The 71,523-nt window shown below is 36.3% G+C and overlaps 4 protein-coding genes across 4 annotated transcripts in view; 3 read left to right on the top strand and 1 right to left on the bottom strand.

Annotated features, from left to right (window-relative positions):
• tmtc2b (transmembrane O-mannosyltransferase targeting cadherins 2b) overlaps nucleotides 1–11,914 on the top strand; it is a 75,878-nt gene extending 63,964 nt beyond the window's left edge. The window contains exons 9-12 of the mRNA XM_017419019.3: nucleotides 1,707–1,788; nucleotides 3,405–3,519; nucleotides 6,263–6,326; nucleotides 9,748–11,914. Coding sequence (XP_017274508.1) covers nucleotides 1,707–1,788; nucleotides 3,405–3,519; nucleotides 6,263–6,326; nucleotides 9,748–9,927 — 441 coding nt within the window. The 3' untranslated portion in view covers nucleotides 9,928–11,914. The remainder of the gene's footprint in view (nucleotides 1–1,706; nucleotides 1,789–3,404; nucleotides 3,520–6,262; nucleotides 6,327–9,747) is intronic.
• A 41,625-nt stretch (nucleotides 11,915–53,539) lies between these two features.
• On the top strand, nucleotides 53,540–55,155 carry LOC108237433 (protein FAM180A-like). Its single transcript, XM_017418845.3, has 3 exons — nucleotides 53,540–53,741; nucleotides 54,643–54,740; nucleotides 54,829–55,155. The coding sequence occupies exons 1-3, from the start codon at nucleotides 53,666–53,668 to the stop codon at nucleotides 55,153–55,155; spliced, it is 501 nt and encodes a 166-aa protein (XP_017274334.1). The 5' UTR covers nucleotides 53,540–53,665.
• zgc:110789 (Xan_ur_permease domain-containing protein) lies at nucleotides 55,018–63,736 on the bottom strand. The gene is made up of 12 exons (XM_017418841.3): nucleotides 63,494–63,736; nucleotides 62,968–63,102; nucleotides 62,461–62,618; nucleotides 60,293–60,452; nucleotides 59,040–59,221; nucleotides 58,582–58,702; nucleotides 58,343–58,499; nucleotides 57,917–58,170; nucleotides 57,580–57,744; nucleotides 57,392–57,500; nucleotides 57,191–57,286; nucleotides 55,018–56,676 (listed from the first exon to the last, which is right to left on the bottom strand). Exons 1-12 carry the CDS (start codon nucleotides 63,539–63,541, stop codon nucleotides 56,438–56,440), a joined length of 1,824 nt encoding a protein of 607 aa, XP_017274330.1. The 5' UTR covers nucleotides 63,542–63,736; the 3' UTR covers nucleotides 55,018–56,437.
• Nucleotides 63,737–67,077: 3,341 nt separating this feature from the next.
• On the top strand, nucleotides 67,078–69,397 carry LOC108237432 (retinal homeobox protein Rax-like). The gene is made up of 5 exons (XM_017418843.3): nucleotides 67,078–67,439; nucleotides 67,515–67,568; nucleotides 67,689–67,837; nucleotides 68,809–68,922; nucleotides 69,004–69,397. The coding sequence occupies exons 1-5, from the start codon at nucleotides 67,205–67,207 to the stop codon at nucleotides 69,163–69,165; spliced, it is 714 nt and encodes a 237-aa protein (XP_017274332.1). The 5' UTR covers nucleotides 67,078–67,204; the 3' UTR covers nucleotides 69,166–69,397.
• The last annotated feature ends 2,126 nt before the right edge of the window (nucleotides 69,398–71,523 follow it).

Here is a 71,523-nt window from a genome sequence, read left to right as displayed (position 1 = left end):
AGAAACATAGTCCCTCCAGCGTGTCCTGGGTCTCCCTCTGGGCCTCCTCCCGGCCAGACGTGACCGGAACACATCAGCAGCGAGGCATCCAGGAGGCATCCTCACCAGATGCCCGAGCCACCTCAACTGGCTCCAACTGGAGGAGCAGCGGCTCTACTCTGAGTCCCTCCCGGATGACCGAGCTTCTCACCCTATCTCTAAGGGAGAGCCCAGACACCCTGCGGAGGAAACTCATTTCAGCCGCTTGTATTCGCGATCTCGTTCTTTCGGTCAGTACTACTTCTCTAATAAAATCACTTTTAAAATCAGCAATAGCAAATAATTTTCTACTGACTTTTTTTTTAAGGTCCCAGTTTTATTACAGTGCATTTTATTAATATACTCAGACATATCTCAATTTCAGTTTTTTATCAAGTCATGTCTGCAGCTCATTTTAAGCTGTGAAAACTCAGTTCTGATAAACAGATGTAAGCGTCTGTTAGTATTTAAGTATCTGGCCATCAAATGTCTACATTCCTACATCTGTGAAGTATAAAGATATGCAAAAGTGATACTATTCAGGCAGGAACTGTGATCACTATTTGGATACCATTAGCTAAATGTTCTGTTTATTAAACATACTGTATATTTAGCACAGCCTTGATTTTCTGCTCCATCAAGAGAAACTGCCCTCAGATATTTACATTAGAAAATTTTGTTAGTTGAAGCTCTGTGCACAGAAAAAGTTGTCACTTCACTAAGTATACAGTCATTAATATTACAGTCTTGAATGGCTGTGAGTTTATTTTCTTATCTGACTGGTTTGATGTAGTTTTACAAACTTGAAAAGTCTTTGCTCTTACCCTGTTTCTTTCATCAAGTGCTTTGACATTATCTCAAGCCTTTCAACTTCTCAGTTTGATTGCTTATTTTATTCATGAAAATGTTTCAACACATAGTAATGTTTGGATTAATAATTGATGAATGCCCGTTGTTAATTGTTGATCAGATGGTATGTTTTGCCCAGCTGAGAGCACAAATGTGTCAGTCACTGCTGCCACTTCTGTTGGCCAACTGCTGTGGTCTGTTTGAACTGTGATTGGTTACATGTCACAGCCTACATGGCGCGAGGGGAGCTCTGGAGGTCTGCATGGCTTCAATTATTTTTTTTTCCCCCTTATCTTCCTGCGCTCACCCTCCCAGTATTGATTCTTTCATCTCTCTAAAGGCTGAAACAACATTGTACACAGAGATAAAACTTTGGTAAATATGTGTAATCCATATCTATATATGAGTCTAAAAATCCATACTCTTGCTTGACTCTCCTCTCCTCCTTTCTGCAACACTTTCCTGTTTCGCTTGCTGCCTTGTTTTAAAGCAGCCAGGCCATGCACATGGGCAATTGGCGGTTATTCTCTAGAAGTGTTATTTGCACAGATAAAAGTGTGTAATGAATGAGCCTTTGACCTGTCTGGTCTTCTCTGCCAAGCATGACACTGAGCACTCTGTCGGACGGCACACGAGCTTGAAAGAATAACACTTGTGGTCCACATTTTTCATGTCTGTTTTTTAAGATTTATTGTTCAAACTGGTCCATGGTTGGAGAGGGACATTAGGTTTACACAGAGGTATTTTAGCTGTTGAGCTGAGTGTGGTGTTTTTATAATGAACAGTTTTGAGAAGTGGTTGAAGAAATAATGATAATGTTTTTAATCCTTCTCTCTCAGGGGCAGAAAACAGAAGCCGAGAGGTACTTCCTAAAGGCCATCCAACTCGATCCCACAAAAGGCAACTGTTACATGCATTATGGTAAGATTTGTATTTTCCCTTTCAGTTTGACATATATCTTGACTTTTTTTCTTACATCTCAATTACTTGAATTGCCTGTGTATGATAGGGTTGTGAAAACGTTTGTGCACAAAGACAGGAATTTACAAGTTTTAGTAGGTTGTTTGGACAGCAGTGTTTGCTGACCTGTTTTCCTGCTTCTTCCTTTAAACATCCCTAATCTCAGTTTGTACAAGAATTCCAAAAAAACGGACGATTTCCATACATTGTTCATTTTCGTTTGATGAAAATGCAGAACGTGATGATTTCAGTGTCTTTCTTGACTTCCAGTATTACTGTGTGATCTGCACATGCAATGCACAGTGCTGCAGTATTGTATGCATAATATGTAACTTAACTTTTACTGTTCACTTAAAGACCATTGTTCTAGAAAATGCAAGAATAAGCATGTAAGAAAAATATTAATCAATTAGGACAGAACATTTTTGGAAATTCCTTGGTTGTTTTCTTGGCACGCATCTATCTATTTTCCATGCCTTTTTTGGATCAGGCTCAACAGGGTAACACATTTGCAGTTAATGAAAATTTCATATATGTTGTGCACTGTTAAAGTTGTTAGGGTTTGTGGTTGCTTGATTTGTGCCTGTTAGATGCTAAATATTAAAAACTCTGCAGAAATTGGCTAGCAGAGTATCTACAGTTCTTGAAAAGTTTTTACTAGATTCTGGATTTTGGCTGCATTCATCCAGCAGACCCCACAAGTGTTTCAGCTCATACTGTATAAAGTGCCAGGTTTAAGTAAAATAAATTAAAGAATGTAAGTGAATGCGTAATTCAAAACTTATAAAGTCATCAACTCATGTTCGGCTGCTTGTCAAAGTAAATTATTTGGAAAATCCTTTTGCTTCCATTGGTTAGGAGTTGTGGTCTTCGCAAAACTAAACAGGCCTTTAAAAAGTCCTAATTTCCTGGTAATTGTGTGTGTGTGTATGTATATATAGGTTTTTGATGTGTTAGACTTTTCAGCGACATTTTTTTTCTTCCGTTTATTAAACCCAAAACAGAATTCAGAGGTGTTTGTAACTCATATCAGTTTTACAGTCATGCATGGTTTAAGAACTTCTCTCTCACCTCAGGTCAACACCTAATAACCACAATATTTTTCAGTTATTAAAGAAAATATGCTCAAGTTTTCTGGGTGGTTTCGCATCCTGATATATTAGTGATGGTAACCAAAGCCAGCAGGGTAATAATTCCTCTCAATTCTGGCCCTTACCAAGGCGTGAACTCCTTGGTTCATGGCCTTGTCAGGCTTCCACAATCCTATCTGATTAGAAGGCTGACTGCACATCAGGCACACCTGTAATATAACACAAACCTTCTGCAAGAAATATTTTCCTCTAGCAGAAATACATCTATCAAGGTCAGCTAATCCGAACAAATGGCTTTGGGAAATAACCGTGGAGGGATGGTTTGTAGCAGTCATATCAAGTGTTTCAACATATTGTTACAGGGGCAGGCTAGACTGTCCCTGTACTTTTGCCAGAGTCAACATTATTGCATGGTGTATCCCTCTGTGTCTTGTGGGGACCCGTTAGTGTTTTAATAGTGTTGCCTTTTTTCTCCTGCCCTGTTAGGTCAGTTTTTACTGGAGGAGTCACGGCTGCTGGAAGCAGCAGAGATGGCAAAGAAAGCTGCGCGCCTCGACAGCGGGGAGTTTGATGTGGTCTTCAGTGCAGCCCACATGCTCAGGTAAGTGTTTGATTAGAATTTTTTTTTCTTTTGTTGTTTTTTGATTTCTACTGTTCATTGTATACACACAAATACAGTATTTTATTCCACATAGATAAGATAAATGGGCTATTTTTCTTGGCTAGATGGAACGGATGCTGAGTATGAGAGAGTGACGTCTACTGTCTGCACGGTTTATTCGTGGGCTTACACTGTTCCTCAGCCTGAGTGATTTACTTGGCTGTATTTTCTAATCCTTCTCTCTCCTAACGGTGGAAGATGCAGAACTAGAAATGATGCTTTAACTTAGACCTCATTTCGGCTATATATGCATAAGCTGTCTCCTTAAACTTCAGAATTCTGTGCCTCTCTGTCTCAGTAGGTTCTCGTTAAGACTTGAAAGTGTGCTTTGAAATCAGTGCAAAGTTTAGCTGATGAACTTGAGCAGAAAAGCCCTCAAGCTGTTGTGTTTGTGAGGCCATGTGTGGAAATGTGTAAACACTGTAAGGAAATGTGCCAGCTTACTGAATGCTGCTCTACTGATTGAAGACTGTTTTAGCCAGCAGAGAGATCTTTGTTTAATCTCATTATGCCTCCACATTTTGATGATGCAGTATCTATACCGCTAACACTTTCCAGTGGAGAGAACCTCTTTCAGGGTTCAGACTCCTGGCAGCTAAAGAGACTTTTAAGCAGTGTTTTGGTTGAACTCATCCCAGACTGCTTGGCATGGGGTCCTACTCCTCTGCAGCTCATGCTCTTTATGTGTTTGTCTTGGACCCAGACATGGAAAGGCCCTTGGATGATGTGGACACAAGTGAATCTACACAGAAAAAGAGAAGGGATTGCAAAGAGAAATCAGAAGCTTGCAAATGTGGTGCATGCCATTTTTATTACTCTCTTGAGCTTTTGGTTTTTGACCATTTGTCTTTCAAACTAATAATTTTCTTTTGCGTCCTTTAAACTATTTTTCTTTAATTGCAGTACATGTATATGATGTGAATGTTGAAATCCAGAGAAAAGTCCTTTGGATATATGCTCATACTTTCTTTTTCATCTTGTCAACCTGTCCACTGAGGTCTACCTCGTTCTTCTGCAGCTAAACAAATGCAACCAGAAAATTTAATTTCAGTTCTTCACTGACTGAGCACACAGATTTAAATTGATCTCACATTCAGAAAGTTGCAAGAGCATAGAAACGTTGGACCAGAACTTACCAATATTCACACATTTACAATGTTTAAGTAAGGTATTCACTGGGCTGCAACTGTTGGAAACTAGTTGGTAACTCAAAATTGCAGGAAAGAAAATATGCAGATTTTCTGTTGCTGTCTCACTGAATTCTGAGTGCTTGCAACCAAATGACCAATGAGCTGTGTGGCAGCCAATTTTTGAAAATAACAACCTATTTTTGTGTACACAGCTTGCAAAACTGTATTTTTTGGCAGTGCACATTATTTCATTGCCCACTTCATACCCACCTTGGCAGCTGTGGACACATTTATGATTTAATCTACTGGAGTGTATTTTTGAAATGAAGATGGGCAGATTTGGACCAGTTTTTCTATAAATATTATTTACTGGATCACCAGCATAATTTTTAGACCTCAATATTTGCCTCAAATGTTTTCTCTCAAAAGAAAGCTCTAAACACAGCTCTAGCGCTTCTGAGACAGGTCGGAGTCACCCTTGGCACAATTCAGGTGGGTTTGTGACAGTTTGAGACATCTGCAATGTCTCTGTGACTGTTTTGAGAGAAAATTTGTTCTGAAAAATATGCAAATTGTTTTTGAACATGTTTAAAACTCAACTGACAGGACTGCGCACTTCACTTGAGAAAATTGAAAACCACCATGAACATCACAAGATATTCTAGAGACTTCCTCAAGAACACTGTTTGCCAGCTGGTCACAACCCAGTGAGATAACTCTTTAATAAAAGGACTAGAAGTACTGAGACAGTTAACCTTAAATTTGGTATAAAAGTACAAGTCTGTTCTTCATGTTATTAATTTTATTTTTTTATACCATGTAATTATTATAAAATAAATCAAATCTCCTTGGCCATCAAACATTTTGATATCTCAAGAAAGTGCTTTAAATCAAATATCCACTGTGTGTTGAGGTCACTTTGATCTGAAACTACATCCAGTGATCTTGCAATAGACATCCGACATCCTAAATGAAACTGTGGTCCCAGCAGCTTTGTAGTCTTTGATCTAGGAAATTTATGTGGCTCCTTACCCTGCTGTCAATGACTCTGTCCTTGACTTTAAATTATTTACAATTCAGCATTCGTTGCCATTCAGTGAAAGCTTGTAGTCATGGGTTATAAAGATCATGTTTTGATCCATAAAGTATTAGTGCAAGTGTTTGGTGATGAAGAAGCTGCAATTTGCAGCTGTGCCCCTCCCCTGTATGCCTTCAGTGATGAACAAAAATACACAGTGATTATTCCTCATCCACACTGGCTTTTTAATTTCTTCCAAGCATCCTGTGAACCAAATGTCCTGACCTCAAGGTTCAATTAGAGCAGAAAGTGTTTGTTGTGCATCACTCAGCACAGATGTTATCAAGTAAAAGATGCTATTGAACGAGAAACCTACAGACCACTGGATCAGCTTTTCTCATCCCTCTTGTTGTTTCCTCATGTTATTTTCTCACTAACCCCTGGGAACCAGTAAACACACTAGGTTCAAGGCCTCATTCGAAGCCAGGAGCAATAAAAATGAGTAATGATTGCCTCTCTCCGTTTTCCCTTTCAGACAAGCCAACCTTAATGAGGCAGCTGAGAAGTATTACGGACAAGCAGCAAGTCTGAGACCAAACGTGAGTAAAACTTTGACTTACTATTCTTCCTCATTACTATTTACTTTGATGGACAGAGTGCAATCACAGACTGGGTGGCTTTCCAATATCATTACTGGCTACTCGGCCTCCTCACAATAGGATTCCTTGTCACTGGAGCTCAGAATAATGAGGGCTAAGTTTTTACTGAGCTCACAAGTTTGCTTGTGCAACATCCATCAACAACTTCAAAGGAGAGGCCAGGGTTAGCAGATTGAAAGGAATAATGATAATAACACTCAGTCAGGGGACTATGACATCTTGAAAATGAATGGGATTCAGTCTGTAAGAGCTCTGACAGATTGGGAACGAGGTATTTAGGTGAGAGTCGAAGAGGGTGGAAGTACATAAACGTGTGGGCATCCTGTTAGTTCTTGTGTCTTATTATGTCTATTATAAAATAGCAGATATTGATTAATGATCAAATAAATCCTGACATTGTTATACAGAAACCATAGTTTGGCTTTTTATGCCAAAACCCTGGAACATTATTTACAGACAATGACAAACAAGACCAACAAAAGGTTGTGGATAAGTGGGGTTAGGACTTTGTGTTTCCACTGAAGCCCTGAAGCTAATCTCTTAATCCATTGTTCAAAATGTCAGTATGAAATTAAACCTTTTTGCCAAAGTATCATGCATTATTAACAACTATTTACACCCAAATGTAAGATTATAAGAATCTTTCCTCTTGTTGCAAGTGCTAAAATCAATATAATATAAATGAATTGTAGCTCAATTATGTTGCTTATAGTTTAGTGTAATATAACATTGTATTGTTTTAAATTATTCTAATACTAAAAAAGTAAAGGCTCAGCAAAAACACTACTAAAGCTGTGCTTTACAAAAAAGGAAAGCTGCTAGTTAAACATCTAGTTTGAGACTAGCTATTAAACAACTGTTTAGTAAAATGTTTGGATATTAAAAAGCTTTCAAAGACTGAGGGGAAAGATATTTAAAAACCTTAAGAATAAAGTTTTATCAATGTAAAATCACAAAAGTGCATTTCCTGCAATGTATTATGTCATTAAAATATTAGGAGAATAAAGAGAGGTTTTCATGTGCAGCAAACTAAAGGGTTGTCCTGGATACCTTTTGATCATCAGGCCTTCAGGCAGCACTGCATTAAAAACAGACGGGATTCTGCAGAGAAAATCACTACATGGGCTCGGGAACATTTCTGAAAACCACTTTGAGTGAGCACAGTCCATCTCTTCATGTACAAATGCAAATTAAAACATTTCTATGCAAAGTAAAAAAAAAAAAAAACAGCTTTTATAAATACCATGCATAAAGCTGCTGCCTTATCGTGACCCAATCTCATTTAGCATGAACTGAAGTGAAGCTGAACGCTGTCAGGTGGTCTGAAAAATAAACATTTGTAGTTCATTTTTGGAAATAATGGATACTACATTCACCAGGTTAAAAAGAAGAGACAACCTTCATTTTATCTCCACTCACTTAAGTGTCTTTCATGATGATATGGAGGAGCTACAATTATCTGAAGGAAAGGTTAATAATAGTAAGATGTTTACAAATGCATTTCCTTCTGTTCTTATTTATATTTTAATTAGTGAAACCAACCTGTTAGGAGATGTTTTTAGATATGGCATGTTTCATTTTTGAGCAATTGTTAGGACATCATTTAAATATTTTTCTACGTAAAATACATGCATAAGGTGTTTTCAGTTTTCAGAACCACATCCATGTAATTTTCACAAACCGTTATCCTATAAGTGGCTTCAGAGACACTGATGTCCTCATCCAAACATTGAGATTTCTTTAGTTCCTTATTGGCCACATTTTTTTATATCTTTTGCCTTTTGTATCTGTTAACACTGGGATAGTTTCAAGCATTTTACTTAGTATTATCTTCTGTTCTGTCTGATGTGACTCTGTGCACTCCCTATCTTTGTTAGTTGATGCCTTACCGCAGTTTGACTCCTAACTCTGCAACAAACTGCTGTTTTTTATTAAGCACATATGTCAGCTGTGCCTGACAGACAGAGGACATTTTCTTCCATTTAAGGGATTTCTTCTCTTAGACCTTCAATTTGCTAGTTCTATACAAGCCAAATCCTGGTTGATTTTTGGTTGGAATTAGTTGCTCTCTGCATCATAAAATATTTATCCTTTCAAAGTTTTCAAATTCAGAAGGACTATTCTTTGCATAAATCATCACTTAAATTACCACAGTCAAGTTACGCAGTGTTTCTTCTTATATAACACTCATTGTTAATACAGTTTAAAATGCTTTAAGACAAGTTATTCCTTTCTTGCCTCATAGACAAGTCATTCCTTTATGTGTATTTTGTCACAGTGAGGAGGCAAAAAGGCATCCATCATTCATTTTCCATACAAACTATAATATACCCAACCCTACATAGTTGTCTAGTATCACAAAACATTAATAAATTTGCATTTGATTACAGCAAAATAAATCAGGTTATAGCAAAAAAGATTAAAATAAAATGTTGGCAAAAAGCCTGATAGGCTAGGTTTACAGAAACAGTTTTGTGTTTAAAAAAGTACCTCCAATTTACAAAACTTCTAAAATCTCTAGTTATAGAGCAGCAGCCTCTCTGCAGGATAATGCAGTTTGTTTTCCACATTTTAAACCAAAATGGTGATCAGATGTTGCCCCTCCCTTGGCCTGCATACTTCATGGTCTTGACATGATTGCACCCCGGGCACTCCTCCTGTACTTATGTCCCCATGACTCACTCGTCTCACTGATTACAATTTTTACCCATTGGCACCAGCAGGAATAAACATCTCAACCCGCTTCAAAGTGGCGGTTGCTCTCTCTGACATCTATGGCCACAGACCAGACACAGGGACGTGCAAAGCAGCTTGGTTACTCAACTCCAAACAAAGTTTGGGTGATCCAACAAAGATGAACCAGTACCATCTTAGGGTCTAATGATGACCCAATGTTCCATTACGGTTAAAAAAAAGTTAATTTTAGAACTTTTTTCAGTCATCAGCTGTGATGTTGTCTTAGCAGATGGTATGACTTTTAAAAAATAATACCACATCTTTTTGTTGTTTAATGTTTCATTCCCTGCTGGTGCTCAGTGATATAAAAGACTTTACAGGGAATTAAATTCAATTTTAAGTAATACAGTAGCAAATAGACTGGTTTATTCATCAACCCCCTGATGTGATGAAACTTGAATATTTAATTAAATTATGTTTCCAGTCTAAACAAATCATCTCTGGTCAGTAATTAACTATCATCAAGCTGTGTCCCAGAAAACTGAATCTTTGTTTTTATCCCAGTGCGACTACTTCTCTATAACAAGGAAGGAGTTACTGCTACTGTTCTTGAGCAAAACTTTTCATGCATCTATGTGTATCAAACTGATCGTGTCCTAAAATGATCCCGTTTTGCTTGTTTCAGTACCCTGCAGCTCTGATGAACCTTGGTGCTATCCTTCACCTCAATGGGAAACTGCAAGAAGCTGAAGCCAATTACCTCCGGGCACTTCAGCTGAAACCGGACGATACCATCACCCAGTCAAATCTGCGTAAGCTGTGGAACATCATGGAGAAACAGGGTCTGAGGACTATGAGCCCCTGAGTTCTCCCTGCCCGCCTACTCGCCATCTGCATGCCAGACGCAGGGAAAAAACAGCCAACGTGCTCCGCATTCCTTTTATTCATCCAAGAGAGATAGAAGAGACTGAGGGAGGATATTTGCAGAGACACCACGACTGCACCGCACAGGCTCTCCTAATCACTGCTGAGCTCTGCAAACACCTCCGGCCAGCAGCTTTCCACAATATTACTTACAGTTAGTCAGGCACTGTGTGGGATTTTGACTCCTAAAAACTTTCTTCAGATTTAATGCTCTCACAGTAATCTTTTTTTTTCCTTTTAGAGCACTTGAACTTGAAGTAAGGCCACAGATACATCCTTCCAGCAGTGTGAGATAACATTAAAAAGAGTGCAAAGAATCTTCAGTGTAGCATTAAGGGGTTCTTTTTGTCAAATTTCATCCTGATGAAATGTTTTGGTTTTTTTTTAATTAAAAAAAGATTATATAAAAAAAGAATGCCACATTAGAACTTAAATTAATCATTGTTACATCGTTTCCTATTCTCACTGGGTCCTTTTTGATTTGAGAATACACTTTACAGCAAAGTAGCACCATTATTGAAACCCATTTGTGACAGATAATCTGTGAAAACTTGAAAAAGGGAAATTTATTTATGCAGCACAATGATGGCTATAGATGCAGCATGTTATAGCAAACAAGAAAAAACAAGAAAATTGTGAGTGTGATTATACATTAAGAGTGTGAAACCTTTATTAATGAGGTCACATTTTTATTATTCAGCATTGCTTGAAAGATCACCATGGCAACTGTTAATCTACAGAAACAAGATGCTATTAATGCAGTTATTAAGCTATCTTTCTAACAAAAGACTCTGAAACTTCAGGTTTCAGCGACACATCTTTCTCACTTTCCTACAGATTTCAGATTAAAGTTTGCAGACATGACTCAGATGAGTTGTTTTAGCCAAAATACAAAAAGCTATGTTGATGCCCACCTTTTAATTGTAGAACAACACAGTTTGCAGTGCTTTTGAAGGAAATGTTGAAATGCCTTTTTGTTGAAATCTTTTTTTTGTTTGTTTGTTTGTATTAATGAATCCTAATATATGCCACATGTATAGTATAAAAAAAAATCATTCAGCAAAAAATAAATGAAAGCTCAGTTACTGAGCAAGTTTCAATACAGTACAAGAGTTTTCAGTATTTTCACTTTTTTAGGTCTGATTTGTACATCATTTGTGTAGTTCCCATTTAATTGTTTTATCATCAACATTAAAGAGTGAAACAGCACCTTCATGAAAGTAAAAGTTTGTAAAGTATTTGTGATTATTTGTTGGTCACACTTCACCTCATTTTTTTTGGTTCATCACATTGTAAATTATTCCTCTGTGTTACTTAGAAAGAGAACCAGCTGGCACTGTGTTTTTACATGTAAAGTGAAGGAAGTTAGTTAAAAAGAAGTTCTGTATATGTTTGTTGTCATTATGGAGAAAAACCTTAAAAACACACTTATTTTCCCAGCATACTATACCTGTTTACAGAGCTTCATGTTCAGATGAAGATTTTCATATACAGTATGTTACTTGTGTCATAAAGCTGTCAACACTGTGCTGTTTTCACCATGATGGTGAAAGGGAAATGTTCACATCCTCACAGTTTGCTTTGATTTCTTGCCTGTAATTTACACACCCACCATCAAACCTTGCTTTTCTTATGTGTGTGTACATATATATATATATATATATATATATATATATATATATATATAAAGTGTTCATGGAGACGTGTCCAAGTTTTATTGTTTGAAAGGAAGTTTAAAAAAAGTGGTTCACTCTGTGTCTCTGCTCAGGGATCTTAAACAGTGGGCTATTGCAGAAACTTGATCACAGAGTGTCTACTAAATTAAAATTTATTTTTGAAAGTTGTTGTATTTGTATAAATTGTCAAGATTTGTAGCCCTCTTTTCTCCTTTTTTGTAAAATAAAATGAACAATTTGCCAGAACAGACATTTTCGTCGAGTGTTGCTTCATTTTACAGTAAACTGAAGGATTCCTGCTCTTTTTGGTGGATCTACACTTCTTTTTATTGCAGACCTCAGATACATTCTTAACACTTCCTAATATTTAAAAACACAAAGTTTGTTTTAATAAATGGCAAAGAGTGATTAAAAATTATTCTGAAGCAAGAGTCACGCTTTTAAGTGATTTTTTTCTTGTGTTCATGTGGGATTTTAGACTTAATGGGGTGGTCCTGCATGCTGTGCAGCAGGTTTTACTGGGCATTTTAAGTCCTCCCCTGCAAATTTGCTAAAATGTGTCATAAAAACAAGTCAAATGAATCTCCCTTCCTTTTGATCCTTGAACAACAAAGCAGACATGTAAACATTTCCATATGGAAAGGGTAGCACAGTGTGTGCATATGGCTGGTGGGTTTTGATTCCAACCACCCCCACAATTCAGCCCCCGCTGACAAGCAAAAGGCCAGTCCCTGTGAACAAAACAAGCCTGCCTTGTGATGTTTCTCACGTGTCAGTGTGGAAGGTCTGCTCCCATGATCTGAGCTCACCATGGTGCCCAGCTTTCCTTATTGCGCTGGAATGCACACACTTCGTCTGCGCTGTCTTGTCCTCTTTGACTCTTCTTCTCAAAACACAGGTGCACCTTACTAAAATGAGAAACAGTTTTGTGGGATTGTGGAGTCACATTACATGATGTTTTATTTTTTTGCAATAAAAAACTATACATTAGGATTTTGGGGTGGGTGGGGGGTTAGGTTACATACAGATGACGATAAGAAAATAAATGGTTAGTGGAAATTTTGAATTAAAATCCTAGCATGCCAGAACTTCAAACAATACATCCAATGGTTTAGCAAATATTTTGCTAACATTCAAATAAGATTGATTCCAATAGTTAATGCTAAAGTTTTAAACAAAGATCTTGTGCAATGAGTAGCACTTTGGGGATGTGGGGTGTTATGAATGACTCTCAGCCATTAACACAGTTTTAGAACAATTTTTGTCAAATTTACTCAATTATGGTTATTTTGTGTTTTCTAAGCTCAGCTGGCTGTGATGGCCGGTGGTTCATGAGGTATTCTAGTGTCAAACACACACATGCACACACAGAGATGGGCAAAAACATTATTCATCACTTTTCCGCAGCGGGCAATCGTGATTTTTGGCTTTATTTGTGTTTAATACAAAATGACAGGGTAGGATCTATTGTGGGCTTTTCGTAAACACTTGAGGTTACATTTAAATCATTTAGGAACCTTGTAGGGATCATTTTTATTAAGTTCTGATTCATAAAACCCTAGACTCTTGGTCTTTTGTTTGATTGTTTGTTTGCTTTCAAACCTTCCAACATTGTAAAGTTTAATACAAACAGACATTTTTGCCATTTCTTTATAGCAATGAATCACTTTTTTAGGTAACTTAGTAAATTATGACTCGTGCAACTTATCTGTTTTTTAACCTTATTTCTTTAATTTATTTATGATGAGTCCTACATCCCAGGAAAAAAATAATATTTTTTCCTCTGTTCTTATGAGTTCAGCATGTTTTATTGCTTTTTGACCTTTTCATCTCTCTTAAACACTTCAAACTGAGCAAAAATTTCTGTCTTACTATGCTGTGATCCAGAAAATCTGCCTGCTGTTATCAAGCAAATATTTTGTGGTATGTGCTTATGAACTATCACTGCTTTCATCTCCCGTGCCTTAGCACTGGCGCCCACAGCTCCAGACCTGCTCCTGTAAAATGGTTTGCTGTGCGTGATGCTGGAAAGTCCTCCCTGCTGGAGCCAATACGCAATGTTATTATTTGATAGAAAAGGCATTAAGATAAAGCTCCTGTACGGAACACCAATTCTGCCTCTTATTATTGAAGTTGTTTGATGTCAAGAAAGGAAGTTGTATTTTTTTGTCATCGTGTTAAAGTGCAGTTTGTTCTACTGCAGCCTAGTCAGACTGGAGATGCTGTTTCTAAATTCTAGTTTGTGAAAAAGCAATAAAGTAATTTGCAAAAATGAGGATTTCAAATCTTGCTTGTTTTAATTCCATTTACTGTTGGTGATATAATGGATTTGTCTCACACCGGCACAAAAACAGTGCGTGGGTCTTTGTGTTTGAATTCTTTTTTCCCAGTAAAATCAGCTACTTTAAGCAACGTTTAGGAATAACACCAGCACTTGCAATAAAACCACTAAAATTACTCATGACTTCCTAAATAGAGTAATTCAGTGTTTTTCTTCCTATTCTACAGGCATTGTGTATGCAGGTCTTCCGGTGTGGGATGTAGACTGTCAGTCCTGATTGTTTGTGAACTCCTCCAGTTGAACCACATCAGTGACACATCAATCTGACCAAAAAGGGATAAAGGTTTACTTTAATGTTCTGTATAAATCAACAGATGTCCAGATATTGTACTCTATTTCTTTTTATCTGTTTCCCAGATAATTTACTGGGAGAGACAGATGTAGTACAATTGTGTTCTCAAATAACAAGACTGAATCTCAGTGTCTGTTCATTTTGATGTTTCATTTAGTCCACTGTTAGTCATTTTTTTCTATTACCTGTTTTTACCTCACAAGGTACCTTCATTTCATCTCTCGAACACATCATTTAAACCTTGTATTCAGCATTCAACTATGAATATTTTACATTTTTTTATATAAAAATCTTGCATTGAATAAAAAATGCAATTTCAACACACTGACATAACATAACAGCAGCATAAGCAGCTCAGATAATAACGTATTTACATTGACAATTCTTATTTGAAGTAGCTCTATTGTTTTTGTAGAAGTTTGCTTATTTTGTTTTTAAGACATGCAGTCCTTTTCTTTGATTCCACCACAGATGTATCCTGTTTATTTTCAGTAATAGTGTGTCTTGAATCTTAAATAGTTTTCTCACATGCTGCAAAGTTTTTTGATCACACTTTTTTTCCTGCAGTCAGTTTTTCATAGATCTCCATCTCTAGATCCAAACAAGGAGGACAGGTCGAGGACCACTCTGTTATTGGTACACATTCTCACTCCAGATAATTCAGATGAGAAATAGTTTTACATTAATCTGATTTACTGTAGTTTGAGAATCCATAGTACAGAAATTATTCATCTTAGTCTGTTTTGAAATTAATCCGTGTGTTGAATTCATAAAACATTAATAAAGATGGACGAAGTGTGCCTTTGTTCTCCCTTTGTTCAAAATTGAAGCCAAAATGTTTGTTTTTTTGGTGCTATCGTGTTTTATTTTTGGAGCCAGTGTCTGCACTCTGTGGGGCTGTACCTTTGATACAAATGTCTCACCCACCTCCCCCTCCCAGCTCACTAATGTCAGTCACAGGGTAACATGACACACTTCTTTAAGTAATTAAAACTAAACAATTAATTATATTTCAACCTACAACAGCTACGTCAATCAACATAAATCAAGGCCAGAAAAATGATCTGAATTATATTTTAATTTTTAGTCAGGAAAACGTACTATTTGTTTACATGAAGGGCAGACTTAAAAATTGTACTGCAGCCAGCCTAAGGGGGGCGCTTGTCCTTTGAGGCTTCAGCTTTTGGCTTTCAGTCTGTCTCTAGTTTTAATCCATCTTGATGGTTGAATCTTCTGCAACACTGCAGGAAATGAACACATGAGGCGGTTGTTTATTGTTTATTCCATCAATCTTTGTTCAGTACTCCGGAACGCTTTGTTTGTCATTTTAGCTTTTCAGACCACCAAACTGGCATGTTTGATTTGTGTTTGGAGAACATCTAGTGAAGTTGCTGATGTCTAAATAAAGAGCTTAGATGTAGACGTATAATGCCAGGCCTTACAGAATTCACAAAAACTTACTGTAGGTTTACTGCAAGACTCATATTCTCCTGTTTTGACTTTATCACCACATAAACCAGCTACCGTAATCAACACACATTCTTGCCTGTGTGTGATCATTCATGTGTGCTTACACAGGTGTCTTTTGTCAGCATAAAAAAAATGTTGTTAGAGACACAACCCAGATTCCTGTGTCTTGAAAATGGCCACCCCTGAGGATTTACAGAGCACTATTAACAGCCAGACCTCAGAGGTTTGTGAACAAACTACACATTTTAGGAAAGGGCACTTTTTTCTGTCTCTGCACTGACAGAATGCACTTTGTCTTCCTCCTTTCAGGGATATGTAGAAGCAGTAAACCTCCAAGCTGAAACAGAGCACTGTGTGTGTGTAAAATGCATGTAGCATACACATGGAAGTGCATTATGTGTGTGTGGGAGCCAGAGGAAGCAGGTGTTGCCTGTGCGTATCGAGACACTGCGATTGATTAGTTTCAGAGAGAAGATGTGGAGATCAAGGGTGTCACGTCAAAACAATGGATTCTTCTCAAGACAGATGGATTTCCATTCAGACCATAACATGTTCTGTCTGCATGCTCAGAGGGAACAGACTCCTTAGGAAAATATTTGAAGTTAGCATGTGTGAGAGCCAATATTTGCTTTCAGTTTATTCAGGCTATATTTGCTGTTTCCAGACCACGGATAACTACTTGTGAACTACTCAGATGACCCACCGAGAGGTGATTTGTTGTAATTTAACACATGCTGACAGCCGTTGAGGATTTCCTAAACTATTTGAGCAACTGTAACTATCAAGAGCAGATCGCATGTTCTTTACAACTTTGCTTCAATAGATTTTAGCACATTGTGAGTATGGCTATAAGCGAACAGCAACAAATTGCTAGCTAAAAGCAAAATGGAGCAAAATACTAGGTAAAAGTTGCAAAATACTAGCTAGAGGTAGCAAAAAGCTAACTAGTGGCAAAAAGTAGCAAAAGGCTTGCTAAAAATAGCAAAACAATAGTTAGAAATTAAAATGAGTAAAATGTTAGTTAAAAGCGAAAAGTAGCATAAGCAGGCAAAAATAATGCAAGTCTGCAAACAGAATCTTGTTAAAGGAACTGAGGAGATCTTAATGTATTTCTGTGAGGAAATAAAGTATAAAAGTATAAATAAAGATTTTGGACAGTATAAAAGTTACCAAAACCAAGTCATAGCACCAATCTCCTGAATGAGCTAAACATTTGGTGTGAATGCTGTCTCAAAGTTCACACAATCAAATAGAGAAATAAATTTTAATGAGTGATGGTTTGTTTTTACCACTTTTACATTTTAAGATCAGTGAGGTGTTAGGAGTTTGTGCTGATGTTTTCTGCAAAGAGTACTGTAAAATGTGCTTTTTAAAAATCAGTTCAACAACCACTTAACCTCCCTCGTTTCAAACCAAAGGCTCAGCTGAAAACACAATATGGTATATTACTGTTTACACAGAAAAGGTTCAGCAGCACAACAAGGTAGCGATAAGTCTGTTTGTGGTTTTAGCTGACAGCTGGCTCACCACAGCCATCACGTTATATTGCAGTGATTTTGGTGACAGCTCTTCTTACTCCCATCTGAGTTCAGATGATTTCCTGAGTCCTCACAGGAGCCGCTGCTGCAGCTGCCAGAAGCTTCCTCACTTCAGCCTCCACCTGAATCGGCTTTGCTCTGTTTGTATGCCGCATGGATTTTGTTTACATCTGTTCCACACTCTCTCAGGGATTACTTCCATTTTTTTTGTTTTCTCATTTTTTTGGTGTTTTCATGTTCTCCTCCTGAGTTGCTGCAGAAAGAAATTTTCCATGAATGTATTTGCAATAAATCAAACAGTATTTTGATCTTGATTTGCCAAGTGATGTATTTCTGACAGAACGGTTCATCTTTGTTGAAACAGAAAAACAGAACAAATGCAAAGCCTAAAAGAACAGTTTCACATTTACAAAGAAAAAAAAGAAAAACATTTGTACACAATTAATAATGAAATTTAAATGCTGTTTTTGTTTAAATTGTCAGTTTTAAGGAGAGATATGTCTGCTGTAAACCCGCCGTGTAAACAACTTGTAACACTTTGCAAAGTATCCAGACTTGTTTTCAAATCCCTCACATCTTACCTCTTAGCCCAAGTCTAAAATATTGTTTTGAGCAGGAAATTGTTGATCTTTGAAGCTAAACTGCAAATCAAACAGAAAATGTAAACCATGAAGTGTTTATATTTACAGTAATGGCTGTTTACCATGCACTTGTAATTCACTGTTTATCTCCAAGAGGTTCTGTGAAACAGCTTGAGTTTGACATGTTTACAGGATTTTTGCTCTCTTGTTGTCAGTTTTATGTAAACAGCACTGTGCAGAATGTTTTGTCACTTTAGATGTCAGATTTATCGCATAGATGTCTGACTGGTTCCGCATGCATTCTGCAAACCATACAGCGTGAGTGATGAGCAACTGTGCTCAATAACAAGAAGAACAGAAGAAAGACTCAAGAGATCTGTGATCCGAAACATCAGATCTTGCTGCCATGTGCCTTAAATTTTAGCTTTATATCTGTAAAGTTGGTTGAGTTACAGCCATTTTTATGATAGTTGATATAAATTAGCTGTGGGGGTAATTTTGAATTAGGATATCTCCAAAAAAGTATCAACTGATTACTTTACTGATAAACTTACTATCTGTGAGTTTTATTAAGATATGTCCACTCTTCCATGAGATATTTAGCTAATGCTACAGACAAACAAACACATAAAGACACAGGCAGTAACATTATGACAAGTTAAGGATACAATTTGACAGAAGCGTGAATTGACCAGCAGCCACTGTAAAGTCATTATCTGTGCCAGACAAAAGGCAAAATTTCTGTCTTTTCTTTCTTTAGCCACAGATCTGTTGGAGGAAACTTCCAGGCTCCCAGTCCTAATATTAATGGTTTTAAATGTGACTATTTATTTGAACTGGACACACAGCAAAATAATCTTGCTGCTTATTGAATTCAGCTGTTGCACTCATTCTGTCTTCACTCTCTTAAAATATTTAACAAGTTCTTAAAGAAAAACCACATAATGTGTGCTCTTGGAATTAGATGTTGCTTTTCACATTGAGTTGCATTCATGAAGTGCTTTGTGCTCTCTCAAAACTTTATGTCTTGATGGTTTCATTAATTTTTTAGGGTTTTGTTGGGGTTTTTTGTACAAGTGCCTTTAGTCAGCTCTTTCATGGCTGAGTTTGCCCAGCTTGTTATTTATCGGTAACACAGTGAGAATGGCTGATTGCGTTCCTCAGGGACCCATTAGAGCAGGCAACCTGTCCTCCTCAACCACTGCAACTATCCATCATGCAAATCTAGAACACGGACACCACACTCAAGCCTGCCGTGATCTGCTTTACTATGCCCAGATGTCAAAAACTAGTAAAAAGGTCTGCTGTTAACAGCACTGGACATTTCCTTTCAAAAACTTCCATCGCAACTGAAATGAGACACTGGTGGGCGAGTAAAGAGAGAGTAACAGGTCTCATAACAGTGGGGTTCAGTTAGCTGAGTCTGACACTCCCTGGTTCCACCCCATACCTTTTCTCAGGAGCTTCTTGTTGGACAGAATGGAAGCTACTGTGTTATTTCACTCTCAACTAGTAAAGAAGAAATCTTGGCTTCAGAGTGCTAAACACCAGGGTTTCAGCTTCATGACAGGTCTGATATAAATTCCAGTGGAAACTTCTAAAAGCTGTGGTTTTGGAGAGCTACCAATTGGTCTGAGGGAGCTTCAGGAAAATCATAGGGGCTGAAATTTTTGATAGAAACACTGTTTCCTCTTTTTGAAATCACCTTGACATGTAGACTTTATGCAAGGATCCTATTTACTATTTTGAGCTCAGAAAATTGGAGATCATCAAAACTTTACATTTTGATGCTCTCCACTAAAAGTCAACTTCAATTCCCAATGATTGGGCTCATAAATTTGGTTAGAGTGCACAAACCATTTACACATTAATAAAAGAGTAGACTGATGTTTCATCTGTGCAGTGCAGGAGTGTTTATTTTATACTAATACTTGATAATAAGCAATAAAACGGGATTTACATTGTGTGTAATTACCATGAATTCAGTCTCACACATGTAGAGTCTTACTGACTCACTCCATAGGCTGTGATAAAAAAAAATATTATTTTTCTCCCAAGCAACAAAATCCTTTGAATAAATAAATGATTTTGCCAAGAAATCCTCAAAGCCTCATAACACATCTTCCTGTAAAAGCAGCTTTGAGTTTTTGTAGGTAATCTTTTGCAGCAATTCTGGAAAGTTAAACTCAAAGGCCATGTCGTGAGAGAAGAGATCCCATAAACATCCCATAAACATCATCCACTGTCCCAACTGATTTACAACAACCAAATGCCGAACATAATGGTTATTTACTGCAAGAGTTTTAGATTCATGGGGCGTTGCCTTCTAAAGACAAATGGCTGTGGTGCAATACAAGTGCACAAACAGTTACTACCACATTGTTAACAGAATATACCGTAACATATCATAATGTTGGCCTAAACACTTTTTTATTTTCCTCCATTGTCGTATTTTTTCTGTCACCAGCCCAAAAGTTCAGAGCAGTATTGTTTTTTTCTTTTCAACAAATCAGTCATCACATGAGTGAATTTAGTACTTTGTGTCACTTTAGTGGATTTTGACCACAGTTGGGAAATGTTTAAATATTTGGCAAAATGATATTTGTTTATAGCTGCGTATAAACTGGAGCTGAAGTGTTTGTTGCAACCATGAGGCAGTTTGTTCTACTTCTTCTGCATCTTAATCTGACTGCATGTTTGTGGATAAGTCCATTTTCTAAACCCTTTGTATGTTCTAAAACTTGCTCTAAAAGTGAGTGTTTATGTGATCAACTTTTTGGGAAGGCATTTTTTTTATTTTTAATCTTTAATCAAATACCAAAATGACTTTTATTTTTGTGTCCAAAAAAGTGATGATGCTGCTGGTGTAAAGTAATACTCCACTGAATAAAATCTTGATTAAAACAAATATCTTCCTCTATAACATGAACAGATGAAATGTACTGCTGTACATTCCTATTTCAAAACTGATCAACATGTAAAGTGAGGTAGACTTTGATTCCTTTTGGAAACGGAACAACGTTGGCATAAACTCTGAGCACTTTGTTCATTTTAGTAGCAATCATTAATGACACAGTTACTAAAATCCTACGAATATCTGCATGCATCAGAAGCCTTAAGGTAGTATCTCTCTGGGCTGTGACTATTGGAGACAAGTTGGAGACTCAAAATTGTTAGAAAATTGCCAGAAAATATGCAGATTTTCAGTTGCAGTCTCACTGAATTCTGAGTGTTTGCAACTAAGGGACCAGCAGACTGTGTGGATGTGTTTTGAGTGACATTTTTTTTTTTAAATCATGACCTATTTATGTGTTTATGACTTGCAAAACTGTGTTGTAGGAGACTCCCTCATAAATGCCAACTAGTGGACAACAGGTGCAGCTTATTGAGGTACTCCATTAAAATATAATCAAGTACTGGGTCTTAACTTTGGTACCACATTTTATTAGTTGGTGCAGCAGTTAAACACATTTTTCTTAACAATTTAGGCCAGATAAATGTTAAAAAAAATCCTGCTGGATGTTTGCTTACAGTCTTTCCTTTTACACACAGCAAACAGTAAAGACTACATAAAAGCTGCAATAAAAAAATACTGAGGATCAAAGTAATCCAGATAAAAATGCTATATTGCAAATAAATTTTAAGGGTGGGTGTAGTAGGAGTAATTTAGTGCTTGATTATGAAAATTTCCCTCTTCTATTGGCCCAGTTCTGAGCTTGCCTGTTACAAATCATCCCCACTAACACTACTAACACTTCAGAAAAGCAACATAAAAAGAAAAGAAAAGCAGAGTTTCTCTTTAACTGTTAGACAGTAAATGTCACTCTCCCTTAAAGATGAAAAGTTTAAATGTATTTTTATATTAACAATTTGCACATTTCACTACTGCTTTGTTTTAAACTACTCATCAGGGTTTTAACACTGAATCATGCTTGAATATGCTGCTCTCTCCAGGAGGTTTTACAACTGAAAATGTGCCTTTGTAAGTAAATAATTGATTCCATCCAAACCAAAATCCTCTTTTGGTTGGAAATACATAGTAACTCTTGTTTTTATTTCAGCAGGATCCACTTTATCTGTCCACTCCATTGTCCCATCTTTATGGAAAAACACATATTGCTTTAATAACATCTGCTTCTAAGATGGGCTCTCTATTCTCACTCATTACACAGTTCTGCACATAATAAGAAATCTTTGATATTAAAAAGCGGTACATTTGGGCTCGCTTTGTTGCTACTGCTGCCACAAGTTTGTGGTGTAACCTCTGAAAGATGCTGTGATACTTTAACTTTGAGTTGTCACATTTAAAGATCACAGCTGCTGCAGTGTGTTCTTCAGTTGTTCAGATTTTTTGAACACTGAAAAAAATGTCCTACCTAAATTACAAGCATTGAGTTCACTGGTGATTTCTTTTCAGCTTCTTTGAACTTTTGAAATATTTTTTGGAATGCACAAAACATCCTCCATCTGGACAAAGAGTTTCATTATGTAAGTGCTGCCTTGTAATGATCCCTGGTATGGTTCGACAGAGCAGCTCTTTGTATTGGACACTTGGAAGAAATAGTCATTCAGGCATGACTGGTCTGCAGTCAAAGATTCCATTCTCTCTTCTCTGTATGACTTCTTTTTGTGGACAGCATGTAAACGTTATGTGAAACCACTTTGGTTACCATGATTAATCAATAAGAATCATCAACAAATTAAAGTTGCAGCATATAGCAACCACCAATCCTTTTTAATGTGAGTCTCTTTTGGTTGCCAGGCCCTCAGTATGATGTCCAGTGACCTGCAAGGCAATAAAAATGTTCCCCTGCAATTACATGTTCACCACAATTTCCTGGAATTCCCCAGAGATCATAAATCACTGCAGGGCCATTCAGCTAAAACACTTGTGTTAATACAACATCAAGAGCAAATGACCCTTCAAATCAACATCTGTGCACCACATTCGGCAAACTTTCTTATTAGCTCTAAGTGCTGGGTGCCACATGGGAAAGGTGATGGTGATTCAAACCTGACTTAACAAAACGAGACAGGTGAAATGAAACAAAGAGCATAAAATGTTACTCTGCCATTGTGAGAGCCTGCTCTAGTGTGCCGTGAGAGATGTTTTGTTTTCACTGCTGTTTTTCTGGTTGGTTGAAGAAGTTAGTGCACTGAAACTTCACAAACTCCGACGTTATGCACTCACAGCTACTGCTTTCAGTCAGGTCATGTGAAATTATCTTTTATAATATGTCATGGGTTGATGTTTGATATTTGTGTCTGACGCTGCCACTTCCTGCCTTGATATGCCAAGCTTTAAGCCAGTATATACTGATTTTTTTTTATTATTATTTGAGATCAGCAAATACCTAATTTAGCTACATGCATAAGAGTAATTACTTTGTTTCATAAATAGAAGCACTACAAATGAGTAATGTTTTTTTATTCTGTGTAGTTTTAAAGAAAACAAAATCTAAATCTTTTGTACACTTTCTTTTCCTACTGTATCTTAAATCACGAAGGCTTTGACGCCTCACTATCTGTGTTTTAAGATAAACACCCTCGCCCCGAAAAACTGCTGTTATCGCTTCCTTTTTATTTTATTTTTTTCTGAAAAACAATCCCAAAGGTCTAAATAGGGGGAAAAAAACAGGAATGTATAAAAAAGTTCTGCTTTAGTTATCAGCTTAACAGATGTTCATGAAAGTAAAAGCGTTTGGGAAATAAATGCAGCTTATCATATAAAAAAATCCCAGTGGGAGTGATGTTCCACTTGTTAAGAACAAGTAACAGAAGAGCTGATTTTCATAGCAGGGAAGTGATCCATGATGCCATGGTGTGACCGAGGCCAGACTGTAACTTAGCCACAGAGGTTACAGTTTGACCATGACCTTTTTCAATGACAATGTTTGCCTCCTTCTGTCAGTGTATTAGTGAAAGGATGCCATACAATCAAAGACAACTTTTAATTTTATCCCTGTAGCAAAATTAACCTAACAGCAAAACAAAACCTTCAAATAACACAGGCATCCTTGGTGTAGAGATGCATGATTTTTTTGTTGCAAAACATTTTGATTTAGCTGGTGCTGATTCTATGTACATACAGTATTATACCATCAAGTTAAGAAATATTGCTTTTACTCTTATAACCCGAATTTAGCCACTTATACAGCAATTCAAGCAAAATTGTTGACATTATCCATTTATAATAAGCTTAAATGATCTCTAAGCTGTAAACCTGACAATACAACCAAGTCCATCTGTATGTCTTGATTGATTTTGACATTTTATTTTCAAGCATTTATTTTTCAGTGGAAAAAACATGCCAATAATGATGTATGTCCCTATTAAATTCAAAATAAAACGTGTATTCATATTTTAAGCCTGATTTCAAAGAAATAAGTGAAATAATATGAACAATCACATTATGTAGTAGAGACCCCTTCCTTTTTATTGCCGATGAGTTTGGCCTTAGATAGTGGTGACTGCACAGGGTCACTTCATTCAGAGTAAAGCAAAAACTATTAATCTGCTGTTTGTTGAGTTTTTCACTGCCCACACTGTATCATTTGCTTATGTATGCTCTTCGGGTGTCTACACTTTACCACTAAGAAAAACTTAAGGCTAGTTTTAAATAAATAAATAAAACTCACTGTAACCATCTGTAAAAATAAAAGGAACATTAAAAGAAAAAACATAAACAATAATTCAATTTAAAAAGGTTTGCATTCAAATATCCAATTAGTGCTGTTTGATTAGCAGTTTTACATCTAAGTAACCAGGCTTGTATCCCTCAAACCTCATTACTCCAAGCCAACACGCTACTTTGTGGGTCCACCACATTTAAATGCCTTGCTAACTTTTAACATTAGTTTGGTTTTGGAGTGCATCATTTCGGCACATCATAAAAGCTTCACGCCAGAGTTTGTACTTATTTTGCATATTTCTCTGCAAAACATTGAATTCATTTCGTAAGAGAAAACTCTGATATTGAAGATTCAACATGCCCGTCTTTGATCTTCCCCTAATAAACATCACAACAATTATCCTAGCCATAATTTTCAGCAGTGAAGGGCCAATTTATTCTGCTGAAAAATTAAATTGCTATAGTGCTTAAATATCAAATACTGACATGTTACCAACAATTTTCTCAAACTGGTATAATTTCAGCTTTGAAATGCTCCAGTTGCTTTTTTAGAAGCTCAAACTCAAACAGGAGACTGTTGAAGCAAGTTACCTGGTGGCAGAAATTATTAGAACATTTTAACATTAGACATTCAGACTTGTTTGGCTTTTTACTTGCATATTCAGAAATAATACGTATAATGTTCATCTAAAAAGAAACAGAGAACAACACCTATAATTGTGTGTTTTTAAATGGTCAGAAATAACAGTTTCTTGCCACTCTCCACAGGATACAGACCACTGGAACAACCAAACATGTAGGCATATTTGTTTTGCTATGAATTTCAGATTGCAGCATGTGGACATGTTTATGTGAGAATTTGAATTTAAAACTGAACCTCTATCTCCTTTTTAAGTTCAGTTTTTTGCAGAAGGCTGTTTAATTTCCACATCAATACTCAAACAGAAGGCCATTACTCGAAATCATTTTGTATTGTGTGAAGTCCTCTGAGCAGCTTTAGTACATCCAGCTCTTTTTGACACTTGATGCATTATTTATTACTTGTGAATAATGGAATGAACATCACAGCAAGGACAATCTTGGGAGAATAAAAATAAAAATATGTGCACTTCATTTCCAGGAAGATGGAGGATTAATCATTTATCAACATGTAGCTGCTTTTAAAACTAAAAAATCTATGATAAATTGAAGACAAACTGTAAGTTAAAATGATTACATCAATACTTCTCACATGGTGAACAATAATGCATTTACCCTTTTTTCTGCAACTCATAATATGTTTTGAAAGAAATCATTTATTTTTCAGAAAAGTCCACATTTAGTACTGCTGGTTTGTTTTCATTTGGGAGTCAAGGATGTGGGCTGTTCGGCAGCTTGGCTAGAATAATTAGCTGCAGCATTTCCCTTATTTGTTGCTCTGTTCTTGATGTCCAGGGGGGAAATGGGTTAGTGAGAACAAGCTTTGGAAATGCCGTTAGGTATTTTATATTCATTAGACCAACATGATGACTAAGAACAAACAACTTGAATAATAGTTAAACATTGCTGAATTTGCCTAAGGAAATACTAACTGGCTGCTAGTTGTGGCTTATAAATAAAATATAAAACGGCACAAAATCAGCTAGTTTGTATCAGCAATGACTTGTGACAGGGAAAAAAATACCATGGCTCTGCCCCTACTCTGCTCCTACTTTTTTATTTTATTTTTTTATTACTCTTATCTAAATGAAACAAAAATCAACTTAATGAAAGATCAAACTTTTAATAATAATCTCTTAACAGTTTGTTTTTTTCATGCAAGTCATTGAATCTGACAGGTTTAACATGGTTAACTCTTAACAAGACAAATAATTTTCTAATTATTATAATTCTTTATTCAGTGAACCTCATAATTTCACAAACATCATTAGTAAATTGCAAAACGTTTAATTAGTATTTATCAAATATTGCTTTTTCTACTTGAATGCTGTTGACACTGCCTGCTGTGAATCATGTTCTGCCCACACACTAAAAGTTTCTTTCTGTGTTAAAATAGAGAGCTGGTTTTCACACTTGTCATTCCTTTGCTAATTCAAGATCAGCCCTACACTCCTAATTACTCACTCATTCATCCTTTTCATGCAGTCTCTCTTACGTTCACTTTCACAGCAGAAAGCAGCCAGGAATGCCAGGAGAGCGTCCTCATTATAGCTAGAAACCTCCATTTGGGAATACTTCTCCCAACACAAGTTTGGTAGCTGCTTTTCTTGGAGAGATACAATCGACCTTGGAGTGTCCCTGTAGGGGAAACTCTAAAGCTGAGCTATGCAGCTGAGTGTGGGAAGAAAAGTGTAATAACTTTCACCTGAATGACTCCACTCTACCAAACACCCTGGGTTTGTCATTCACAGTCGTCAGCCCCCCTTGTATTCAGTGAAGGAGGCCTGCAGGGATCTAGCACTAATTAGGCAGCAGGCATTTCTTTGGCTCATTACAAACTACTGTGTGTGGAGCTTTTCTCTTAACTAGAAGCTGCACCCGCTACCAGCTACTATTTTTTTAAAGTGAAAGGGATTCACAATTAATGATGCAATTATGCTAATGAGGTTGCTAAGCTACTTGTTTGCCTGTCCTACTAAGTATCAATCCTGTTTAAAAATGGCACAGCAAGAAAAAAGTCACTGCTCAGATAAGAGCATATGTTTGCTAATGAGTGTGAAGTTTCCTGAAAATTAGTCTGCAGGGCAAAGATTATGAGATTATGTAAAACTCACATTATGAATGAGCTTTTCATGCTAGAGAATAAATTCTAGAAATCAAAAGTAAAAAAAGCACTTCGAGTTGTAGCTTGGTATTAAGATTCTATGTGTAATTATTTGTTTACCCCTGCATACTGGAATAAAAAGTATTTAGCTAAAGTCTAATTTATTGCATAAAATATGCCACAAGATTACAGCAATAATATTAAGCAATTTTATCTGGTTTCTGTATCCAATTTCTCATTATACAATGCAATGTGTTAAAAAGTCTTGAAACATACAAGACAATTTGACTTCTTTCCGCAGCTTCATTGTTCATTCTAACCCATTGATAGAATGCAAGTTTCAGGGATTTTTTGCATTGTAGGTGATGTTGATACCAATTTGTGACTGGGCATTTTCATTTCAGTATCATGAGGTGCAAATATCTTTCTTAGTTTCTTGAAGGCCAAAACAATCACTACTTGATAAAAGCAATCAGAGCCAAACTGTAATCACACCTACAAGTTAGTAACATAAAACCAATGTTAACTCTGTTATGTTTTAAAAAGCTGATGAGATACAACATGGTATGACTGATTTTGATGCATGCACCAATACTGGTATTAATATTCAGCCACTTTTAACAGTGTACCTCCTACAGTTGAAACAACAACACACCAGGCAGCCAACCCCCTAAACTGTAATTTATAAACATGTAAATGATGTTTCTCTGGGGGTAGCTGTGTTTTGATTACATAGAGAACAGCAGTAATTGGAAATGTTACACCTGCAAGTTTCTGAATAATTTTATTACCTTCCGTGCCAAGTTCTTTTGACTTCTTCTTAATTCATCTGAGACACACTATATTTGTGGGCATGAAGATGTTTGTGAGATTGTTTTTCTCCTCAGAGCTTTGTCTCATGTGGATGGTTTAAGGTTCATTTTATAAGCAATGCACAAAGGACTCATGCATGTCGGTTGCAGATAAATGTTGAAATAATTGGCTGCTTATTTACAATGGTGGAACCATTTTACAGTATTTGCATTTTGCACTAAAACCATCACCATTTTATTACAGTTTCATTCACTTTGGTTATTCCTTTTTCTCTTTTCCCAGCTGACTGCCAGGTTCCAGTCTGCTTTACTGACAATAACTGCCACAGTACACAACATCTAAACCCACACTACACAAACTGAACAATGGCTTCTCAGGACCAGACAATCAAGCAGCTGAAGAAATGAATACTAAGTGATAGTGGACAATCCTGTCTGTGTTTGTGAGGACTTGTTGAGGGATGTCTGCCAAGGGGTTCCCAGGAGATTTGCCTTCAATTAACAATGCCACGATTGGCTGACTATTTGCTCCTGTCAGTCACCTGTCAGATGACAACAGAGACCAACAAGCAAAAAGCATTTTGAGTCAACTCCAGATTAAGATGAGAAATGAATAACAGTAATTAATCTGATTCACTTCCTTCTTACTGCCTCTAAATACTGTCCAGATATGATTGTATAAGATTGTATAAAGGAAAAAGGTTTCTGGTTTTGTGTGTGTGTGTTTGTTTGTTAGACTCTAAATGATAGTAAAGTCTTTTTTTTTTAAAAAATAAGTAATCACATTTTAAATGTCTTCAGAAATCAGTGTTTTTCAGTGCTTAATCTTGTGCTGCATCTGTTTCTTTTCATCTTGAAAGTGTAGTTAATGAAATGAAAACAACCATGCTGAAGTTATAATGATTTTATTATTTTCATAAACTTGCCATGACACTATTGAGCACATTTTAGGGAGTGTTGATGACATTCAGCCTTTCCATGTTTCCCCAGATTGATGTTTCCTAAGTGTAATGTGCTGAAAATGGAAAACATAACACTTGCACAGACAATTAATGTTGTGACTAAAAAGTAGAATTTGTAAGTGATGCTCCACAGATGGAACGAGTTTATGGAATTGATTTTAACCACATTCTCGCTCTCTTAACAGTTAATACAAAACAGTTTGCCAAAGTACTAAAAAGCGTTCTTTGATTTGTGTTTTGTTCCGCAAAAAGTGATGAAGAAAATTACTTCAGTCATATCATTAGATTTTATGAATGGATAACTATGAAAGAAACTGAAAGATAGCCATAGCATTTATTTAAAATACAATAAGGAGGAACAGTTTTCAATCTACAAAGAAAACTCTTTTCAGACATTTGTTCTTCATCAGTAATGATCCAAATATCATGATCGTAGTTGAGCGTTGGAAAATGAACCAGTAAATTAAGATCTTCACTTCATGATTCAGCTCCTTCCTCACAAATCCTGTGTCTCAGTAGTGCAGATAAAGCCTTGAGCCTCAAAAATCCTCTAGCTGAGGCAAAGATTCATCTCCAGTTTGAAAGGAGTATTGCACTTTTTTGATGAACCCTGGTTCCATACTTAGAATAACTGACTCTTCACCTTTTCACACTGCAGACCTCTGCAATGCATGCTGAAGGTCACTGCTTGAAGTCACCAAAAGAGTGACATCATCCTCAAAAAACAAACATGCAACTGGGAGGTTCTCTTCTACATGACTATACTTTAAGATTTCATCAATGAACACCAATGAAACTGTTTGTTATTCTTTATAATTGCCTAAATAAAAGTTGTTCAAAATATTTATTTAACTTTAGCAAATGTTTCACTAGCAGGGACCCGGCCATAACCAAGTGAATTTACTGGTTATTCAAAGTTAAGGAAGGAGGCGAGATTGAGTCAATCTAAAGGTTGAATTTCAAATGAGGAGTCTCATGGTTGGTGGATAGAGGGAAGAAGACTCAGAGTGGGGTTTTGTCTCACTGAGCAAATATCCTTAGGCTCCTGCACAGATGGATAAGTGGATGCTGGTAGGGATAAGGTAGGGATGAAAGATGAAAGTGATGAGAAGGTATGGCATACAGAATTGAACTGCATGGATTTGGCTTTGAATTGGATTATGTGGACTGGACCCACTCTGTATAGCCCTCTAGAATATCTTGGCTGAAGATGAGCCAACCTAAAATGAGTTGAATTTAAATGAAAGGGATAAAAGGGATGAGGAGGATAAGAGGGATGAAAAAAAGGTAGGGATGAAGAATGAGGGGAAGTGGTGAATGGGATGAAAAAGAGGTAGGACTGAAGGATGAGGGGAAGAAATGAGATAAGTGAGAATAGAAGAGGGGAAGGGTGGATGGTTGTTGAGAACACGAGACAAACTGTGCTGGGAGGGTAAGCCAACGACAAGGCTTCTCAAGTGGTTAAAGATGTGGTTTAGGCGTAGCCCTAGTCCTGAACCTCAGTTAACAATTTAACTATGATGTTAAAGCACAAAATCATGTAAATAAAGCATTTCCTCTTTCTTAAACACAAATTAATATTTATCTGATTGTGAAAGGACCTTAAAGTTTATTAAAAATTATATGCATGCTACAATATGTCACTTGTCTCATGAGACTATGAAGATATGCATAATAGTTGTCCGTTCATGCTGAAATTTGACAGATATACACTAACCTTTAGCCTCATGGCCAATGCTGGTCCTGTTGGTGTGCCAGGATGTTCTCAATAACATAAAGTGCATTTGAGGCAGTCAGTAATTTGATTAAGAAAGTGGAGTTAATCTGATGGGCATTTCAAGTTGTATTACAAATGGGAATGGAAATTTCAAATTAAAATAAATGTTTTTCAATAACTGACTCACTCAAAACCACAAATGTAAAAACCTTATGTTGGTGCATTAATTCCTTCCCAAAGTGGGGAGATGGGGGTCAGTTCTTAGTGAGCCATGAATCCCTGGGAGACCAGCTGACTGACCAGCAGGCAAACTATGCATATTGGGTTCCTGCCATTGGCATCGATTTAACACAGTAAAAAGAAGCTGTTCTCATGCATATTTTCATTCATCCAGAAAAATCCCATGTTCTCTTTCATAATGGGTCATTAACAACATCATAAACATGTCAAACACTGTGCAATGGTATGAGTGGATATAAATTTAATTTGATAGGAAAAGAAATTCTTTATTTTACTTTAAAATGCAAAAGCCTGTCAAATATTTAAAACTATTGCAGAATCACAGTGCTTTGCATAAAATATACATTTAAATCTGTATTTAAGTGATATAATAAAATACCCACCAGGTCCTCTGATCTCCTTAGTAAGAGAAAAATACATCAGGAGTTGAGTGCACTCTTCATTTATCTTTTTCATATTTTCATTACCCTATCCTAACATGATTCCACTGACCATTCAAATTCCATTTCAGCAGCAGTTCTCAGCAAATGACCAATAGGAAGCTTTCGAAGACTCTGCCTAGGGCCACTGCTCAGATGAGGTTTTCCGTCTGACTGATGAAGCACTGGTCAGACCCCAATCCATTCCCCTTTTCTGTTATGGGAAAATACTGTGGGTTCAGACAAAGACTTGCTGAGTGAACGCCATGTCTTCAGGTTGATGACATCTTCACAGTGAAACACTAGTATTGCAAGATACACAGTAAAAGGAAGATTTCAGATTTTAATGTTATGAGGAGATTTCATGTAACAAAAGAGTTACTCATTTTAGCCAGGTTTTTTTGCAATACTCTGAATGAATAGGAGAAAAAAAATCTAAATTTACTTGTTATTTTTGTTAGAACTCTTGATCTTAAATCTTCATCACAATAGTTGCAACAAGTGGACCAATAAATACTGATAAAGAGCTCCCTAAGTGTGGTTTATGATCATGTGTCCAAGTATAATGAGGGTCCTCTGTCCATCATTTCACACTGTGACATTTCAGACGTGTTCCTTATAACCAAATGTCAACCTGTGTACTGTACCTGTGCCATTAATCTTATTAATTGAATAAAGATGAAGTGAGACCACTGTGATGAGAAAGGGTAGAAGAGTTTCTGGGGTGTGATTTAATGACCCGTGTGATTTATAACAGTGGATAACACCCCGATTAGAACTCTGAGGGTGGCATGTCAGAGGACAGCTTTGTAAAAGTACCCTTTTCCACTGTTTTCCCTCTAGAACTCAAGTGGAACACCCCTGCTGCACATCTGCATCATAAATTTCAAACCAACAGAGACTACTGGTTTGGTTTGAAGAGGAAAATTGGTAGTCATTGTGGAGGAGAGGAGAGGAGAGGAGAGGAGAGGACTTTGTTGGTTACTAGGTCAGACCTTTTGGGGCCTTTTCTGCTGAATGTAGCATTACCTTGACAAATTACAGTCAAGCCCTGGATGAATATGTTCTTTTCCAAGACTCATTTGTGTACAATTATGGTTTGTTTCATATTCTGTGAGGTAAATGGCTGCTTCACAGCACTACTATGAACATTCTGTCTAATTAAGATCTCAAGACAAGCTTCACAAATGAAAAACACTAAACTGCAACCTGACACACTTCTATGATTGATTTCATGTGCTTTACAAAGAGAAGAGAAACATTTCAGTTTATTAAATATGCGATTTTAAACCTTAATCATGTGAAAAAACAAGGAAGCACACACCTTTTTTAAAAGGTAGAACCTGCGTCCTCTTGCCTTTTATATTTCAAAGGACAGCTAATGGAATTCACAGACACAGTGTGATTACATGGCATGTTAACGCCCCTGAACACAGCCATGTCTCAGACTTACAAGGGAAATTTATTTAACAGCAGGAGCAGCCTGACGCAGATGTTAACAGAATCACCATCTGCCTCGAGGTGGCGAACACTGCGAGCCCCTCCTGGTTGGTCATGGCATGTATGTGCACAGTCACACTGTGCTGTCGGCTGCTGGGTCATTCATAATGAACAACGGTTAAATCTAAACATAGAGAAACACACCCAGGTGGGACGACACACTGGGGTATCATAGCACGCTGACACACAGACTTCTCTTTGTCATTTGTACGCTGTCTTCATCCAGCCATCAATCATGCAAAATGCAATGACTGCAGGTTGTTGATTAATGAGTTTTTTGACACGTCTGAGCCTCGGGGTGTGATCCCAGAATGTGTTTGACTACAGTATTAGATTTTCAAACACAAAACACACATTGCCTCAAGTGTTTTCTTGGAGTATTTTTTATAAGCCCCTGGCTGACTATGTGGGCTTGTTTCAATATCTGAAAATTTGCCTTTAATTTATTCATTGCTTCCATTATTCCAGCCTCAAGACATCTGGGGTGCTGAAGATTATGTTAAAAGAGAATGTGTTCTTCCTCTTTAAACTTATCTAACACACATCAAACCTATTATCAAAGTAAACCCAGTACCAGCAGAGAATCATGGAAGCAGGACGAAGCTGGACTTTTATGATGAAGCTGGCAGAGTCCTAAAAGGAGAAGAAATCGGTACCAGCTGGCACATTAGGCAAATACTGGAGCACTATTACTGGATGATTTGAACTAAAAGCACAATCAGCATGTGTTTAAAGTTAGAGAAGAATTTTTCAGATTTCAAACTTCAACAAAGACAGGTGTTATAGACACAGAACAAGATGTCCAAGTGGAAACAAATTTACTAAAATGCAGGTGTTGTTATGTCTCCTTTATTATATCCATCCTGTGTTTCATAAGAAAAAGAACGTTCAAATAATGTTCACAAAGGTTTTATTGGAACTTGTTTGATTTCTCATCAAAAATCTCAAAGCTGGATAAAAGTCAAGGCTGTGAAGTTTGGCACAAGAGAATAATTGCACCTCTGTGGCTGCTGTTCTCTGCAGCTGGGGGCTTCCTCCCAGCAAGTTCACAGATATATGAGTGCTGTATGCCCTAATTACATGTGTTGAACAGTAAAAACTGAGATTGCATAGATAGTGTGAGTTCAGGAGGGTATTTAGGGATTGTATTTTATTATTTTCTGTTTTGTTTTGTTTTGTTTTGTTTTTTTTGCAATTCAAAAGCATTTTAATGCAGAAAGAACCCATGGCATGTACTGTACTTTAAATTCCTTTTTTCATCTTCATATCTGCTTTATAAATAGGATTTTTTTTTCTTTGAGAGATACATATTTTCAGCAACACCTAGATGCACTTATTTATTTATTACCAGTGTGTAAAAATGTTGAAATATAGACACAACTGAGACAGCAGAGCTTCTAGTCATTTCTTTTATAAGGTTATCTTTAGACGGATTTACATAAGATTGGTATCAGTGAACCAATATACAGTATCACAATAATATTTGTGCTTTGAAGTAATTAATAAAATTCAATAAAGAGACACATAAGCGTTAGTTGTAATAATACGTTTTTAAACTGAGCATGACCTTTGCCCTTGGAATGAACAAATTAAAGCAGCTGTGTGAATTTAAATAAAAATTCCCCAAAAAGTTCTTCTTTACATTTACAGCCTGTGGGAAACCTAAACCTTTTTGCTTCCACCGCAACCTTCATCTCATCTGGTTTTACCCATAAATAGTTCAAAGCTGAACCTTTTGGTCGCTGTGAAACCCACATTTACTCCTGATGTTGTACATCTAAAGCAGAAGCAAACATCAAAACATAGCATGTATGTGGCAGACATTACTCTGCTTAATGAAAGATGTGTCTGAACATAAATATATGTGTGTGTCTCTGTATGTGTGTAAAATGCAAAATAATTTGCAGCACAGACCCCTACAAATGACTTGCCTTTGGTTTTCTTTAACAACTGGCTTGGGAATAAACCTGCTGAATTATTAGGGCATTAAAATAATTTGATACCCTTCTTTAGGCAGTTATAGTCTTTGAACATGATTGCATTTTATACCAGTTATCAAATTCTTGTTTCTCTTAGTCTTTTCAGTTTTGAAAAAGGTTTGACAGTCTACACTAAAAAATGCATTTTTGGAGCTGTTGATATTCTCCCTCTCCCGGCAATGTTTAGGGGAGTTTAAGCTTTACATTGTGTTGACTGTTTGATTCAAGCAGAAGATGAATCTTTGGGACACTGATGGAAATTCTTAAAGTCACAAAAATATCCAAACCAAAGGTTCCAGTTTTTTTTATACCATCACACAAAATGTGACATCAATATCTTTAAAACTGACAGCATTATAGCTATATATGTTTTTAGGTCAGTTGGCTGAGGCAGTCTTGAATCAGGTTGACTCCAAAAGTTAATCAGTTGTAGATATTCATCCAGTGATTACTTTCTGAGAGTCCCATTAAAATCTCTCCAGTGGTTCATGAGAGTTTTGGTAACAGACAGGCACACAAACACACACAGCCACGGGCAAAAACACCTTTGTAAGTAAAATTGACTGCTTTTAAAATGATCAGATCATTCTAAATATTATGAAATAGCTAATCAACCTTCCACCATAGCTCATCCAGTCTTTTGTCAATGGGGGAAAAAAAGGAAGAACTAATTAATGTGAAATATTCTCTGGAAAAGTAGCACATCTGTCTGACATTTTTTTTCTGCCCTGCAGTACATGATTGTGGATTCTGTCCTACATTTATGACCCTGTAAATGTCAAATAAAAATATAAAATTGCCCTAATTTATTCTCATGTTAACATTAGGGCTTCCCCCTGAGATAACAGCAGCACTCTGACTACATTTTATTGCTTCTTGCTGAGGCAGTGATCTGAGTCTCTGAGTGAGGACTACTGTCAGGAAATATTTACACACACCCAGGTTATACGGCCGTAAAGTGAGGAGGTTTGAAGCAAACACATCATCTGCTTTGCTGTTAAACCGAGACAGAGATAATATTCTGGGCAATGAAGTAGATGTTTTTGCTGACTTCAACTTTTAATCTAAATGAATAAAACATATTTAGTTAACTCTGACTTAATGCTTGGGTGCTTGTTATTAGATCTGTAATGATGCCTGAGCTCATCCATGGATGTTCTGCTCACTGAGCATGAGGCGCTTTGAAATATTAGGAAAGTCAGACAGTGAGCATCTGAAGTCTGGCAGGCCAAATCGAAAGGCCTAATCCCAGTTTCACTCACACCAATCCATCATTCAGTGAGGATACATGATGCTATAACCTGGTTCTTCTTACTTTCCTAGCTCTGTCTGGTGCTCACATTACTGTTTTATAAATTCCCACAAAATGAAATAAAAGTTTGACTTTTTGACAAACATAAAATACTGCACACCACCAAAGGTGATAATGTTTTTGCCTGTTTCTGTGTTTGCAATTATTTTATTTGTTTGTAGCAAAATGTATCATGAACCCGCAGCCAGATTTTAATGAAACTCAGAAAGTAATCATTGCAAGGAGATCAACAAATGATTTGGTGTCAACCTAATGTAAGATGGCTGACAGAGCCAACTGACAAAAATGGCTATAACTCAGTAATTTTACAGATTTGAGCTAAAGTCCAGTGTGGTAATGATTGAGTATCATCTTCAACACATACTCTGAGCACTACATATTATGCAACATTTATGATGAAAGCTTTAGCTTTAACCATTCAAATCTGTTCGCAAAATATCTCATAACCCACCAAACAGATGTTAATGAAACTTTCAGAAAATAACTAAATGTACATCTATAATTGATTAACTTTTAGAGCCAATCCAACTGAAGATGGCTCCACAGTTAATCAACGTAAGCCAACACAAAAACTGCTATAACTCAGTCAGTTTTACAGAGACTGAGCTAAATTTGATGCGGTATTAGCTGAGAGTCATTTACAACAGACACTATGAGTGTGACATTATACAATTTTGCATGAGATCCTGCATAATATTATTTGACCAATACAAGGAGTCAAGGAATGTTGAGATGTGCGTGATCTGTGCAAGGTTTTGCTGAGCAAGCAAATATTTTGTAGTTGCTGTCATATTTCAACTGTGCAGAGAAAAAAAAAATCTGTTTTAAAACTTAATCAGCCTCTTATTTTCATCAAACTCACAAACTGCACCGTGATATGGCTTCAGTTTGTTTCTTTAGTCTCTAAAACACCAACCCTTAAAACTGTTTCAGAGTAATCTAAAAGTCTCATGTTGGTAGATATTACATTAACTTCAAATCAGTTTTAGAAATACTGTTATATTTCACACCAAAAAGATTACAAATTTTCTCCTCTTCCTGCTTTATGAGTCTGTGTCAAGACTCTTATATTTTTTCATCCCTCCATATTTTATAAGTGGAAAAGGCCACCGTTCTGGGGATTATTCTCTGAGTGGATAAAGATGAAGACAGATTCCTTTAATATCTTTGTCTGTCATAATACAGCCAGGACACTTTACCCTCAGCTTGCACTTCTCTCAGATATCATCCCGTCAGAACTGATTATAGCTCTGTGGTTAGCAAGGCCACAGAGGGGACAAGGGATTAACTGTCATTTTTCACAGGCTGCTGAGAAAGTCTGCTTTCCTTTAACAAAACAAAAAAATATGGGAGAATAGAAGACAAAAGGCTTTAAAGAAGAATTGCATAACAGATAACAATAAAAATGATGGCATCAAAAATTGCATTTTAAAAAAATGGTGGAAGAATCGAGAGAATGGGATTTAGCCACAACTATTATCTTTATTCTTTTTTTACCAAGTTATAGTCTAAAAACAACCAGGTAAGACAGATATGCTTTAGTGACCTGAAAGTGGTCTAAAAGGGAGTCCAATAAAGCACATAATGTTGCAAATTACCTCCCATCCTACTAAGATGACAGTGTGGCATGTTGTGTACGAATTTCACAACAAACACCATGAAACTAAATCCTCCCAACATGCTGACACTGATTAGGCTCACAGTAAATTTTACATCCAAAATGTTTTTTTATAAAAACCTCAAGCCAACTTCTAAAAAAGTTGGGACAATGTGTAAAATATAAATAAAAACAGAATGCAATAATTTCATTTCAAATCTCATAAGCTCCTATTTTTTTATAATGGAACATAAAAGACAAATCAAATTCTTGGAAAAGTTAGGGTAATGTAGAATTTTATGACAGCAACATATCTCAAAAAAAGATGGGACAGAGCCATGATTATCATTGTGAACTATCCCCTATTTTTAACAACCATATATAAATGTCTAGGAATTGAGAAGATCAGTTGCTGGAGATTTTCGGGGGAATTTTGTCCCATTATTTTATGATGTAGGATTTTAAGTGTTCGGCAGTCTTCTTTACCAGATTTGTCATTTTATAATGCACCAAATGTTTTCAGCTGGGGAGAGGTCTGCAAGTAGGCCATTTCTGCACCTGAACTCTTTTACTACAAAGCCATATAGTTTGGATATAGTTTGTAGTTTAGCATTATCTTGTTGAAATCTGCATGGCCTTCCCTGAAAAAGACATCATGTGATGGGAGCCTATGTTGTTCTAAAATTTATATATATACTGGATATACTTTTCTACATTATTGGTGCCTTTCCAGGTGTGTAAGCTGCCCATGCCAGAGACACTAATACACCCCTATACCATCAGAGAGGCAGGCTTTTGAACTGTGCACTGATAACAGGCTGTATGGTCCCTCTTCTCTTTAGTACTGAGGAATTGGCATCCATGGTTCCAAAAAGATTTTCAAATTTCTATTTGTCTGACCATAGAACAGTTTTCCACTTTGCCTCAGTTTATTTTAAAAGAGCTTTGGCCCAAATACAGCATTGTTTCTGGACAGTGTTAACATATGTTTTTGTTTGTTTTTTGTTTGTTGTTGTTGTTTTGCACAATAGAGCTTTTACCAGCATTTGTGGATAGCACAGCAAAAGTTTACAGACAGTGATTTGTGAAAGACTTCCTGAGTCCATGCAGAGATGTCCATAACAGAATAAGACCACAGCGGTACACATGGCCTTGTTACAACCTTTCTGATATGTGTTGCTGCCATCATATTCAAAATACTTTTTTTATCTTACTTTTTTGTTTAAACATTTGTTATGTTTTCCATGTGTCTTTGTGAATAAAATATGGGTTTATGGGATTTGCAAATCATTGCATCCTGTTTTTATTTACATTTTACACAAAGTCCTGACATTCAGAATTGGGGTTGTACAAAAGCATCTCTTCAATTTGCTTTCAAAGTAATTTCTTAGCCCTAAACTAATGTCTGGGAAATTCTACCATAGTGATGTGGTTAAAAACATCCTAACGAGGTTTGCAAGGTGAGAAATGAGTGGAAAATGTTAAATCTCATATCTTCACCACAACTCATGTATGACACATCCACACAGGACAAAAAAGAGGAGTTAACTTCTTAGAAACAAGCTCCATCCAGCCACAAGAATGCAAGTGAGCAGTGTGTTTTCTATTACATGAAACCAAGTTGCTTATATGTTGCTTCATTTAGCCGTCTGTCTCTGAGCCTACATGATGTTCTTCACTTAGATGTCAGTTCCGATGTCTTTGTCCTCTTTCACCTAATCAGACAGCATGAAAGATGCATCGTAAGTTTCTAATTTTCAGATCAGTCAACCACTGGATTTCTGTGGGATCCAAGAAAAGAGAAAAAACACCTCAGTAACCCACAGGAACTCTTCACTACTGAATTACTGCCTACTAACTTTGGCACTATAGTTTTGTAGCAAACAGATACCATCTGTAGCTTTAGCACAATATCTCATGAACCACTGGACTAGGTTTTATTGAAACTCACAGAAAGTAATTATGGAATGAACATCTTCAACTGAGTAACTTTTAGAGTCCACTTCAATTAAGAAGGCCACCACATACAGATTAGGGAATCTAAAAAACTATAACTCAGTCAGTTTTACAGATATTGTTCTGATGTAGTCGTAGCTGAGAGTCATTCACAAAACATACTCATGAGTGACATCCCACGATATTGTGTTATTTTCAAATTTTGATCTAAATGGCTATAATGCCATTATTTCTCAACATAAGATGATCCTGGTTTAAAACTCTGGTATGAAAGGCAGCAGGCAATATGCATTCTTTCAAGGAATGCTAGGCCTTTATTTCGAATATGAAAGCATCAGTAAGTGCCGTGTGTTTTTGTGTCCTAATCCACTGAGTGCTGGTTTTCACGTCTGAGCTCCATTGTGCTCAGAGTTTTCAGACTCTGTAATTTCCCCCGGGTCTCTTGAACATGGCTGTCAGTTTGACTTTGGCTCATAGTTGGGAAAGTGGCCACCTTCTTCCAGGCAGACATCTCATACCCACTTGCCTTGGCTTGGAGACAGCAGGCTTCCAGTCCAGTTTCCTGCTCTCCACAGAGGGCTCAGCTTGGTGTGTAGCCTGGGAATAGAAGTTGAGAGGTTGGACGGGGGACAGAGCAGAGGGAGAGGGGGCCAAACAGAGAAGAATAGGGCATATTTGAAGGGATATTTCCTTTCATAGCTTCCGCTCCTCTCATTTTCTCCTCATTATCAGGATGTCTGGTGCCAGACCTCCATTTCGATCCAACTGAGGGGAACAATGAGATACAAAGTGCAGACAAAAAGCTCACAGTGGCTTTGGATTGCATTAAGATGAGAGGGAAAAGCTAACTGTTATTTAAAAATCTGCTTTTGATTAAGATCTTCTTAGTTTCTACACCAAGAAGGATTAGAAAAGAGCAGCAGCTTGCTTTATTCAGAAAATTACTTACTTTAAAACAATCCAAAATGTTTCTTCAGAAGTTATTTTTGCATCTCAGCGTGCACTGCAGCTCCACTTCAGCTACTGTGTTTTTTAACAGACCCACAAAGGCTTCTGCACCTTCTCTCCCACAGCCTTGGAGGGAAATAGAGGTTTTCACTGATGATTTTCACAGTGCAGCTGCAGTTTGCAGACTACGATTAGTGCCCTCTTCAACCAGGCCATGATGAACATTGACACCCTGCAATGAGTTGTGCAGTCACGGCAAAAACCTGTTATGTGTTGCCAAAAAAGATTTGAGGAAATAATGAAAGTGTGCTGTTGGCTCATGCAGGTCTGTGGGGTCAGAGAGAAACTGAGAGGTTTCTTTGCCATTCTGACCCACAGAAATGTGGCACAGCAAAATGTGTTTGACATTCCAGACTTTGCCTTTTTTAGCTAAGGAAACAATCAGTCAGTTTTCCCTCAGGTTTATGTATGTTCCACAATGCTTTCAGTTGAATTTAAGTTTTGCATACCACCCAATATGTGCATGTGCTCATGGAGTTTACATTACTGCACCCCATGCTTGATGTCATGTGTTTTACAGCACTACCAACAGGCGCCCAAGTATATTTAAAGATGATTCTATGTTCAAAAACATTCCCAAACATCAGTGTTGTCTAATTTTTCATTGTTCATAATAGACACATTTGAAACATTTTAATGCTGATTAGCAGGGGAATCTTTACAGTAATTGAATAAACTTAAGCATTTCTTGGAGAAATGCTGCCTTTGATGTCAAAGTTTTAGACTAAGATCATCTTATGTTGAAAAATCATGAAATTAGATTATTGTGTTTGTAGGTCGGTTGGCTGTGGCAGCCATCTTGAATCAGGTTCACTCCAAAAGTTAACCAGTTGTAGATGAACAGTATATTCAATGATTGCTTTCTACAAATGTCATTAAAATTTATCTTGTGGTTCATGAGATTTTTTAGTAACACATGCACACACACACTCACAGACAGGCAAAAACATTACTACCTGCTTCTGCCTTTGGAAGTGGACAATAAATCTATAAGAGGGATGTAACTGCATGTTCTTAAACTCAAACTCAGTATAGAAGAAAAATAAATATCCATTTTATATAACAACTTGGTTTGTGATTATAATGCTTTAATGAATAGTAAAACTAGATGATTAATTAGTTCAAATCCAAATTCACTGCTGCATACATCAAGTTTTTTTTACTAGAATCATTGCTTTTTTTCCTTCTTGCAAATCATTTTCTTTCAACTTAAAGGGTAAGCTCCACTGCCCTGGATGTGCAGCTCTGCATTAAAATAAAGTATGTGTTAAATCAAAAGTGACTCAGGAAAATAACTCAGAGAACCTGTTTACAGCCTGCATATAGACAAATAAAACCCTTATTGATCCAATCTATTCCTAAGTTTGAGATATTAATAAGAACTTTTTATGCAACCCAAGGGTGTTGTGGACTTTCTTAGACTTGAAAAACTACTTTTTATCCTAAATATAAGACACTCCTATAATCTCACTGAATATGTAGTATGCTGACAATTGATGACAATTTTTGGAGCAGATGGCATCAGCACCAAGACAACAAACATCATTCTTCAACAAAATATTGTGCATTTGCCTGTGAGACATTGATATATGGTTCTTTTAGAGCAGAGCTTTGACTAAATGCTGAGTAGTGTGGTTTTGCTGATAATAATCAGTGATATTTCTGCAGCCCCTCCTGTTTCCACTTCACCATAAGTCAGTGTAATACCTGTTTCCGACCCTGTGTATACACACAACTGGAAACCTCAGTCTCACTGGGTCATGTTGAGGCAACATAAGCAGAACAGTGTTGAGACTGTGATATTTCCCAAGAAGCACAGTAACAGGACAGCACAGGGGAGAAAGAGAAACTGGAGAGTGAGCTCATTATACTGCCATGACCTTAAAGGTCAGGGACAGGAAGGAAGCTGGGGGACAGAGCACCAAACTAGATCTGAGGTTTTCTGTGATTTTAAACAAGCTACAGACCACAGGATTTATGCCTTTCTCTAGAACTGAAAAAGATAAATCATCCTGTGAAGTATATACATTAGCATAAATGCTCAAGTTATCTACAGTATATGTCTTAGGAACAGTGTTTCACAGTATGAATTAAGTAGGGCTTTTTCATGGAAAGAGGTCCCTGAACTGGCATATAGATAATATTTAAAGTTAAGCTGACTGTGACCAAAGTGATACTGCACAAAGAGTTTGGAGTTTTACATTAAAGTTTTTCATTAAAGCTTTGCACGAGGAATGAAAGAAGAAAACAAAGAAAGACCAGAAGAGTGACTGAGAAATGAGAAAGAGGAAAGACAGGGAAGTTGTATGGAGATTGGAAAAACCACTTTACCTAATTAAGACTAATGTCCCCATCAAATGTTGGAAGAAGTGTTGAGTTCAGCGGAGGATCATGACAGTTCTGCAACAAGTGAATAATGCCTGAATGTGGTCATTCCAAGAGTCCGATATTTGTAGAAATGATCAAATTTATCCACACCCAGCAGCAAGGGAAGATTAAGGAAATGTCCTGGAGGAGAGCTAAAGCATTAGTTTTAAACAGACAAATTAGTTTTAAGAAATGAACCCTGAATATTATTGGGGAAATATTCCAAAAAGCACGTTATTAAATCCAGTGAAGGTCAGGGTATAAAGCTGAGGTTGCTTTGTTATTAAACACCAGACATTAGTTAATTATAATGAATATGATTGAATTTTGGTTCCTTTGGAAGCTAACATAAAAATAAAAGTTACATTTATTTTAAACAATTTTTTTAAAAATGTCCAATGGGAAGCTACACATTAATCAACAGCTGTGGAACTGAACAGCAGTAGTCTAGAGGGAAATATTTTTTATCCCTTTATAAGTCTTGTCTGCTTTGGCTTCAATGTGATATATAATTTTATAACACCTATGGGATGTTTAGATTTAAATTTCCATTTAACTTACAGCTCACTGAAAATCAATATAGAATGAGATATGTCTTGTAAATTAGCATACAGAAAAGGACTGCAATGTTTGCTTTTTAAAAATTTGGTCATGAATAAAATACCAAGGAGAAAATAACGAAAAATGATGGGATCTCTTTTCAATACTGAGATTAAATACCCATATCTAAAATGTATCCCTTTCTTATCAGTTACATGGTTTTAAATCAGTTTTTTAGTATAAAATGATGCTGGTTTTGGTGTCCTGGATTTTTCTACCAAAGCTCTGCAAAATGAAATTTTGATTTGTTCACTTAATTAATTGACTGTTACACTAATTGTACATGACATGCTGACGTTTCCCTTTTTTACCACATGATGTTATCAGAGTGACATGTGTCAGTGAAGTTATTCTGCAACTTGTAAAACTATAACTCAGGGTACCCATAAATGTGCAAATGTATAATTACTGCTAGATTTATAACACTGTGATACATATGATACACTTTGTAAAGCTCAATCATTGTGACATTATATCCATATGTAAAAGACAGTTTCAAGTACCGTTTAGTTGTTGTTGCATGCAGACAATGACCTGCTACATCAACAATCACCAACACTTAACCCTCCCGTGGCCTTTGGGTCAAATTGACCAGAAGTTATAGGGGCTTCTCTTCCATTCTTCAGTTTCAAGCACTTCAGGAGGGTTAAAAAAACACTGTTGTGGTATGGTATATACTTGTGGTCTTTAGCACTAATTAGCAAACATATATATACAGTAGTTCACTATTTTAAATAAATATGCAAAATATTTTGACAAGAAAATATATATATTTTGGGAAGATGTTTTTAGGTTTGTGTTTGCAGCCCACTACTCCTTGACAAAGCAGTTTAGTGGAGAAAATATGTAAAAAGGAAACCCTCTAAAACAATTAGCAATCATGTTGTGACTTTTGAATTTTCTGTTTTAACAAACTTTCCATATAACAAGAAGACTTTGTAGAGATATATGTGGTGTATTTTCTGATGTCTAGTTGAACTGAAAGCTCAAAAACATTAAGAGTCATAATGTGCAGATCAACAGATAGCAATGAGTTGGTTCTAAATCACCACTTTCATCAACATTAACATGTCACCAGTTATTACATTACGCATTATCACGTGCATTCAGTTGAAACAAAGCTGCTGAACAAACTAAACATCTTTGTGTCTCTTTGACTCATATTTGAATTATATTGTTCATCTAATGTTTTTTTTCCTCTCTATATATTGTATCAAATTATTTTAAATTCATTTTGAATTGTAAAAGAAGACAGTTAATATTTAGAGAAGAAGGTAATATTACAAATGCAAAAAAATAATTTTTTAAAAGGTCTAGCCACAATGTTAATACTGTGTACTGACATAAGGTTTTGTGTATCAAACAAGATGAGCAAAACCTGTGAAAAAAGGAAACTCTTAGAGTGTTGTTCGCATAAACAGGATAGTGTTAAGTCATGTTGTGCAGGGAAAATGTATAGCAGTGGGTGATTGATGGTGTTATCCTCACCGGTGTCATTGAGTAATTGACCTGAAGTCATTTGACTTGTTGGTATTTAATTAAGGGTCTGTAATGAAATGACAGAACCAGGCAGTGCTAAATGCAGGCATACAGCTAGCAAGCAGCAAGCGTGATCAGGTTATTGCTGCATTCATGGTCTAAGTGCATGTGTGTGGATGTCCTGTAAGAATTTTGTTTGGAGACACAAAGGTGTGTTGTTCAGGAGAGATTATGGATAATGTTTAGATTTAAGCTCTGAGTCACTTTTTTAAAGTTTTTGTGAATTTATACAGTACGGTGGTGTCATCACACAGATTTGATTTATGACCAAACTTACAAAATCTGGGATAAAGCAGCAGAGATAGGATGAGAAATTCAGTCATCCAGGGGCAGCTTGAAGTCGAGCTGCACCTCCTACACATCAGAAGGAGTCTGCCGGGGTGGTTTGGGAATCTGAATAGAAAGGCTCCTGGATGTCTCTCTTTGAAGGCAGACTCTGAACTCACTGGAGGGATTGCATAGGACTTCTGACCTGTGAAGTTCTTGGATTTCTCCAGGGTGAGTCAAGGACTGTCGCTGGGGAGAGGGATGTCTGTATTTCCAACCAGAACATGTTGTATCCACAATCCAATCCAAGATCAGCCCTAAAGACTGATAAACCTGAAATACTTAACCTATTTATTGCCAGTAGAAGCTTAGATACACACAGAAGGGTTTGATACAATGAATACATGTTAATGGCCAAACTGTTCAAAAGAAATATTTTGTGTAATGGCTTGTTGTGAATTGTACACACCAAATGCACTAGTGTATTGTATAGTAAAATCTCTAAACCCAAAACACTTTTAGTTGTAGATGACCAGTGAAGAAAATTCTACATGTGATTTACTCCACAGACCTCACACCAGGAAGCATTGTTTTACTGGAATAAGATGTTTGCAGTCTTAGAAATAACTTCTTTGTCACATGCAATGTAGTTTCAGTCCAAACAGTCTCACTGTGTGTACGGGAAAGTTGGGCGGGTGACTCACTACTTGTGGTCTGATCACTAAAGTTGTCACAAACTAAGAGGTTCGGTTTGTAATAAAGTATTTTTCTGCTCACCAGTCATCATGTGAAGTACCCTGCAAAATGTTCAAAACCTTTAGAGCTAGATGCCACATTTTTACCTCAGCCACACAGTATATTTTATTTGCTATATATTCGAAATATATGCAAAAACCCATATGCTGTAGATGACCAGTGTTTTATAGAAATTACAGACTGCACCCAGACTTAGATGGTAAGAAATCCTAAACAATACCAGATGGAATCCATGGTCTGAGAGTCCCTGAGTGAATGGTCAACAAAGTGATTAATGATGTGTCAAAGGTACAAACAAGGATATGAGAAATGCACTGGCCATAAAAACAGAATCTATGGCCTCTGGCTGCACCATCTTTACTGTCCTGGAGTGCTGGTAAAAAAAAAAAACAGATCAATGCTGACTCAAAGAGAATGACAAACACAGCAATTTATCTTTGAAAGCTTAACAGTTTGGGAAGGAAGGGAGTTGACTTAATACAGTGAGATTTGAGCTGCCTCTGCCGAGTTATTATGTTGTTATGGATGACAGAAATGTCTCAGATGCAGACAAAACAAAGTAAAATAGTAACTAAAAGTGTATATGAGCATGGAAAACCTAACAAATGCCTAAATTGCAGGGGAAGTGGGAACACAAACCTTGGTCAGACATGACTGAAGCTGTTGTTTATTTGAAAAAATTACAGTAAACCAAATCTATTGTGTACTTTTCTTTCTGTTACTTATTATTTATTACAATTCTGCAAGTTTGTTGGATTTCAGTTGGTGGAATTAACAATGAATGTGTGGAATGCTTGAGATAATGGTTTCCAGTAGAACACTATGAAAAGTCAGAATAATCCCAATAATTCCAATTATTAGATTATTAAATTTCATTGCAGGTGTGAATCAAAATAAACAAATTAATCCAAATATGATGTAGTTTTCTATTCCAGAATGAAATGACAAATGACTAAAGAAGATACAGATTTATCATTATTTCATCTACTTTCATATAATTTGCCATATAATTGATTTGATCTTGTATGTTGCTCTGGATTTGAGGCTATTTGTTTGATAAGCCCAGTTAACATCCTGTGGGGAACTGTGACATTTCCTCTGTAACTGTTTCTCTAACTGTGTCTGTGTGGACATTTGCAGGCCCAGAGAGTCACTGTTTTGGTGCGATAATGAAAGTTGATATGTGAGAGCAGCTGTTAGGTCTCTGCAGTCCGCCTGGACCGTCTTTGAGCAGCTGATGAATAACTCTGTGTGTAAATATGTGGATATGTGTTACTGAGAAATACAATCACATAAATCAGTGATTCAAAAGGTCATTTTGTGTTGCATTACTTTACTTGAATCATGCAATAGTTGCTTCATTTTCACATGAGAATTTTTTTTGGTTGTTGTTTTGATTAAAGAGGAAGGTTAATTATAAGGGAAAAGAAATCTCAAAATGGATATCTGTCTTTTACTCTGTATGTAAAACATGTTGCTTTAATGGCAGAGGAGATTAAAAAACCATTACAGAAGACTTTAAGGACTCTGTCTGTGTGTCTTTTGTTTAAATTGCTATACTTTTTGCATGAAATTACAGTTAAATTTGTCCCTGGTGGGTCTGGAGGAAGTAATTATGGTGGTTTTGCTGTCTGTTTGGACAGAAAATGTAATACAAATCTTGACCTCAACACACTTAAATCAAATTTGGCCATAACCAGATATCTCACATGTTAAAAGACCAGACCCTTGCAAGAATGAAATGGATAAAATGGGTATGAAATTGTTAAATAATAGCATTAAGCTTTGACATATGATATACCTGCAATTATCTTTCTTTTTTGTCTGTGTGCTAAATCTCAGTACACTTGACACAGTATCAATCAACAGGGAAAAAATGACAAATCAGAATCTATTTCAATGCAATTACTACATCTGAAAATAATTAATCAGTTATTTGCATCATACCTACAGTTTTGCATGTATATATTTATTTTTATGGCACTTGATAAATACTTTGCAAGTCAGCAAATAGTTCCATAGTGCAAGAATAATTAAGATTTGATTTTTCAATCAGATTAGCACAATTTTATCTTGAGAGCCTGCTGGATTCTTGCAAAATTGGGGAGATTACAATCATCCGAGGCTCCAACTTGCCAAGTTTCAGTTGTTTTGAATCAAAAGCACTGACTTGAACGTTACTGCGCTTTGGTAATTTTCTGTAAAACTAACAACTGCTAAATCCTCTCTAGAAGAAAAGAAATAGTAGTCAAAAAAAGTATTTCATAATAATTAGAGGAAGTATCTTTTTATCATAGTCTCTGTCTGTCAGGAGTGAATTAAGCTAATTATTAAACTAAACTTGAACCTCTAATGCTTAATTTCTTGAACAGAATCAAATATTTTTGTAAACTTGAGAGTTCACAACTGCATGTGAACCGTTCACAAACCCACAGTGCACATAGTTCATCAGCACAGAGAGTTGATTTCCGCAAAGTCTTTTTTTTTTACGTTTTTCATTTGGCCAGAGACAAGGTTTGTGTGCCTCTGGGGAGATGGGCCAATGATTCCTGTAAACATCAACAGACACAGAAAGTATGGGACTGAGAAGAACGCTGTTATTTCTATAGCCACAGAACTGGAATGGCTTTAGAAAAAAAATGTAAGTAAAGAACTCACACAGAATATTAGAAGAGAAGCCAGGGTGAAGGAAACAATAAAAACTGAAAAGGTTATTACTGTGTCCACCAGTCTGTAAAAGGGTTTTTCTGGATAAAACAATAGCCTTAATTGCAATTTCAGCAGAGCCTGGGTCCATGAAAAATATTGATCATCCTGTCAAATATACTATAAAACATGAAATATTGGAAAGATGTGGCCTTATCAGCTCATAATGGCATGTTTTTGACTTTTGTAAGTATATGCAAACTTGCCATAACATCTGCATGTGTTAGCTTTTTGAACAAATGATTTCTGACCCACCTATAGTAGGTTAAAATGCAGGCCTGGCTGCCAGCAGGGTCTGCAATCATAGCTGAAGTAATGGCCTTGAACCGAGAATTCTGTATTGCCTGAAACAGAGCTACACTGTTAATTGCTTGGGTTATCGAGCCATTACAACAGATTAACCAGAAAACTAAACTGGATTTGAAAAGATGCTAAAGAGCAGGCACTGAATTTAAAAGTACCAAAATAGAAATAATATGTTTGACTAATTTTGCATCCCAGTTTGTTTGTTCTCTCTTTTTACAGAGGGGAAATTGACTTTATGTTCTACGTCAAAGTCAAAGGAGAGAAGAGAACAAATGGTACGAAATTTTTAAAAATGAGCAAAACAAGATAAGCAAGAAAAGACTGAAAGAAAATTAATTGATTTAGATTTTAGAAATCCAGCAGAATTTGCAGTTTCTTGTAATGAAAGTACATATGTGTATGTATATCATGTTCATTCACAAACTCAAAGAAGATGACTTGTTCAAAGCTTTGAAACTTCAGGCAGCCGGTCTGCCATCAAAAGAGATTTAGGAGAGGAATTCTGGAAGGATGGATCCGGACTTTGAAATATTCTGTTCCTGTCTTCAAGCTAAATATTCAAAAGTTGTTGTTTTTTTCCTTTTAAGATTTGGTCATCAACAAATCTGTACAAAATGTTACTTTAAAAATACTGAAGATATCAAAATGTGTTGTCAGTTAGGCACCTATTTACTCCTCAAGTAGTAAGTTTTGTCTGAAATGAGACACATGCATAATGTAAACATAATTCAAATTCACTGAATGATTTCATGAAGCTTTGTCGCTTATTTGTCCTTTTACATGTATATTGTATTCTGAAAATTCTGAAAGTGTTTTCATAAAGTGAAGATGAAATTTTACTACTTTGATATAAAACGACTGTTATTCTTGATGGGAGTTGATATTTGTTACAACCCTGAAAAGGCTCTTAACACAATTTAAAAATGTGTGCAAATTTCTTCAGTTTGTCTTAGGGATTTGGGTGCACTGAGGCACATTTTAGCTGCATTTTGCTGAGCTTTTGTCATTCTCTGTTCACTTAATTGCAGCCTCTGTGTTGTGTCACTAAAAACTAGTTTGAATAAGTGCGTAAGAGCCCGAACTAAAAATGTGGTTACGGGGAGTGTTCCAAAAGTCAAAAATGATGAAATGAAGTGTCACTTTAAAAAATCTGGAAAGGGGCTGAATGGATCATAAAGTGGGTTTGGCCTGAAGGCAGCAGCGTGCAATACAAGTGCACAGTGATGACAGATGGTCTGTGAAAAAGCTGCAGTACCATGCTGAGAAGTGGAGACTTCCCAGGGTACGCTGATGATGTCTACAGTATCTAAAAACTCCAAAAACTCTGACGGCTTGAGGAGTGATTTATGCAGCTGTTTACCAGATCAAGAGCTTAAATGTAGAGATACGTCTAAATTAACGACATTTGTAAATTCAGATCTGAGAAAATAGCTTGTGGCCACATTAAATGAATAAATAAATAAATTAACAGTTGACAGTATGCTTTACTGCATGGAAAAGCTGGGGGGAATGTTTCAGTGGGCCATTATTTCTGGTGCTCTACAAGTTAACAAATTCTGACATCTAGAGGATGGTTTGGGTTACTACAGCTTACACCTTTAAGCTTCTACAATGAAGTTGATACTGCTTATTATTTTACTCATCATTATTCATATGCTTAGGGTCTGCAACCTGTGGCTTGAGAAACACATGTGGCTCTTTGGCCCCTCTGCAGTGACTCCTTGTAACTCTGAGCAAAAATAACATGAAACTGAGTCATCTGGTTGAGTCTATAATGAGTCTTTTTAATGCTTTTTTAAATCACCAAGACATCAGAGTTTTTAACACTTTCAAAACTGAGGTTTTTGATGTGTTTTTTCCTGTGGCTCATGGGTGATTTACCCCTCGCAATGAGCCTCCTGCGTTTTCTCTCAAAAGGTCTTTTCTATCCTAAATTATATGACGACAGAGGGTATCTCTACTTAGCAGGTTGTTTTAAGGGGTGAGACCTTCACATTGAACTTTGATCATTCATTTTACAGCTGTGCCTTTTTATGTGATAAGTTCTGTCATGTGGGTTTTTTTATTTTATTTTATGAGACAGAATTGTTAATGAATTACTTCATTTTTCTCTGTCTCTGAACAGAAACTATGCCAGTGCAGGTGTTATTCATAAAACTGACTTATGGTCTTGCTCTGTTTAAGTGTACTGAGGCACATAAGTGAGCCAACATGTGAGGTATAGAAACCTGGATTCACTTAGGCATTTAATAAAATGCAACCAGTCAATAATCCTGTTGTGAGGAAAAGTTCACTCAGACCTTATCAGTAAGTTTAGGCACTGTAAGGATGTTTATTCACTGTTGTTAGGTTTAATACAACACTTTAGGCATCATAACAAAAAACACTAGAATAAATATAAAACAAAAGTGATGTCATATTATACATTATAAATGCTTTGATTGCTAAAACTAAATAATTTCTATTAATAATCAAATTAAAACTGATAAATGAACCAACTAAATTCATGTCTGAATCTGTCAAAATGTGTGTAAATAGAACAGAAACAGAAGAAGCAGCTGGTTATCAATTGTAAAGACCGATTAGAAAAAAAATAAATAAATCATAAAGTAAGAAACAAAATAATTATTATTTTTTTCTTGTTTTTAGCTGTCCACCACCACATGTGTTGTTTACTTACAGAAAGTGACAGAAAGTATGTTAACAAAGATAACACCCATGGAAGAGCTGTTTGGTAACAAGAAGTCTGACTTTGATGTATTGTCATGTATTTGTGCTTAGATTTGTTGAGTAAAGTATGCAGTTAAAAGTGCTTCGTTTACACTGGGCGCATTCCAGCATTTCAGAATTGCATATCAATACATCTAGAAAACTACTGGAGTAAACTCTTTCTGACTGCACCAGTTTATATAATTCAGGATAACTTTCTATGTGTTTTTTTTACAGTTTGCAATGAGTACCTTTAACTAAAGCTTTGCCTTGAATTGCAGCAATATCTAGAGAATTTCTAACTTCTAATGATACAGTTTTACAGATGTATTTCCTGACTTTCTACCTCATTCTCTCTCTATTTACTTATTTACCACTGCTAGTTTACTGTTTAATAAACTGTACTGCAGTAAAATTGACTGTAATCATGTTCATTTGTGACATTATGGTAAACAAATTAAGTCAGTAATTATGGGCCACCTTTGGCTCTCTTACCAGGTACATCAGAAAGGAAATGAGGAAATGCCTTAAAACACAGAGCTACCTTTTTTGAATTTACATATTAAGAAATATTTGTTTAAGTTCTTGAACTGTAGTTCTTGGTGGTTAGAGCCCTCCTGCCAACTTTGGCACAATTTGTATTTTCTCACAGCAACAAATCTCTGCCACTGCAACACATCTGGCAAGACTCACCTCTGGAAAATATAACCATATGCTGTATGGACTCAAATTGTGATATTAGTTTGAATCCACAGATGGAAATAATTCACACTGTAATAGCGCTAAAACAAATAAAAGTTATTTTATAGGGTTTACCTATAGTAAGTTTTCCTTCTGGTACTTTATGCTGAGACCTGTGGAGAGAACTTGTGGTGCCAAACAATGAACAAAGCCTTTCTTTGTGGTTTCTGCACATGTTTGGAGAACCATGTTCAGGGTACATGCATTATTATCATTAGAAATACTCATTTAGAAATTTTTATTCATGGTGTGCCCACATTTATCATTTTAATGGACTAATCTGGTTGCTCAACAGTTGTTTTGGCCCCATTATGCTTCTAGGGAACAGTGATTTTAATAAAACTACAGCCTCTGTAATGGCAGAAATATTGACTGCTTGACTGTTCAGTTTTTCATATCACATGGTCAAAATAATAAAATGTTTTTATAAGAAAATCATGTATTGATGAACAGTCTGTAAAGGAGAAAGAACCACATATTTCAAGCTTTGTTGGCTGCAGAAAAATTAAAAAAATAAGTTGAACAGAATTTATATTTTTACATATGTTACCCCATAAATTTTTCATTCAGAGGATAAAGATGACTCAGATAAGAGAACAGAAACAATGATGTTATTAGAATATCTCTTTTGTATAAAAATGAAAGACTTTGAACCTGAAGGCAACCAGACAGAAGCAATAAAATGCTGCTGATAGGAGCGAGGAAACAGAACAAGTGAGAAATCAGAAGTGGATGGGTGGGAGGGGAGAGAAACACACGCTGAGAATACAAATGATGCAGAAAGTGTGCTGCACATGTGAGTTTGCTGCTCTGTTAAGGTGGAAGACCAGAGCAGCAAGAGCACTAAAGAGCACTAAGCAGAGAAACGTCAGGCTTCTGAGCAGCCAACAACACCAAAGCCTAATTTATTTATCATGCTTTCTTGGAGGATACTGGTTGGGCTTTTCTGCTGCAGCGTCAAGACACAGGTCACACAATGCCAGGCTAAAGGTAAGACTTCAATTTTAAGTCAATAAATTCATACAGATGAGAAACTTCAAGTTTATGATCTTGTGATTATAGAAAGAACTTTAGTTTCAGCAAGTATATTTTTTTAACTAATTATGAGGTAACTTCTATTTTAATTTGCCGTTGAACATAATTACAGCTGTAAATTTTGATTAAAACTCTTTATAAATGCAACATATCTTCAGGGAAACAGTGGCACCTGTTTGTCCCAAAGGTAACAGCACAAAGTGAAAGACTTGGCTGTTGAACAAACTACTTCTGATTTGTTTGTTTCTTTTCTCATTTCTCAAAAATGTTTTTATGAATATTTTCATTTTGTTCATCTCAGTTTTGTCCATGTGATATGTTTTTGCTTTCCTTCAGTTAATGTATCCCTCCAACTGTTCCACTTTGAATACATTGGCAGTTATACCTAAAATATATCCTTAGTATTTAAACCCCTGAACTTTAGTTGTTGTTTCCATCCTGTTCTGATCATAAGCTTAAGGTATGTCATGAAAACCTTAGAATGAAATATTAGGAACCTACAATACATGCTGAAATCATTTGCGTCCTGTTGGATGATCCATGTGTTTCTCTGTCTTTGATTCTCCTGCTGCCTTTGAGGTTTATTGTCTGCAAGGTCAGAGGTCACAGAGCTTAAAATCCACAAGGAGCATATCAGTGAATATAGCCAAAATGTCCTTGTGTCTGCATGATGAGCCCAGGTCTCACACCTGCCAAAAACGGCATTAAAACAACTATTTGTCACTAACAGATTTGATGACTTTGGAGTCAACAAACAAATACAAATAAAGACATTTTACAATAAAGTTAAGGGACTTGGTCAATTTTTGCTTTTCTGTAACCTAAAAATGTTGTTATTTATTATTTTTCTCAAAAGCCCTGTTCCCAGGTGCAACCAGAGTAAAAAGAGGACTTACAACAGTGGTGAACCCAACATTCCACAAGTCTCTTAATGACATCCATCTGTTATTTGAGGTACAACCAACAAACAAATATTCAAGATTACTGAGAATGTAAACTTGTCCCATATTTCTCATTTTTTCCTTTTCTTTTTACAAAATAGATCCTGATGGCTGGTATACATTTTGAGCCCAACGGAGCATTTTCGGTTGAAGACGCTGAACTGTCTTCTCTCCAGAAGACGAGAACTTTGGACATCATTTTCGAGGAAATTATTCCTAAGAATGTAACAGATATTTCTCGACTCATAGTTGACCTTTCCAATCATACAGGTCCCCTGCATCAGGACGATTTTGAGCGTACCCTTTTGACTTTGGTATACACTGCCCAAAACATGATCAGTTCTACTGACGACCAAAGAATAATGTGGGGAGAGTCTTTCGTTAGTTTATTTAAAGCCATAAAGAAGGACCTGACTCTGACAAGCTGAGTAAATATTCCTACAGTTGGTTCCACGTTTACGTTTAATATACATTTGCAAAACAGTTCATTACAATGAGACAGTAGTCTGAGTTCACACATTGAAGAAATGTTGCATTTAAAAAAATAAAAATCACTCAGAGAAACCTCGGAAACTTTCATCAGAAATAGTTAAAGTGCACAGAAATGTAAAGAAATGAAGCAATTATTGAAGGTTAATTCAAATGTCAAATTCTACAACTATATAAAAGAAACATTAAATAGACATGTTTCATGTGAATTTTAAAAAAGATTATAGATTTAGTTACATTCACCAGTCTTTTATTACTGTGTTTTGTCTTCTAGCACCACTGTGTAGTTGAGTTCTGATACCAGTAAGGTCAAAATTTAAATCAAATACAACATATCTTTATTTTGAAAAAGTGATTTTTACTGAAAAAGGTTTTGAGTACAAAACATGCAGCAACCATAATAAAAGTTACTGGAACTCAATGTCAAAGAAACTAAAATACTTTTTTTTAATTTTCTGCAGCATGGGGCCCACTGGAACATCATTTAGAAATGAGATTATATGTCTAAAGCAATGCACTAGAATGTTAAACACATCATAAACTTTTCTTTCCATCCAAAAATGGATATAAGACATTTTTAGACAGTGGAGGTTTTCATTTCAAAGCGTTTGAAATGTAATAAAGGTGTTCACAGTGGTGCATTTCTTGTTTATGCCACAAATTTAACAATTACTATTATACAATTTAGAAGAGTTGGCAATGAAATTCATTCATGTGACAACAGTTCTACTTTATATTAAGTGTTCATGAAGCCTGCATGAAACAGTATGTTAACAACTTACCATAGTTTTAGCTACATGCCCTTTGGGTGGCTGATGTTACGAATATGTTGAAAAAAAGAGTTTATATTGGATGTTGCATTGGTGTAGCTTCTTGTTTGTTGAGTTAAGTTGGATCTCTTTCTAGGTGCTTTTAAGTTTTCTTCCCCATGTTTCTTTGACCTCATGATGTTTGATAGTCAGATCAAGTAAATTTAAAATAAAGTCAAATAATGTAATTTACCCCAAGTTTACATTCAACAACTTATTGATTCAGCACTACAAAATGGATGTCAAAAGGAAGTGAACATAGTACTGGAAAATATTATTGGGGGACCTTACTTCCAAAAGATAATTTAAATGCTTAGGATGTTACAGTACAATGCCTTTAGGATGTGGCATAAACTGAGCTGCCTTTGATGGTAGTGTTTTCCAAGATGTCAAAATGGAGTGAACACACAACTCACACACTGACTCCAATAATGATCTGCCCAGACTCTGGATTTCCCGGTGGCTGCTTCGGCTCGTGGGAGTGGGGTAAACCAGGAGGACAGAAAGGGACGTATCGCAGCCAGGAGACAGAGGACAAGTAAGAGCTGATGCCAAAGGGAAGGTTGTAGACTTCTCCGCTTTCAAGTGTTTCACTGCAGTCTTCCTCATGAGCCTTGTTCCAGGCCAGGATGCCTCTTTCCTGTTTGGATCCTGTTGAGATCAAAATAAGAGCAACTCAAAACTTTAAATTTCATAACTGTTTTTAGTCTCTTTTGCAAATTTGATGTTAAGTAACAAGAAAATGCTGTTGTGAATTAGCTGTATTTTTTTTCTTCTTCTTTTGACCATTTATTCAATTAAACTATCACCAAATAATCAATCATGGTCATATCCTTACACAAATGTGACACTAACTAACTAATTAACACTCAGCATTGCTTTCAGTCTCTTAAAACCATTGATTATAAAGAGATATTATAACTGAATTTTCAATTGAAATACTGAGATAATGTCTCTTTTACTGATTTTGCCGAGGAAACCAGAATAACACTGTGAAATGCCACGAGAGTACAAGATGTTCTTGATTCCAATGCAATATTTATTAATAACAAGACTATCCTTTAGAAAAAAGACCCAGTCTGTCAGGCAGGGAAGATTTTTCTATACCCATTTGATCCTGTTTGTGGTCATGTGGATGTTAGAACATGTTAACATGTAAAAATACCTGGAATAGTGTTGTCCAAAATAAATCCGAAGAAGCCTCCGACAAACATACTGGTTGTTAGAAGTACCTGCAGCATCTGATCAATTTCAGTCACACCTAGACACAAAAAACCCCTCTGTTTAAATCATTTATAGGAATTTTTATTAAATTAATATGTTCATAGTAAAAAAGAGCTATAAGTTGTTGTTTTTTCTAATGTACCTGTAGCAATAGATTTTGGGTTTTTTAATATCCAGTTGGGAATGACCAAACCAGCAAACATGGAGAATCCAAAAATGAAGATGTTTCGTGATGAATTCATGTCTGCAAACTGAAATCATAACCACAAGGGGGAAAAATTAGCTTTTGTGATCAAAGAAAAGAAAATCTTGGGGTTTAAGGATGTGTACCTGAAGATTAGAAACTCCTGCTGCACAAATGACCCCAAACATGACCATGAACATTCCTCCCATCACAGGTGAAGGGATAGTGGTAAATATAGCGCCCATTTTCCCAAGAATACCCATGACAACCATAAACACTCCACTGGCGACAATCACCATTCGACTGCCAACCTGCAAAACATATTGGAGATTCAGTTAAAATACACATTCACCATCCATATTACCTGCTCACAGTTCACTGGGGTTTGGCTACCCATAAAACCCTTTTGTTCATCATATTAAGATCAAAATTCTTTTGAAGGTACAAGGTAACTTTTGGTCTAAACAAAGAGGGATGTCTTACCTTCGTAATACCAAGTGCTCCAACATTCTCACTGTAAGAAGTGGTTCCATTTCCAGTACCCCATGCACCAGCCAGCAGACAGCCCAGTCCCTCAATACCAATACCCCTGTTGATGGCATGTTTGGGTGGGGGTGGAGCTCCAGATAACCTTGCACATGCATGATAATCTCCAACAGACTCTATCATGGAGGAAATCACACCAGCCAATATGCCAACTACCCCTGCCAGGCTCACAGTTGGCATCCCCCATTGTCCTAAATTTGGTTTTAAACATAAAAAACAGAAAATGACCCTACATGCATAACAATCTATTACAATGTACAGTAACACTGAATGAAGAAAAAATGGAATTTCTGTTTGTTTGTGTGTGGGGGTGGGGGTCTTTAATTTTCTTTTAAGATCCATTATGGCATTGCCTAATCTTACCTGGGTATGGAAAAGTAAGCCAGGGAGCTCTGCCTATAACTTCTCCTTTTAGGTCTGTGCGTGCAAGGTAACCATAGCATTCTGGATCAGCAGGAAGCACATTACATGTAGTCAGAATGTAGCAGATGAGCCAAGAAACTGTGATTCCAAGTAGGACCTAAGAATGGATACATCTAGAATTTAAGAACATCATATTTTTGTGTTTTCTTGTGTTTTTCTCAAGTGTATTTTGTACATACAGGGAGAATTTGAAAGATGTAGACTCGAGAGGCGTGAAGCTTTTTATCCTTGCTGTATGTAGGAAAAGGCATGGCGATGTGACGGAGATACTGCGAGAACAGGATGATGAGTGCCGTGGTCCTGTATAAAACAGGGATAAACAAACCAAAACTGAAAATCATTCAACTTAGAGGTAAGGTCTTATGTCACAAAATTGTAACAGAGTTTCTTCATGAATACTAATTTACAAACTTTATAACACAGTACAGGCAATTTTTTTTAAAACTTAAATTTAGTTTTGGTAGAAGCAGATTCAGAAAAACATTTTTAAAAAGTTTAATTGACAGACATGTTTTTAAAAGACACAAATCTCTTTTGGATTTTGCTAAACTCCTGTCTGCCTAAAAGTATCTGAACGGTAATTCTCAGTTTACTTTTTTTTTTAAACTTTGAGGTTTTGTGAAATAATTTTACCCACATTGATGAAATTCCCCAGTGGTTGCCAGCACTGCTGCCAGCAGAGTCAAACAGAGAGAGTCCAATGAGAGAGATGGTGGGAGCAATGGTGAGAGGTCCAATGAAGCGCATGAAGAGACCAATCAGACCCGAGAAACCGACAAACACCTGGAAGAGTGAACCCACAATAATGGAGCCCTGCAACTAAGAACAGACATTCATATTAGATTTTAGCATCACTTTTTTTTACAAACATTTTACCAGTAGTCTTAAATTTTTATGGAAGCCCTAAATGTCAAGAAAAAATAAATAAAAGTTTAATGATCCAATTTTTTAGAGTAGTACAATGTACTTTTTGTTGTTACTTTATTGTGAGAAGGTGAAAATATGTGCTATGATTTTGTTTTTCAAAGAAAAAAATATTGGTGTTCTTTTAAACAGTATGCTTTTGTAATAATGTTTTCTGACACTAGAGGGTGTAAAAAAATAAATACAATTAAAACGCTGATGTTTTAAATTTGTATATTTTTACAAAACAGAACATTTTAAAAAAGGAATATAAAGTTCTCCTGGATTGTAGTTATGTGCAGATGTGAGACTTCAGGACATTTTCCTCCCGACAAACTAAACCCAAACAGGATTTCTTTTCAAGTTATATTTTTATTATTGCATCACATAACAATACACTAACTTAACTGTACAGTTTCCCATATCAACAACCACTTTACTGAGGGCAATTTGATTTACAAGGTGTTCAGCAGTAGTAGTTTAAAAAAAACTCATCTCAGATCAATAATAGCCAAGGTCCATACAAACAATAACTGTAGTAATGCAAAACTAATAACCTCAACTACGTTTTTACCTCTCCTTAGTTTGTGCACTCATTAATACCTAAAATAGCTTGTAGGGAATATTTTATGATTTTACAGTAAGACTGTTTTAGCAAAAGGGTCTCATCTTCAAATCCTGCACAATCTTTGTTACAACAATAACAAATGGTGTTTTTTTTTATATGCAACAACAAGACTTGACCAAGCAAGCATAAAATTTGCACAAGTAATATTATCCCCATGCAGAGATCAAACACCAGTACCAGGACAGTGTTCATTTCTAAGTTCAGATCAAAAATATTTAAGTCTGTTTCTGATATTGAATGCTGAGGCTGAAACAGCAAGTCTGTAGAGCCTTGTGACTGACATGTACTTGTTCCAGCAACATTACCAAAATTTGCTGAAATCTGTGCTTTGTAAGGTTAAATGGTTTCATCATACTTACTGCTCTCATTCGACTCTGCCACACATCCATGAACTCTGTGGAAGACGTGTTTACTAAGCTGGCATTTTGCGTCCAAGTGGGACAAGTCCACTCTGGCATGGACAACATCGCCATGGAGGGAGCCAACAATGTGAATGTGCCACCTTGAAGAATGGGCAGTCTGGAAATAAAGGTTGTAGAATTATTAGCAGATAGGAAATAAAAATAAATCCAGACAACCATCTTAAAAAGACATTTACCATCCTGCCAGCTTAGTTATCTTAATACCATAAAAATAAGATATCAACAAATGCTTTTTAGGTTGACTGGTACACTAAAAGGTCTTTTCAACATAATGCAAGTTAAAAAAATCCCAAATGTTTTCAAGTCTGTTAGAATCTGCAGTCTCTAATTCTCACATACCGTATGTGAAATCGGTTAATTCAAGTCATGTGAAGATGCAGAGTGACTCTCCTATTAGACATGCAAGCTTCAGAAGAGAAGTAAGTTAAAGTGATAAACTGCTAATTCTTGTCTTCATGCTGCTCAGTATCAACAGCACACAGCAGACTGAAGATAAACTTTCCAGTGAAGCATATAAATTTACCTCTTGTGGTAAGTTATTAAAGTAACTGCAGATTTCTATAAATAAAAAGCCAACAAACACGATGATGAGTAAATGTAATGGTACTCAAACGTAAGAAATGTTTTGTTTTGGTTTCCCTGGAACAGAGCTCTGCTGGACATTTTGTTTTGGCTCCTAGCTGATTCCTGGTTATTTAGAGAAAGACAAGAAAGCATCAGTGGTGCTAAACCAGGAGAATGTGGATTTAGCGAGAACTAGATTCCAAACATAATAAGATGGAAATTCCTCAGCTAATCCAAACTGTGATGCCAAGATTCAGGAAGGCTGAGTTGAATAGTTCAGAAAAGGAACATATATTTGAGGACTGGAGTTTTCAGAAAGAGAATCATCACTGTAAACTCTGATGTCTATGTGATATTAGTCAGTTTAGATATTTATTTTGTTTTCATTTGTTATTAGAACAATGGTGTGTTTCATTTCTGGATTTTGTCCAGAACTAAATTAATTCATGTCAATTTTGATTTGTTATATTTCTGAAAGTTTGAGTACATTTAAAAAAAGACACAATTGATTGAAGACCATTTTTTAACAATATCCCAAAACTGTGCGTAGTAACCTTCAAAAGCAGTCCAATGACAAAAGTAAAGCTGCTTGAAGGATCATCTTACTGGTAATCCTCTAAACAGAAGCTATGCATGAATAGCAATGAAATATTCCATTGTTCATAGCGTACACTCCATTTGGCAGGCCACACACTTTAAAAGAGCTTGAGAACAGGGGTGTCACCATTTGGGAGAGGGCAGTCTGATTTTCAGAATCTGTCTTTTTACCAAGATATCTCATCAACCACTGGATTGTTAGATGTACATCTATAGTTGATTAAGATGGCCTCTACAGCCAATCAACAAATTTCACACATGTGGAGCTAAAATTTGATGTGGTAGTAGTTGAGCATCATCTTTAACACATACTCTCAGGGTTAACGGATCATGCAAGATTTTGTTTAAATCTTTGGCAAGCAAGGTAGCAGGAGTGAGATATGTTCTTTCAACGAATGTAGGTTACATTCATGAATATAATTAAAGAAAAGAAAGGACAAGCTTCAATGAGTTTAGGAATGACTGTGCTGTTCTCAATCAGTCATTTAACTGTAAAGTAAAAAAAAAAGAAAACAATGGAGGCTTATATCAGAAAGTGATTCACTCAGCCCCATATTGCAGTGTTCTTTTAATAAAGCTATGTGACAACAGTATAATAAAACTTGTGAAATTCTGTTATGGATTTTGCTTTTGGTGTGCCTCCCCAAGAGTATCAGTGGCCCCCACCTGACCACTCTGACAACTTTCTGGAGGCTCCTCTAGTTGAGAAGAAAAGCTCAAAGTTTAGTCTGTTCCATTTATTTAATAGAAGCAGCTTGGTTAATTCCACCTTAGTGAACTGTGAGGTACTGCTGGGATTCAGAACAATAAAAATGTAAACATGTCGTATCCAGTGAATTGTTGCATATTCCTTTTTTCTTATTAGACATGTATCCTGCCAGTATTTTATCACTGTAGCTTTAACATTATGATGCATAACTACAATCTCCCCTGTGTTTTCTTACCTAATGCCGAAGGTAACTTGTAACAGTGTGCAAACACCAGAAACAAAGAAGATTGTGCTGATGAGGTAGCTTTGTGTAAGGCCATCATGTTGCAAACACAGCGCATCAGACAGGATCAGAGGGATGGCAACGATACCCCCAAATGCAGTCAAACAGTGCTGAGGAGTTCAAGATAAAAAAAGAATTTAAAAACTAATTCTGTCATTTTTGACGTGCATGAGAGAGAAAGAAGAAAAAAGCAATTTATGTGCTGGAATAGAAGCTAACATTATCTAAACACAAATAAATCTTTACATGCAATGAGATTTTGTGTCTTGATTGAATCTAAAATAAATTTCACAGTCTGTGCCCTCAGAAATAAAAGTCCAACCAACCATAGATGAAATGACACAGAAACACTCAGGTGAGGCTGTCATATTTACATTTTTAAATTAATTTAAAAGCTACTTTATACAAGTTCTTGATTTAAAAAAAAAAAGCCTAATAAAGATTAATTTGCTGTCGTACCTGAGTGCCTAAAAGAATGCAGAGATACCAAGGAGGAACATCTGTCACACTGTATGCAAGTTTGTTATTGTCCTCATCAATAGAGGAGTCCAGCTCATCTCCTTTTTCAGGTAGGTCACAGAAACGTCCCTCCAGCTTTGAGTTGTCAGATAGAAAGGGAAACAGAAATCAGTTAAAGACCGAACCCCTGAATGCCCCTGAACCTTCCGCAACATGTCAAGAAAATGTGACAAAGTGGTATTCACATATCACAAGATCACAAAGTGTGTGTGTGTGTGTGTGTGTGTGTATGGGGGGGGGGGCAAAGATGAGTACAGGTGTCTTTGTGCTGGTTCAAGCAAGTATCACACATGCATTTTAATTCTGCTTCCATTTTCCAACAAAACAGTATAATCTTTGTTTTTGTTTCAATTTTCTTCTCAGTCAAGTAAATAAAATATGTATTATGTTCAGTCATTAAGTACAAATTATGTATGCTACTGTTGAAAACATGTTCTTGTGGGAAAAAAACAAAAGTTAAACTCACCGCAAAGCCATAGTTGTCGAGTCCATTACCTTCCTTTTCTGCTGTCATGCTCTCTTCAGCCTATGGGCTCACGTTTAGGGCTGCTAAAACAAAAATGAAGAAAGCAAAATAAAGGCGAAACAAACAGTCAGAGAGGAGGGAAGCAAGACAAACTGCACTGGACTGGAGCATCTGACAGAACAGGAAAAGGGCTTGGAGGTGGGAGTGTGGGGAGGAGTGGGCAGCATGGTTTGAAAAAGCAGATTTCAGACATGTAAGACCGCAGCTCGTGTTGACTGAAACGGGTCCAGCCTACTGCTCATGTGAATCAAATTATAGCAGCTGACCCACCAGCACTTGGACAGCAGGAGGTAGTCACTGCGTTTCTCTCTTTGCTGCATTTTCATTTCATAACAGGAAGCCTTTGGACACCTTTCAGCCCAAGATTCACAACCTGGGAGACGTGATGACTTTGATTTAGAAAAAAAAAGTTAGAAAACAAAAGAAAACTAAGTTTGTTGATGCTTTCACTAAATACAACTTTTGTTTTCACTTTTATTATTAATAAATAAATATTTAAGGGTTAGAAGTTAGCTTTTTTATTCACATATGTCCAGAGAAAGTGAAGATAGAACAAAGGAATTCCTTTACAGTTGTAATCTGTTCTTTCTGTAGCTGTAAAGTCAAACCTCTTTTTGGTAATGAGCTGAAAAGTCTTCCTTCATCCAGTTTGCTTTTTTCCTGCTTTCAACTCCAAGAATTTGTTTTTAGTGGCCAAACCTCTGTGACTATCACGTGCGGGCAAACTATCGCAAAGTACAAAGCTGTCATTGAAAGATTGCTGGTAAAAGTTCTGTAAATGGTAACTTCATTTCCACGTTTACTGCACGTCTCTGTTTTCCCCTGAAATAATGTTAAATTATTACTCTAAATTAAGAGTTTGATGGCAGCCCACGTCTATTTAATTAACATTGCCAGGAAGGACTTTATATGGGAGTAGGGAAGAAACTTACTGTCACACTTACAGCATTTGGAAAATTTGTACATCGGTCATACGCATCTCCTTTTTTGACAAATTCACGTTTGAATCACAAACTACAACCTTTAAGAAAATAAAGAAATAAACACTGAAACACTGATACATACTTCCTACACTTTTAGTTTAACAATTCGATCCAAACCAGAATTTTTAAATTCATGAGTGTCTCAGGGAGATTAAAGAAAACATGCTTTATTATAATAAGATCATCGGTGTACCATACCTGAAATGGCAACATACTCTTTAACTGCACAGATGACTGAAATACTAACATTTTCATCCTCATATGTCTGAAGTCTGTGACAGGCTTACCGCCTATTCAGGGTGTCCCCCACCTCTAGTGCTCTGAGCCTGGTGCCAGCTTCCCACAAGTCTGAACAGAAAAGCAGGTAAAAAAATAGATGGATGGATGGATGGCTGGATGGATGGATGGATGGATGGATGGATGGATGGATGGATGGATGGATGGATGGATGGATGGATGGATGGATGGATGGATGGATGGATGGATGGATGGATGGATGGATATGTTAGAAATTATAGAAAACTCTTAGATAAAGGTTCCTGCAGGAAACTGAAACTTGATTATTTTGAGGGAAAATATTTTCCCTTAAAAACGAACTAATTAGAAAGTTTCCATCTTGTTTGTTACAAGTGGTCTAAAATAGAGAAATAGAACTTAAAAACAACAGAACAGTTGAAGGAAATTGAGCTCACATGCAACTTGCAAAGCACAGAGAGTATCAACACTGACATGTCATGAGGTTTTCTGAGTGCATGTGACTTTACGCAGTGTTGAAGGATCCATCACATGTCAGTTAGTGAAAGCTCATATCCAACCCAAACACTGACTGAAGACTGTGTTTCATGTGTTGCAGTTTTACATTTGTTAAATAGACTTAAATAAACTATAATAGATATTGATGAGTATCAGTAATGAATGCTTGTTTGTGATCACCAAAAAAATAAATGATAAAAGGTGGAAAAAATAAAAGTGCATGTATTTTGTCTGGTCTTCTTCGTTCCAGCCCATGCAAAAATATTTTTTGCATCCTTCTACAGTGGCTTTTTTAATCAAAATGTACAAACAGGCTATTGCATAATGAATGTGTGTCTCTACTCCATAATCACATTAGGAAAAGGTCAATTACTGAAAAGACAGAAGAGCTACTGAAAATGTGCAGCACATGTTGAAGTAAAATAGAAAAAAAACGATTATTTATGGGAAAGTGTGATGAGAAACTTCAAAAAAATGACAAAAGCTTTATTTTTCTCTCAAAATTGTCAAGTTGTGCAATTTGAGAATTTCAAATCTTTGCAATAAGAATGGAAAAGTTGTTCTTTGGCACTGATTATGAACAATTTAGAGTTAAGGGACATGTTTATGCCACATCCAACTGTTTACTTTTATATAATGTTCCTCATAAATTCTAATTATTACAAGAAACTTGATATTTTCCATTCTGATACTTTCCTGCCAAATGAAAGGCATTGTTGTGAGAATCTTGTGATAAATGCTGCAAAGAATTCATTTGATTTAGAAGGGGGACTTTAACAGTGGTTCGTGTTTTCTTATTTAATTTAGCTGCAACTGTATGACGGCCTGTACAACTACATGTCCTATTAGTGTTAACAGTTATATTATGTTTGTTAGAGATAAGCTGATTAGTTGACCAAAACACAGGGATGTTTTACAAAGTTTTAATACAGTTTAGTCTAAAAAAACTATTGTTTGACTGATAAGAATCATATAATACATGTTGCATTTGGAAAATAAATGCTTAAAACATAATTGTTTCAGATAAGAAAGATTTTATAATATTTAGGGATTTTGCACAAGTTCGGACAGCAAAACAATAATAGAAACTAACTTATTAACTGCCTACCTTTCTGTTTTAAAACTTCAAATAGTTTTAAAATAGTAAAGTAATGTAATGGAAGTCACATCCTATTGCTTTTGTATTTTTAGATAAGCACTGAGACCTCTGAACCACTAGGTGGAGATCAACTCTTTATCAACCCAAATGAAAGCCTCTCAATCAACTGGGCTGACAGTTTTCTGTGTTTCAGTCTGGAACAAGTACTCTGGTGTGTGAGGAGGCGCATTGGGGCCAAAGTCATAAGAATTAGCTGTGCAATCAATCAAGTGATAAGAAAGAGAAGCAACGACTTATCTGGGTTTGATAGTTGAATATTATCTAAGAGTCAAACAAGCCTCAAACCATAAGCATTTTGTCTGCAGCTGGTTCTACAAAGTGAGAAGCTGTCGTTATTCTGGAGCTGCAGAGGGAGGTCCAGTCTTACTGCAAAAACTAAAGACTTTTATAAACCAAAGGGAGCAAACTGAGGAAAATAAGATCTGATTACACATTTATAGTGAGCATATCTTTAAATAACAATAACACATTTTTTTCAATTATATGAGACACAACAAGTGAAATAATTTGCATCAGTTTTTCTACAAATATGCTGCTGCAAACTTTTAGTTGCTCCACCTCCATGATGGCCATGTGACACAGGTCAAACAGAGACTGACAGGAGAGGGAGGACACCCATTTGTCCCCACCTTACAGAGTCCAGACTGCAGTTTTCTTACCCTGAAAGGTGGTTTTAGCAGCAGGACTGATTATTATGATCATTTTTAGACTTCTAAATAGCCTTTTTAAAAGTTTACAATAAAGGGACATACTGTAATGTTAGACAAGCTGATGGCGGGAGACAAACTGCTGGACATGTGGACAAGAAAAGAAACAAAAAAAGAGTCTTGTATGGATCAAGAAAGGGAATCACAGCCATTTAAAAAAATATCCCATTCGATTGAAGACATTCTTAGAAAGCCTGAGTTTATCAGAAGAGAGGGGAGAGTTTATCAAAACTGGTCCGTTATAAAAGAAAACAACCAAGTAAACAACAAGTCCTCATGCACAGGTAAGCTTTATTTCCTTCCTTAATTTAATCAAGCATTTATGCTAAAATAACAAAAACATGTCTGCCTGTTGACAGAAATTCCACAAATTAGACTCAAAGAGTCACCAAAGTCTTCCACAGACTGTAGGGGTGAGTTGAGTTTATTAAAGAAAAATAATAATCAAGAATTACTCACAGAAAAGCTTTTTTATTTGTTTGTTTGTTTGATGTTAATGATGAAGATTATAGTGAAAAATCCTTTGCTTGCAGTTCAGAAGAGGAAAAGACAAACCAGGGTGACGTTCACACCGTTTCAGGTGCAGGAGCTGGAGGCGGTTTTCATGCAGACTCACTACCCAGACGTCAACACCAAAGACGAGTTAGCCTCTCTGCTGCAGCTCACCGAGGGCCGAATCCAGGTGCAGCTCTAAGTTTCAAACTATAAGAATGCCTTCAGATGTGAAAACACGAAACAGTAGAAATAAAAGATGGAAAAAGCTGTGATTCATACATAACCACTTTAATGCTTTATTTGATAATATTACTATTCACACAGCTTCTCAAAAAACTGCAACTTATTTACTGATCACTTCGATTTTATCTTATTTTATTTTACTTTATTTTATTATATGTTATTTTTCCAATGGTGAATACTTCTTTTCGGACAAAAAAATAACTTGTTGTTTATTTTTTTGTTTTTCTGGAGTTACAATCTATAGCGTTTAATAATCACGCCTTCTTAAATTCCATGTACATTTGTTTTTTGTTTATAAATATTTGTTTATATTTTTTTAAATATGTTCAAAAATGTAATTTCATGTTCATAATACTAATTCCTTGTTTAACTGACAACTGAGGTGATATTTTTATACATGTTTTATAAGATTTCACCTTCCAAATTCTTCTAAAAGTGGGCAAAATTAGACTTAAAAGAGAAATCAATTGTGCTTAGAGTATAAATGCAAAGTAAAAAAAGGAGGTTTTAAATAATGCATGTAGATTTACCAGCCAAATTTTTAGAGATACAATTTAAATTTATTTTTACTTGCATCAGATCAGTTTTAGGCAGTTTGCATAGCTTTGATTTGAAATAATATTTTGATTTTAAAGATTTATTTATTTGATTGCAAATTAAAACTGTTTGATTGTCTATACAAAGTAAGGTAATGAAAGCACCACACTTAGAGTCACGTTTCTATTGACAGTTTTGTCTCATATTTAATGTTTAGGAGGAAACAAGAAATAATAATAATCAACCTGAGGGTTACTGAACATTGTTTTCTGAAACATGTTTTGTTTAGTGTCACATTTTCTTGCTTATAAAAAAGTGTAGATTGGTCGTTTATTCTGATAAAAATGTAATTTTATTCAGCTGACTGTTTTGCTTTAGATCTGGTTCCAGAACCGCAGAGCCAAGTGGAGAAAAACAGAAACAGTGAAGGAAATGGAGCTGATGACCAGGCAGCCCTTACATCCAGCCCAGAGTCACCTGCTTTGTTATCAGGTAATGCAACAAACAAACCAAAGAAGGTTGAATTGTATGGAAAATTCCAGACATTGTTTTTCCTTTGTTTTGCTGTTCAAGAAGCCTCCTCCTCAGGCGGTACGCTGGCTGCCGTGCTGCGTACCTGAACCTCTTCAGTCGAGGCTCTTCTTCAGATCCACGCCAGCACAGGCTCTGCTAACCAACACACATTCCCCGAGTCACAGGACTCTCTGTTTTGACTCATTGGGGACAGAACGATAGCACCATCATTATCTTCCAGTGTTGACAGACTTGATTGTTTTTGTTTTGTTTTGCTTTTTTATCAAACGTGTTGAAACTGATTCCATTCCAGCGTCCAGCATTGAAGCAGACTTTAATCTGCCAAATCTGTTCATTTGTCAAACATGTATGTTGTGAAGCTAACATGAGATTAAACTACATGTGTGCTCCTGAGGAGCTTGTTCTTTTACCAATAAAGCAGACTAGAAAAATATTTCTCTTGTTTTCTTTGAAATCCACGACTTTTTGATAAGTCTTTGCTAAAGTATCCCGTTGTTGCAGTTCTGTAATGTGTAGCCGCGCAGTGTTATTGTGGAGGAGAGCCTTTAGATTTTTTTCATGACACCACACTTCCTTGTAAGAGATAAGATAGAGCCATGAAAAGTTCATCTGTTTGACTTTCTGGCAACCCCTCCTTATCTTAATTTGGACTTGTAAACTGAGGTTATTCGCAGGTCGGCTGGGTGATTTGAAGGACTTGTTAAATCAGTTTAAAGGGAAAATATCAGCAAATGACAGACATGTAGACCTGCAGTCACACAAAATAAAATAACAAAAAACAAAATAACAAAATGTTATTTTATTAATGTTTGTTTCACTTGATTTTTTTCACACATGAGGCTTAAAGTTTCTACAGTCCACTTTAATACAGGCAGGGTACAATCTGCTACTTGTGACAGTGATACAAACAACTCACACTCCCTTTTTTAGTGTTACATAAGCCAATTTTAAATAATTACCAATTCTAAGAAAGATAGTAAAACGCCCCCTTCAATATCATTTTAATAACTGATTTGACAGCATCATAACTGATTACACAGCTATGAGAACACTTGAACTTCTCACCCCAGCCGTATCTTCTTTTATTGCACGTGTAATAAATGTTATTGCCGGCTGGAGTTTAGGTGAACAAAAATAGTTGGTGGGAAGCAACACAAAACCTTGACTAGAATTGTAAAACCATGACTTTTATCATAGGGTGGACATTACAGTTACAGATTGGTATCTCTAGGACAGTGTGTTAAGTATTATATGTAACTACATGATACTTTTGTGGATAAAATACTCAGATGGTTACAATAAAAAGACTTTGTTCATATCAAAAGTTTTTTATAACTAACAGATGTTTGCTTATTACTCTCTCTCATTAGTAGCCACAGTAGCTGTGGTTTTGTAATTTTGTGGCTGCGTCAGGAAGAGCATCCGGCATGAAACAAGTACCAAATCTCTCATGCGAGTTCAGTAACACTATTGGCCAAAAATATAATGAAATGTTCATACGATTACAGGAGAAAGTGTTTAAACACTTCTGTTAACAAGCTAACATCACACTGAAAGGCTAAACATTAAAAATGCTTTGTGGGTAAAAGTATAAGAAGCATTATTTCAAATTACCTAATTCACAAAGTTTTCTCGTGCAGATGCTAATCATGTTATAGTGCATGGTTCTAAGTTTAGTTTTGTTCAGTTTTATTTTGTGTTCTGTGATTGTGAGTTGTGTCTTGGTTTCATACTTGAGTTTTGTTCATTTCTTGCATTACATTGATTTTTTTTTTCTACTTCCCTTTTCACACCTGACTTCTGATTCCCTCACAGCTGTTCTTTATTTGCCGTTTGCTCCTCTGTGCAGTCCCTGGTTTTCAGTTGAGTTCGTTAGCGCTTCTGTTATTTATTACCCTCATATTTGTGTTGGATTCCTGTCTGCATCTCTGCTCAGTTAGTATGTTATCCTTTGAAACCTTGAGTTTCAGTATTCAGTTAGGTTAATAAAGACTTTTGGATCTGTGACATTCTTTCTGCACCTACGCCCTTCTACCATCAATTCTTGACAAATCTCCAAAAATAAGATTATTAGTTTTGCATAAACACTGAAGCAAAAGCAGGACTTTTGGATTAAGTAGCTGAAGTGAAGTTTATTTTAACAATTTTGAATTTAGAATTGATTTCATTAAAAATTTGCATAATCTACAGCTCATTTTACATACTGATCAACATTTATGAGCTTAAGCAATAAAATAAAAAGAATTGTAGTCATACTTATTGAGAAGCACTCTTTCGTCACTCACTAAGAAATAGAACAGTAAAAAAAATTACTCATATGTAGGTAAAAGTAGAAACTTCATTATTTAAGGGGTTAGGGCCTTTTGGCCCTGGGCTAGGGTTAGGGTCTCCTAAGGATTGAAGGGGTTAGGGCCTTTTGGCCCTGGGCTAGGGTTAGGGTCTCCTCGGGGTTTAAGGGGTTAGGGCCTTTTGGCCCAGGGCTAGGGTTAGGGTCTCCTCGGGGTTTAAGGGGTTAGGGCCTTTTGGCCCTGGGCTAAGGTTAGGGTCTCCTCAGGATTT

Source organism: Kryptolebias marmoratus, linkage group LG11 (assembly GCF_001649575.2).
Source record: "Kryptolebias marmoratus isolate JLee-2015 linkage group LG11, ASM164957v2, whole genome shotgun sequence".
NCBI classification, from domain to species: Eukaryota; Metazoa; Chordata; class Actinopteri; order Cyprinodontiformes; family Rivulidae; genus Kryptolebias; species Kryptolebias marmoratus.
Note: the sequence above shows the minus strand (reverse complement) of the source record. Positions and strands in the feature narration are given on the sequence as shown.

Excerpts from the sequence above, each read along its gene's own strand:
- LOC108237433 (XM_017418845.3), top strand. The coding sequence starts at position 53,666 with ATGCTTTCTTGGAGGATACTGGTTGGGCTTTTCTGCTGCAGCGTCAAG. Across the intron at positions 53,742-54,642 it reads CACACAATGCCAGGCTAAAG|CCCTGTTCCCAGGTGCAACC; the intron begins GTAAGACTTCAA and ends TTTTCTCAAAAG. Across the intron at positions 54,741-54,828 it reads ACATCCATCTGTTATTTGAG|ATCCTGATGGCTGGTATACA; the intron begins GTACAACCAACA and ends TTTACAAAATAG.
- LOC108237432 (XM_017418843.3), top strand. The coding sequence starts at position 67,205 with ATGTTAGACAAGCTGATGGCGGGAGACAAACTGCTGGACATGTGGACA. Across the intron at positions 67,569-67,688 it reads GTCTTCCACAGACTGTAGGG|TTCAGAAGAGGAAAAGACAA; the intron begins GTGAGTTGAGTT and ends CTTTGCTTGCAG. Across the intron at positions 68,923-69,003 it reads GTCACCTGCTTTGTTATCAG|AAGCCTCCTCCTCAGGCGGT; the intron begins GTAATGCAACAA and ends TTGCTGTTCAAG.
- zgc:110789 (XM_017418841.3), bottom strand. The coding sequence starts at position 63,541 with ATGACAGCAGAAAAGGAAGGTAATGGACTCGACAACTATGGCTTTGCG. Across the intron at positions 58,703-59,039 it reads CACTGGGGAATTTCATCAAT|GACCACGGCACTCATCATCC; the intron begins GTGGGTAAAATT and ends TGTTTTATACAG. Across the intron at positions 58,500-58,581 it reads ACATCTTTCAAATTCTCCCT|GTCCTACTTGGAATCACAGT; the intron begins GTATGTACAAAA and ends ATCCATTCTTAG.